Source organism: Panicum virgatum, chromosome 6N (genome assembly GCF_016808335.1).
Source record: "Panicum virgatum strain AP13 chromosome 6N, P.virgatum_v5, whole genome shotgun sequence".
NCBI classification, from domain to species: Eukaryota; Viridiplantae; Streptophyta; class Magnoliopsida; order Poales; family Poaceae; genus Panicum; species Panicum virgatum.
Window position 1 is genome coordinate 18256823 of NC_053150.1, and position 70376 is coordinate 18327198.

At 48.5% G+C, this 70376-nt stretch overlaps 3 protein-coding genes across 6 annotated transcripts; 2 read left to right on the top strand and 1 right to left on the bottom strand.

The window, feature by feature from the left end:
• Positions 1–22029: 22029 nt before the first annotated feature.
• Positions 22030–27399, top strand: LOC120678909 (NADPH--cytochrome P450 reductase-like). 2 transcript variants are annotated; one of them, XM_039960354.1, is made up of 17 exons: positions 22030–22569; positions 23389–23448; positions 23562–23638; positions 23969–24110; positions 24218–24254; positions 24340–24409; positions 24505–24696; positions 24801–24893; positions 25023–25251; positions 25358–25441; positions 25527–25678; positions 25761–25857; positions 26061–26210; positions 26291–26368; positions 26457–26579; positions 26669–26782; positions 26952–27399. In XM_039960354.1, the coding sequence occupies exons 1-17, from the start codon at positions 22225–22227 to the stop codon at positions 27030–27032; spliced, it is 2124 nt and encodes a 707-aa protein (XP_039816288.1). In that variant the 5' UTR covers positions 22030–22224; the 3' UTR covers positions 27033–27399. The 2 variants fall into 2 exon arrangements, with proteins under 2 accessions (XP_039816288.1, XP_039816289.1); XM_039960355.1 differs by lacking the exon at positions 22030–22569 and adding an exon at positions 23178–23268.
• A 1601-nt stretch (positions 27400–29000) lies between these two features.
• Positions 29001–42364, top strand: LOC120678471 (phosphatidylinositol 3-kinase, root isoform-like). Of its 3 annotated transcripts, none has more exons than XM_039959668.1 (18): positions 29001–29467; positions 29889–29985; positions 30371–30467; positions 31870–32028; positions 32145–32354; positions 32637–32815; positions 33053–33200; positions 33440–33535; positions 34764–34899; positions 35257–35378; positions 35473–35667; positions 35765–35932; positions 36172–36309; positions 36465–36619; positions 41296–41439; positions 41530–41674; positions 41766–41940; positions 42053–42364. In XM_039959668.1, the coding sequence occupies exons 1-17, from the start codon at positions 29386–29388 to the stop codon at positions 41901–41903; spliced, it is 2409 nt and encodes an 802-aa protein (XP_039815602.1). In that variant the 5' UTR covers positions 29001–29385; the 3' UTR covers positions 41904–41940; positions 42053–42364. The 3 variants fall into 3 exon arrangements, with proteins under 3 accessions (XP_039815602.1, XP_039815604.1, XP_039815603.1); XM_039959670.1 differs by having other exon boundaries at positions 29024–29467; positions 42088–42364; XM_039959669.1 differs by having other exon boundaries at positions 29024–29467; positions 41766–42364.
• Positions 42365–45537: 3173 nt separating this feature from the next.
• Positions 45538–47644, bottom strand: LOC120679350 ((DL)-glycerol-3-phosphatase 1, mitochondrial-like). Its single transcript, XM_039960919.1, has 6 exons — positions 47479–47644; positions 47163–47387; positions 46367–46427; positions 46096–46243; positions 45930–46006; positions 45538–45852 (listed from the first exon to the last, which is right to left on the bottom strand). The coding sequence occupies exons 1-6, from the start codon at positions 47570–47572 to the stop codon at positions 45729–45731; spliced, it is 729 nt and encodes a 242-aa protein (XP_039816853.1). The 5' UTR covers positions 47573–47644; the 3' UTR covers positions 45538–45728.
• Positions 47645–70376: the final 22732 nt, after the last annotated feature.

Here is a 70376-nt window from a genome sequence, read left to right on the forward strand (position 1 = left end):
GTGCACTACGCCACCCGGCTGTGGGTTTGCACACCACGACATTTGGCGTGCTAGGTAGGGGCAATTTTAGCTGGTCTTAGTTCATCTCTTACTCATCTCCAAGTTTCAGGTGGTTGAGCACTCCCACCACGACGACGACGTGGAGATGACGGAGGGTGTGGCGTCAACCGCGCCACGCACCTCTCGCCTTCCTGCGCCAGGGGCAACCGTGCCCGTGAAGCAGCCACCGCCGGCAGCGGCGCGCTGCACGTCGGCGAGAGTCAGGGCGCTCATCAAGGGCCCCCTCACAAGCTGCGAGCGGCGGAGCGCTAGCGGCAGCTAGGGAGTTGCTTCGCAACCCTCCGGCTGCTGCAGCCTCGCCAGACGCCCTGAGGCAGTGGCGGGACGACGCTGACCGTCTCCTCCATCTGGCTCAGGCCTCCCCCAGTTCTGCAAGGACTCGGCAACGACCTCCGCCTGGCAATGCGGTGGTACCCTACCACCAGCGCCAGGGCGGTGCGTCGGCGTCCGTGCGCTCCCCCACGGTGAGGGGTGCGCGAACGGAAGACCTGCGGGCGGAGCTCAACCACTGGTGCGCGGGTGAGGATGCCCGCATCTCCGTGGAAAGGGCGCGAGAATGCCGCCTCAACATCGAGGGCCGCAACCTCAATGCCAACTTGGATGCAGCGGCACCCAAGCCTCCGGGAAATACCAAGATAAAGGCGGGCACCCCGGTGGCTGGGGTGGGTTGTGCTGCGCTGGCGGATCACCTCCGCGCGGTGGCATGGCCGTCCAAGTTCCGCCCGGACCTGCCGGAGAAGAACGACGGTACCACAAATCCGGCGGAATTCCTGCAGGTGTACATGACCACCATCACAGCAGCTGGTGGCAACGACGCTATCATGGCAATCTACTTTCATGTAGCCTTGACTGAGCCAGCCCGGACTTGGCACATGAACCTCACTCCTGGGACAATTCAGTCCTGGGAGGAGCTCTGTGCAAGGTTCACTGTGAACTTCGCCAGTGCGTACCAGCAGCATGGTGTGGAGGCTCACCTCCACGCCGTGAGGCAGAAACCCGGAGAGACGCTCCGGGCATTCATCTTGCGCTTCACCAAGGTACGGGGTACCATTCCTCATATCTCTGACGCATCTATCATTACTGCTTTCCGTCAGGGGGTACGTGATGAGAAGATGCTCGAGAAATTGGCGACGCACGAGTTGAAAACGTTACCACGCTTTTCTCCCTGGCTGACAAGTGTGCCAGGGCCGTTGAGGGCCGCGCATGGCACTCAGCCCCCCTAAGACGGAGAGGCCAAGGCTGGTGGCTCCGGAGCTACCGTCCAGGGCGGTGGCAAGAAAAATAAGAACAAGAACCGGGGTCGCGGGGAGCCACAAGCCGGCGGTCCGGTCGCTGCAACAGCGGCACCAGCTGCTGCGGTAGCAGCTGGGGGCCAGAATGCGCATGGCAAGCATCCGCGCCCGCAAGGTGGCAACGGAGGTTCATGCCCAGTTCATCCCACCGCTCGCCACAGCGCCGCTGACTGCCGCGAGATCCAGAAACTCGCGAAGCAGGTCAGTGGGCAGCGTGAGCAGGCCTCTAAGGACGGCTCACCCCCTCCTCGCCAGCGGTCTGGCAAGGAGAAAGCCTCCAATAGTGAGGCCGCTGCTGGGGAGAAGGAGCTGGGGTACCAATCCCCCGCTCGGGAGCTAAAGGGCGTTTACAGCCATGACAACTCCGACTCTGACAATAAGGAGCGCCGCAAGAAGTTGTACGTAATGTACAGCGGAAACTGGGAGCTTGCCTCCCGACGGGACGGGAAGACCCTTCACCGAGAGGTCCTTTCGGCGAAGCCGGAGGTCCCAAAGGCAGCGCCGCACCACAGGTGGAGGAACACCACCATCTCCTTCGGGCCATCTTACTGCCCGGAGAACATGGCCGGGGTTGGTGTACTACCTCTAGTCACCGCCCCTGTCATAGCCAACATCAGGCTCTATCATGTGCTGATTGACGGTGGGGCTGGCCTCAATGTCATCAGCTATGCTGCGTTCAAGCAGCTGCAGATCCTGGAGTCCAAGATGACTCCCTCTCGCCCATTCTCCGAAGTTGGCCCACATCCGGTGTTCCTTCTGGGGAGCATCACTCTGCCGGTCACGTTCAGGACCGAGGAAAACTTCCGCACAGAGAGCGTCCATTTCGATGTTGCGGAGGTGAACCTCCCGTTCAATGCCATCATTGGCAGAACAGCCCTCTACCACTTCATGGCCATTGCCCATGACGGGTATTTGGTCCTGAAGATGCCTTCCCCTGCCGGTGTCCTCACCGGGCGGGCTGACCGCACCGCTGCTGTCGCTGTAGTTGAGAAACTGCATGCTCTGGTGGCAGAGGCTGCACGTTTTGAGGAGGACCCATCCACCTCGCGAGCCAAGGTGCCTGCCAGGGCACATAAGGTTCAACCGTCCGACCCGGACAATGTTCCCGTGAGGACCGTGCAGATCGGAGCGGACTCCTCCAGGACCACACGCATCGCGGGAAACCTGGAGGAGAAATAGGAAGACGCGCTCATCACTTTCCTCCAGGCAAATGTGGACGTGTTCACTTGGGAACCGTCACAGATGCCCGGGATCCCCAGCGAAGTGATCGAGCACCATCTGAGGATCTACCCTGACGCCACGCCGGTATGCCAGAAACCTCGAAAGCAGTCCGTGGAGCGGCAGAACTTCATCCGCGAAGAAGTCTGCAAGCTGCTACACGCTGGCTTCATCGAGGAGGTCCACCACCCCGAGTGGTTGGCCAACCCGTTCGTCGTCCCAAAGGCCAACGGGAAGCTTCGGATGTGCATCAACAACACCAGCCTCAACAAGGCATGTCCCAGAGACCCCTATCCTCTTCCACGTATCGATCAGATTGTGGACTCCACCTCCGGGTGTGACCTTTTGTCTTTCCTAGATGCATACTCTAGTTTCCACCAGATTCAGATGTCTAGAGAGGATAGGAAACATACTGCTTTTGTAACAGTAGATGGACTTTATTGCTATATTGTCATGCCATATGGTCTGCGGAATGCCTTACCCACATTTGTGCGAGCTATGAACAAAACTTTATGTAATTTAATTAGAGATATAGTTGATGTATACGTCGATGACATTGTAGTCAAGACTAAGGTAGGGTCAACACTAGTTGAGGACATGTCCCTCGTCTTCGACCGACTGCGCACCACGCGCACGAAGCTGAATCCCGAGAAGTGTGTTTTCGGCATCTCGGCAGGGAAGCTGCTGGGTTTCCTAGTCTCACATCGAGGCATCGAGGCAAACCCAGCCAAGATCAAGGTGATCGAGGCGATGAGGCCTCCTGGCCGCATCAAGGACGTCCAGAAGCTTACTGGATCTCTGGCCGCTCTTAGCCGCTTCATTTCGAGGCTGGCTGAGAGGGCCCTCCCCTTCTTCAAGCTATTGAGGAGGTCCGGTCCATTCTCTTGGACTGAAAAGGCTGAACAAGCCTTCCAGGAACTGAAGCATCACCAGATCTCACTGCCAGTGTTGGTGGCTCCAGAGCCAGGTGAGACGTTGTTTTTGTATCTTGCTACGTCTGTAGAGGCGGTCAGCATGGTGCTGGTGGCCGAGAGGACGGAGCAAGCTCACCAGGGGGACACCGGGGTCCCCCCCGGCCAAGGATGGTGAGCCGGACCACGGACATGGGGGTCCGGCAGCCACTCCTCTGTCTGAAGGTCCGGACCCTGGACAAGAGGGTCCGGAGGAGCCTCGACCCAGTGGGAACCCAGAATCGCTGGGGGCCCAAGGACCTGACGTGGTGGACAAGGGCGAGCCGGACCCGGTGGCCAGGGCCCGGACCATCCAGAAGCCAGTCTACTATGTCAGCGAAGTCCTCCACGAGGCAAAGGCCAGATATCTTGAGACACATAAGCTTATCTATGCCATAATTATTGCATCCAGGAAACTGCGCCACTATTTTCAGGCACATAGAGTTGTCGTAGTGACCTCTTATCCGCTGAGAGCCATGGGCAACATCGCCAAGTGGGCAGCAGAGTTGGCTGAGGTCCAGCTGGACTTCCAGCCCCGCCATGCAGTCAAAAGCCAAATCCTGGCTGATTTCATGGCAGAATGGACTCCTTCCCCAAGCAATTCTGGGGGTCCGGACCTCAACGCCGGACCCCCGTAGCTGGAAGTCAGGACACCAGTCTTTACCGAGCCCCACTGGACACTCTTCTTCGACGGGTCCGTCCGCAAGCAGTGGGCTGGAGCTGGTATGGTCCTCATCGACCCAAACGGAGATCAGCTGAAGTACATGGTGACCGCCCAGGGTTGTGTGCGCTGTTGAGGACCCTGGAGACCTCATAGAGCCACTCCCACCTGTTAAGGGAGGTCCCGATGCATGGATCTCCGAGATCCGGGACTACCTGAAAGACAATATCCTTCCTGATGACGATGTGTCCGCTGAGCGCATAGTACGATTGGCTAAACGCTACGTGGTGGTAGAAGGGGATCTCTACCGCCGTGGCACCAATGGTATCCTCATGCGGTGCATTTCCCAGGAAGAGGGCCGCTAGTTGCTCGCGGAGATCCATGGAGGCGAATGTGGAAGTCATTCCTCATCTCGCACGCTTGTTGGTAAGGCCTTTCCGCATGGCTTCTACTGGCCGACAGCACTCCAGGATGCAGCTGAGCTGGTAAGGTCCTGCAAAGCATGCCAGTTCCATGCAAAGCAAATACACACACCGGCTCAAGCTCTACAAATGATCCCGCCCTCATGGTCATTTGCCGTATGAGGCGTGGATATCCTGGGGCCGTTCCCCCGGGCCATCGGTGGGTACCGGTTCCTCTACGTCGCCATTGACAAATTCACAAAATGGCCGGAGGTTACCCCTGTGGTGAACATCACCAAAAAATCAGCAGTCGCATTCCTCAAGTCCATTGTGTGCAGATTTGGCATCCCAAACCGCATCATCGCAGACAACGGGACCCAATTCAAAAGCAGACTCTTCCAAGAGTACTGAAGGGCATCGGCATCCAGCTATGCTTTGCATCCGTGGCACATCCCCGCAGCAATGGATAGGTCGAGAAAGCGAATGCAGAGGTCCTTAGGGGACTCAAGACCCGCACCTATAACTGCTTGAAGAAGCATGGTGCAAAATGGGTTGATGAGCTTCCGTGCGTACTATGGGGCAACCAGACCACACCCAGCTGAGCCACCGGGGAGACCCCATTCTTCCTGGTCTACGGGGCTGAAGCATGCCTTTCCCCGGAAATTCACCTGGGCTCACCACGGGTCCAAGCTTTTGACGAATCCATGCAGGAACAACTGCGGCGTGACGATGTGGACTTGGTTGATGAACGAAGGTGGCGAGCAGCAATCCGAAATGCACGCTACAACCAAGCGCTCAGGCGTTATCATCAACGGTTCATGCACAGTAGGGAGCTCCGGGCTGGGGACCTCGGCCTAAGGCGGATCCTGAACTGAGCAGGGCTCCACAAACTCTCCCCCAGATGGGAGGGTCCCTTGAAGGTTACAGAAGTATGCCGGCCCGGATGTGTTCGCCTTGCCACAGAAGAAGGGGTGCCGCTACCCAACCCATGGAACATAGAGCATCTGCGTAAGTTTTACACTTAGACAGAGCAGGAAATGAATTTTTCCTTTGTAATAAGATAAAATTAGCGTGCGGTTCAGAGCGGTGGGGGTCCATCCTCGTAAACCCGGCCTCTGGCATCCATCGCACCATCGGCTAGCATTAATTCGCGGCCCAGAGCGGTAGAGGTCTGCCCTCATAAACCCGGCCTCTGGCATCCATCGCGCAAGCCATGTATATCAAGTTTCAAAGGAAAGATTTGCTCCCAGTTCTGTCTTTGTGTCAAAATTTTATTTCGCATTTCCATTCTCGACCTTTTCCCTTTCTAACCCTCGCGCGGACTTTCACTCTTGTCGCTACAGCTAAGATCTGTATTGAGTTGCCAGACTGCCGTACAGGTCCGGACCCCCTTGCTGCTGGGAGAGGGGTCCGTACCCCTAGGGACCAGCTCTGGAGAGGGGGTGCTTATTTCCTGGGGTGGTCCGGAGTCCTGTGTAGCCGCTTAGCCGGTTCCGTACCCAAAGCTTACACGCTCCACCACCCTGTAACGAGTGCTCTAGTACCCGGAGCTGGGTAATTAGGGGCCCGGACCTCGTTCTAGCTCAAGGGTTGGCTTCCTAAGTCCTACACGGCAGGTCCAGCTCCATATCTCAAAGGATCGAGTACGACAGGATGGCCTCACCCACTGCTAGGGAGGGATCCGGAACGTCGGAGCCAGGTCCGGTAAAGTCGTGCTTGTTTCCTTGAGTGGTCAGAGCCCTGTGTAGCGGCTTAGCCTGGTTCCGTACCCTAAGCCTACACACTCCACCACTCTGTAACAAGCATCGTGCTGCCTGGACCTGCGTATCCGAAGCTCCAGACCTCATACTAGCTTGGGGACCGGTTCAGAATAGGTCCCGCGGGCCTGCTACTAAGCTTTGACTTTGAGTGGTATGCAGGTTAAGCCTTGACTGGTGGTAGCTAGCCTTAAACCATTGAGCCTACCTACCAGGGGGCCCAGGTATCCGCTTTAAGGCTTCATGTAGATCGAGGTCCAGTCTCAGTGGTAGATAGACTCAAAACAACTGAGCCTGTCTCCCAGGGGGCCCGGAGCGTTCGCTTTGAGCCAGATACCAAGGATCGATTCTGCATGCGTCAAACAGCTATGTTGCAGTATCATTACTACCATCCCAGCGAGTTTGATTTTCCTCTCTGTAGTCTTTTTTTGCTGTTCAGGGAATAAGTCGCTCGTTTGACTTACAATCTGTGTTACACCTATGCCCAAGAACACTTGTTCAACCTCATAGGGGGGGTCCGGAGCGTCTTCTCGGCTCGGATGGCAGATAGGTTCTAACAACTAAACCTATCTACCAGGGGGCCAGGGCACCGGGGTGTTGCATACCGCAAACCAGAGCAACTGACAAAAAGCTAAGTTGAAATTTCTTCTATTAAAATTTCAACAAGTACAATGTTTTTACATAACACAAAAAACAAAAGTTCTACTGCTGTGATGGTCCAGCTCAGGAATCTGCAGGCTCCCGCTTGAAATAAGCAGCTACAAAGTCGACGACCTCCCGCATGCATTCCCGAGTGGAGGCCTCCGTCTCCGCCACTGGACCATCGACGACGGGGGCTAGCGAGATGGCAGGGTCGTGGCTCCGGAGGCAGGTCAAAATGTACTCCGCCTCCATCCGTCACAGCTCATGGCCCTCGGCTTCAAGGTGGCCAGCGAGGATCGGCTCTAGGCGCCGGAGTCTCTCTGAAGCAGAGTTCAGCACTGGGAGGGCATCAGCAATTGGAGCTGGCCGCTCCGCCACTTGGATTGGACTCATTCCAAGTGGCACCAGAGCTGAGCATGCTTCGCCCGCCCAGTCGATGATTCACTGGGCCCCCATGCGCTGGTCCTCCTGCAGCTTCCGGGCTGCCTCCTGGACTGCCTCCTGCACCTGGGCATCCAGTGCCGCCTGAGCCGCCTCCAGCTGGCGGGTCTTCTCCTGGAGCGAGGCCTCCTTCCACGTCGTTGACTCCTTCAGGGTCTTAAGACACTCGCGCTGGCGCACAAGGGCCTGCTCCATGCTGGTGGGGAGGGATTCCTGCCGTGCAAGGGACTTCCTCTCCTCCTCGAGCTCCATCTCGGCAACATTCTGCTGGCTGGCAGTCTCCTGCAGCTCTTGGCGCCATTGATGCAGGGACTCAGAGAGTTTGTCGAGCTCCTGCTTGCGGACCTCGAGTCCCTGGCTGCGAGACTCGAGCTCGGATCGCTGGGCTGCAAGACTGGCCTCCTCCTTGGCAATAGCCTCCTCCCGCAGCGCCAGGGCTTTCTCCCGTCCCGCCGCCGCGAGTTTCCGGTCGAACACCTTCCGGAGCCCTTTCCTGTAGGACTCAAGGTCGGCCTCAAGCTAGGACCGGGCGGCGCCAACACGGGAAGCCTCGGCATTCGTGCGCTCCTCCAGGTGGATGTGCCAGTCGCCAAGGCGCTGACGCTCGCTCTCTAGAGCTGCACACTCCCGCCGGAATGCTGCTTCGGCGGTAGAAGTCGCCTCTTCTATCGTCCGCCGGACCCGGACCAGCACCCGGGGGAGGGGAACCGCATCCTCCTCTCGGAGACCCTGCAAGAGCCCCCTACTGGAGACCACCTCCAGCTCTTCCTCTGCTGCAGGTTGGGAGCTGGGGGTGGGGACATCTGGCACAGATGACGAGCCCATGGGTACCGAGGTGCTTGCCGCTGCTGCGTCCGCTGCCGCTGTGCTCGCCGTCGCCAAGCCCGGTGTCGGTGCGTCTGCCGCCGTAGACGAGGCCTCAGGGGCCACCGCGTCGGGCGTTGCTGCGCCTGGCACTGGCGCATCTGCCGCCGCCGCTGCGTTGGGCACCATCGGGATAGCGGAGGTCGCCGCACCCGAGGTTCCCACATCCGCCGTCGCTTCCGCCGTTGCTGCCGAAGCACCGGTCGCCTGGACCCCCGCTGACGAGCCAGTGGTGGTGGAAGAGCTGCCTGGGCGAGAGGCGCTGGCAAACGAAGAGAAGAAGTTCCTCAGCAAAAAGCGAAGCACCAGGAATAAGGGGAGTGAACGGAAAAACACTTACCCCGAAGCGCCGGGTCTCCAGCGTCCACGGAGACTGGGCGACCACTGCTGCCGTGGCGGCGGCGGAGGCACACCTCGTGGCTGCTGCTGCTGCCTTGGTGGTGGCGGTGGTGGTGGTGGCGGTGGTGGTGGAGGCTGCTGCTGCTGCCGGGGAGAGGCACCTCCCGGCGGTGGTGGTGGCGGCGCGGCTACTCCAGGGGTCCCGCGTGAGCCGGGCACCCGGGAGCTACCCTGGCCCGCGTCCTCAGCGGCCCTTTGACGCTTTGCGGCGGACTCCTCAGCGGCCCTGTCGCTACGGTGCAACCTGCGCTGGCTCGCCTCCTCCGGCGATGCGCCGGAGCTGCTTCGAGCCTGGCAGGGACCGCTCGCGGTGGAGTTACCAGCCACGGCCTGCTTGCCCTTGGCAGAAGGGCCAGACCCTGCGGCGCTCGGCACGGCCTGTTCCTCGGACACACCGGGGATCCGGATTCCACGGTCCGGGTCGCCCCCAGTTTGGCGCGCTGCTAGCCCACCGTGGTCGAGGGTCGGCAGAGTGGCCAGCACCGCAGCCCTCAGGCTCGAGTCCTCGTAGAGGGGAACGACGCCCTGAGGAAGGATCAGGTGCTCCGGGACGAAGATCTCCCCCGTCACCGCCCGCACCACGACCTCCAGGCCTTCCTGGGTCAGAACGCTGCCCTCTCCTTGGTGGGTCCTGCTGCAGTCTTGGAGTCCGGTGAAGCTCCAGGCAGGACGCGGGCCGCTGCTTCAGAGGGGCGATCCGGCGCTTCAGGAAGTCCCCGAGCACGTGCAGTGAGGTGAGGCCGCTCTCCTCCAGCGTCCTGATCTTGCTCAGCACGAGATCAAACTCCGACGGCAGGGACGGCTTGACCCTCCAGGACTGGCGGTCGAAGGCGGGTCCCTTGGTCGGCATGACGAGACGCTCGTTGGCTTCGGTGGTGGTGATCACCCACTCCTTGCGCCAATCCTCCCACTTCCCGCCAGTAAGCCCGGGGATGTAGGGCGTCTGCAGATTGTTCCTCGTCTGGAAGTAGTACGCCCCCACTTCATCCTTGCTCTTCTCGGACTTCACCAGGACGAAGAAGTGGCGGAAGAGAATGACGTAGGGCCGCACCCCCACGAACATCTCGCATAGTTGGTTGAAGATTGACGTCAGGAGGATGGAGTGGGATGTGAGATGCTGGAGCTGGAGGCCGAAATCCTCCAGCAGCAGCAGGAAGAATGAAGAAATCGGCAGCCCCATGCCGGTGGAAATGTGCGAAATAAACAGCACAAATTCCCCGACGCACAGATCGCCGAGGGGAACCGAGCCTGCTCGAATTCCCCAGGCAGTATCTTGTGGACTCCACCCAAGTAGGTGGCGCACCACGTTCAGTTCCGCCTCGGTTTGGAAACGACGGGGACGAACGAGGGATGCCATCTTGCTATGGAGGCGAGGAACAATCTGCGCAGAAGAGCAAGGGGCGAGGACGCTCGAAGGCAAAGGGGCGCAAAGGTTTGGAAGGAAGCAGGCGAATGCGGAAAAGTAACCGCGGCATGCGGTTCGGCCTCTTATGGAGCCTGATCCATCCGGCGCGCCCCGAAACCGTCGCTGGAAGCCAAGCGACGCTCACGCCTGGTGTTAGCCGCCCAGTCCATGACAAGGGGGCCCAGGCCCGCCTGTCGGGAGAGGAGGGTAACAAATGAAGGTGTGAAAAGGCAGGATACGAACCGTCGTGCGCGCACGGAGCGAGGCGGAAGCCGAACCGACGCGCCTGTACGAGCGCTGACAGGGTTAGACCTTTCGAGAACCGCACTGGCGGAAAAGAATTCCTTTTACCCCGGCGGCAGTACTGCCGAGCGACGTACGCGTGACTAGGCGCACCACTGTGCGTGGGGACCTTGAGTCAGTGAGCCGTTGTGTCGTGATGGGCCAGTAGGGAACCCGATGGATGGTCAAAGACGGACAAGACTCATGCAGCGCGCACAGTCTAACGCTGAAGGCTTAAAGTTATGCAGAGCTAGATCACAGTAGTTGCTCCACCTGCGGGTTCGTAGCCTTTCCCGAGGTGGGCCCGAGGGGCCACTGTCGGTACCCTATAGCAGGGATACCCACTCCTACTGCAGCAAGCCAGGACTCGCGTAGTCATCCATAATTACGCCCTAATGGGCGGAGCAGCCGGGCCCCAGGGATCCGGCACCTACCTCATCGGGCCAACGGCCCCGGACCCGTTCCCCGCTCTGGGAACGGGTCCGGTGACGCCACGTGTCCCTGAGGAGGGGAAGCTCCGCGCCAACAGCCGAGGGCGCGGACCCCCCATAGGGGTCCGGGACCTCCCCGCATCCGTCCGGACCTCCCACGCGCGTAAAACCAATATACCGCCGGGGCAGGATCCGGGGGCGCCACGTGTCCCGCAGGCGCAGGCGCGGGCGCGAGTCTTCCGCTGGAAGACTCGCCCACCCACCGCATTCAATGCGGGTGGTTGAGGTGTGCTCTGCCGCCGCGGCACGCGGGGCATCTTTTGTCAGGCCTCACTATAGACCGCATATTACCGATGTACACAGTGCAGCCACATGCGCCACATCCGCGCAGAGCCCGTCTGCCGCATTAAATGGATACGACGGCATGGCACCCTTTCATCATATCACCTACGCCGCAAGCTACACGGCCCGTTCAGCTACGCGGCAGGCTATGGCAAGCTACGCCGCAACCTACGCCCTAGCGCCGTTTCGACAAGATAGGACATGGCTATGCCGGACGGAGGATTCCCACGGGCAAGGCAAGGAAATCCCGGAATAAGATCTTTCCCAGACGTAGCACCATAATAGCGCAATGCCATTCGTATTAAAGACAACATCGTTGGGCCCACCTGTCGAGGACTCAACGGTCATGTACGCACCTCCCTTGAGATATAAAAGGGAGGCGCTCACTGCACACGGGGGACTCTCCCGACACTCTCAAATGCCAAGGAAATCCAAACACAACACAAGCTCGGATTCACTCCGAACAATCCCGTTCTCAACCTCTTGAGAGCACAAGCAATACAACACACAGTGGACGTAGGGTATTACGTCTTGGCGGCCCGAACCACTCTAAACCCTCTATGTTCGTGTTCGTGCATCTAGATTGGACTAATGCTAGCTATCCCTCGAGTACTCACCATCTGGATTTAGACGGATGCACTATGCCACCCGGCTGTGGGTTTGCACACCACCACAAACATCTTTCCTTGTTATTTCCTAAATGCATCCCAGTACTCGAAGCCTGCATTTGGTGTATCAATCACACAACGATGGAAATCAAAGAGGAAACTCTCCATAAGTTTGGGGGAATCGATCACACATCAACGGCAATCCCGTGGATCCATCAACTCAGGAACTTTTACCGCTGGATCCATCTTCCAGATTCTAACAGGGAACAGAGCGGAATCCCGTGGCTGCTCCGCCACCCCTTCCCAGTCTCCAATCTGCGGTCCCACAAGAGAGGGAGGAAGATGGCACAACGGCAGCTCGAGAGTGCGGCGACGACCCGACAGCGATTCAAGGGAGCGGCGACGGCTCGGTGGCGGTTCCAGGCTTCGAGCGGGCGGCGGCGACGCCCCGGTGGCTGCTCAAGCGTGCAGCGACGGATCAGTGCCGACCTGAGCGTGCGTTGACGGCGAATCCTCTGGAGGCTAGGCGAGCCCGGAGGGCGCCAGACGGAAGCAAGGCTCGCGAGCTTGCCGCGGCTGAGCGCGGGAAGGAGGCGGGTAGGCACGGGCGAGCCCGGGATGGAGGCAGAAGGAGCGCGGCTTCGCAGGCGAGGTGGGGACTGGAGCCGCACGGGATCGACCGGATGAAACGAGAGGTGCTCAGTGCGGGTTTCGTCGGAGTTCATGGCTTGGAAACGGCGCCGAGCGAGTGTCGTGGGGATGAAACCCTTTCCCATCTCTCCTATTAAATTTCTTGACATGTCATCTTTTTTACTGATGTGTCACCCTATTAAATATTCATAAAACACTCATAAAATTCCTATTGAGACCGGCCTTACTATCGTTAACCACCATGATCTCACCTCAATAATTTCAGTCCTGCGTAGCCCAAATATTCATCGATCGACCTCAATAATACCAAACTACTTGCACGGAGAGAAGGGGACCAGAAAATAGAATAGCGCGCACGCGTTCCACGCGCAGATGAGATCTCTGCAGCATCATAGATACCACCGGGTGTAGGTTCGCGTCACGTGAGCGAGACGGCACGTCGTCGCGTTTATTGCAAATCCGAGCTTACTGTAGCCAGCTATTGCATATTGGCATTGCCTATTCCCACCATTCTCCTTTTCCTACAAACCCCTTTTTTAGTTTTTTACATATCATATTAGATTTGTCCTGAATCAAAATTGTCGACTTTCAATTAAATTTATAGTGAAATTTATTTCGCTGAATCTTTTATAGAATACACTTTGATAGTGCATATATTGAGGAGTATATAAAAATGTTGTTATATTTTTCTACAAATTTGGTCAAAGTTAAATAAATTTAACTTTTTTTGAAATGGGAAATAAATTTAACTTGGAACAAATCTAACATACAGTTGTAAAAAGAATAGATGCAGTAGTTATACGACACCGTGCCTCTGTCCCATGCTTGGCGTGTCTTGGAAAGTGATGCTCTTTTCCTATAAAAAAAACAGGCGTCAGCCATTTTATAGAAAAGTGTTGCCTCTGTCCCATGTTATAGAAAAGATGCTGTTAAAAATATCTTTTTGGGGTAGGGTGCTGTTAAAAATGTTAATGAAAGAGTAGTATGGGGAGGCACGGAGCGATTGGCACCATATCTTATTGATATAATGTCTCCGTTCTGAAGAGTATTCTAGAAGATTATGGATATGTAGAAAAGACTCTCCTGCCCCCTAATTATTAAGCATTGAGACTCGATTTGGATCACTAAATATGTGCTGATTAAAGTAGCATGTCATTTCATATACACCTCCCCCATATGCACATCCCTCTAAATGGTTGTCTGCACGTCTTTTTTGTTGGGAAAGATTTGAAAACAATGCACAATTAAGATGGTTGGGTCCACTCTCAATCTAGAATGCCTTATATTTGTGGACAAATTTTGAATCCTAGAATGTTCTACATTTCAGGATGGAGGGAGTACTTATATTGTTATACATATTGTTGCCTCCAGTAATACTATTGCATAAAAGTTGTTAAAGAAATTTATTTTGATGCTAATAATGGATATGATCTGCTAGGCGGATCGGAAACAGCAAGTTATATACACGGTATGGAAGTACCGTATCACTATAGTATACACGTAGAGGTTCGATGGTAACGGATCATGAATCTAGTGGTTTTTTCATAATTCTAGATGATCCTAATATATTTTTATCTTAAAATTATATAAGATAAACCCGAGCCTTTTTAGATCTAGCTCTTAAATTATCTAGATTAAATTTTAAGATTTTTACCACCACTAAGTATACTGCAACGAAACACAGGAGAAGAAACAGTTCTCTAGATCCAGTATATAGTAACTCCCAGATGCCCTGCCACCACTCTCGATATTATTGCATTGCAAGGGGACGTCCGTCCACCGGGCACCTGAGCCCTAGTTTGGGAGCGGGGGGTACCTAGCCCAGGGAGGGAAAACCCAGGTGGGAATTTCCCTGTGCGCTCAGTCCCTGGGCGCCTTCCCCACGAGAACCAGTAAATCCCTTGGGCTGTTTGGGATACTAGGGGGTTGAAACCCCAGAGAGCAAAGCAAGCCTCCAAAACAAGCCTCCAGATATCAGAAAAATCAATTAAAATTCATTAAAAATAATAAAATGATAAACTCATTGCTCGATAATTTAAAAGTAAGTTCCAAATACAAAGAGAGTGCATTCCCTGATCATCCATACAATGCCATCAACAAATACAAATTTATTACATAAACTTAGGCGATTGTGCATTGACCCTGAGAAATTTTTGTTTGTATCCAACTGAATTGTACATCACATCACTTCCAACGTATAAGCGCCAAGTCAAACTTCATCACAAATTTAAAAACAAGCTCAAAAATTTCGATCCAAAGTAACAGCTTGCCCATGACAATAGTGCTAGGTCACAAGCAGCTAGCATGTCGAGCAGACATACATAAACCTACCACCAAAAGTCTCCTCGCTCGGCATGAAGTCGGTACCTGCACATAGAAGAATATAGATATTGTCAACAACTTTGTTAAGTTACTAGAAATCTACTAGGGAATTGGAGTGCATACCCCTGTAAAATTGAATTAGCACTCCTGTCACGAAATAACTTCTACCTTCTATGCACTATTTGCAGCAAGTGCTCTACAAAATAGCACAAAGAAAGTTTGCATTAATTAAATAATTACCAAAACACTGGTGAAAAAGTAATGACACAAAGCTTCAAGCATGCATGTCATTAATATACCCGCTGCTTTACATTAATAATATACCCGCTGCTTTACATTAATAATATATATGCTGTGGGGATCTCCCCCACAGTTTCAGTGTTGGAATCATTTGTTGTGTAGTTATGATTGGGCCAAGTATCTAGTACCTATAACTGACCTGGAAGAAAGGCATATATCGAGGGTCAGACGCAATCTTGACATGTGTTTGGTATGCATCTGGAAGCTTCAGAAACTTGTGAGTAAGGGCTGGAACTATATCAAAGAACTCTGTAATTTTCCTATGTATAGTCTCACCACTATGTTGGAATCTTTTTTTTAAGCCTCTCGGTGCTCGCATTATGAAAGAGCATGAACATAAACATTGCAAATTGCTCTTCAATCATAACACCGCGTGTGTCACATAATAGACTCTCCACTCTAAGAAAGTGTACTGTAGCTCTAAAAATCTCAGACTCCATCCTAAAATCCACTTTACACCACCTCTCATGACCTTTTAAGACTTCTTTGACATATTTTGGACCGGTCAAAATTGAGGCGTGCTCTGGTTCTTTCTCATCATACATGCCCAATTGAAGTGCGGGGACTACAAAAAAATAATTCATCATCCTGTTCTTCTTCCTCTAACATGAATCTCCTAACTTCCTCTTCCCAAGAGTCCATGATCTAGTATATAGATAATATTATTTAGTAAAATATTTACTAACATGGTACAAGGCAGCAACAATACTTGTATGATAATGTAGCAAGGACATAATAATAACTTGCTTCTAAAAATTTTAATATCTGAAAGTATGCATTCATAACAATTGCCAATAACCAGTTTGTACAGAACATGTTTTTTAATAGTCAAACTGTCTTGTCAAGTGTGAACTTAAATGAGTCAAAGTCTGTCATATGACAAGCAACAAAAAACTGCAGATATGCTAAATAATTCATAAACTTGAAAATAATTACTGCTATATATAATAATAAGGCAAACAATCTTCCATTGAGAAGTCTGAACTATATGGTTAAATAATCAGCAAACAATCAGGTCTGGACCTTCTCTATATATTTAAATAAGTTGCAGCCTTAATTAAGCCTTCCTGATTGTCATTGTCGTGGAAATATCTTGTCTAATTTCACTTTGCTTTCAAATTCAGCCTTAAATAGTGCGCACAGGAATAGCAATGCAGGAGCTTCAATCAAGACATAATAAACAATATATATTGGAGGCAGGAGACAAAAGTGTAGCGAAAATGGCCTCTCATGCTATATTTCAATATAATGTTTTGGCGATTAATGACACAAACAACACTTGGACTAATATATTTGTTAAGATGATCATTATCAGGCTTATAGGTCCAAGGGATGAAAAGATACAAAACCCCAAAGAAATCAGGTCGAAAGGACCAAGACATAAGTAATTTGCACTCACCGGTTAAACCGACGTGAGGCAAATTACACTCACCGGTGCAATGGGCTCAGTAGAGACCAAGTCAACAGAGTGCACCGGATGAACCGACGATGGGAAAAGATGTATCATCAGTGCAACGGATCCAGAAGCTAAGGCTAGGGTTCAGCACCGGTAAGACCGGCGATGCTCAAATTGAGCGTCGGTACAGTTGTCTAGTGACTCCATTTTTCGGAGGTTTCTGAGCTTGCACTCACCGGTTAAACCGACGATGATTTCAAGAGCGTCGGTACAATTGATCAAGTAGCCGTTGGAGCAGTAATGACTAGTAGCTGGGAAAAAGCATTCACCGGTTGAACCGGTGATGACAAAACTGGAGCGTCGGATCAACTAGCGTTCAGGAATTCTGTCAGCCTTTCCCAACGGCTCTTTTGGGGTGTGTGGGCTATATATATCACCAAGGCCGGTTGTTGCATGTTGTTGGACGCCATAAAGGTTGAAGGAAGTGTTGCCCAAGCAAATCATCATCTCCAACCATCCTAGCAAAGCTTAGTGTCATATCTTGCTTGTGAGAAGCTTTGAGAGAGTGCTTTGTGCACTTTTATAGGCTTAGTTCTTGAGAGAGCTAGCTTAAGAGAAGTCTTGCTGAGGCAAGCAAAGCATTCCCGTCGACGACCCTCCGACTTGGTATGGAGTGGTGCCGACACTTTGTACGGGGGAAGAGGAGACCCCCTCCTTGGTGGAGAAGCTCCGTAGTGGATTTCGGCCGGGTGACCGAGAGAGACGGTGGCGGTGCACGAGACTCGGTGTCTTGTGGGCACTTGCCTTTGCTTGCCGGTGCGCCTTGGTGGTCTAGTGCAAGACGGTGATCGGAAGAGCCTCCGTGTCTCGTGGACGTAGGCGTTTGAGCCGAACCACGTTACATGACCATGTCTACTCGGGAGTTTGCATCCCTCTTGCCCTTACCACTTTACTTACCGTATTACATTTCCGCATTTACTCTATCTTGCGTGATTTTACTTTCTTAGTTAGTTTTATTAGGATTGGCTATAGGTTGCAAGTCTTTTGGGGTAAGTAGAGAGTAGTATAGATAAACCTTGGTAATAACTAGCATGTATAGGACGTGTTAGGTTTATTTTATGCAAATAGTTTGAGCCCTAGGTTAGAAAGCGAATTAACGAACCTATTCACCCCCTCCCCCTCTAGGGGCAGACACCCCGGTGATCCTTACAATTGGTATCAGAGCCTGGTCTCACACCTCTTACGAGGATTAGCCAATTACATTGGTAAATTTGTGAGAAAGCTCGTAGGAGACCCGTCGAATTCACCGTCGAGTGAGTATCATGTCCGGGGAAGGGATGCGTACCGATAGGGCTCCGTTTTTCGATGGCACGGGTTTTCCTCGATGGAAAGTGCTTATGCAAGCACATCTCCAAGCCATGTTTGGCGTGTCACCGAATTAGACAAGAAAAATAAGACTAAGGCCGAGAGACAATATGATGTCATTGCAAAATCAATTCTATTGTCTTCTCTATGTGATAGTGTGTTTAATCATATATTTGATAATGAAAATGCTCATAAGTTATGGAAGCAAATTGTCGAGAATCATGAGGGCACAAAGGATGTTGCCAATCAAAAATATCATATTCTCGGCGAGGAGCTGAGTAGCTTTAAGCAACTTCCCAATGAAAATGCTCATGACATGTATTCACGATTAAATACTCTTGTCAATGAAATCAATACCTTAGGTCTCAATCAAGTTAAAGATGAAGAAATTAACCGCAAGATCCTCCGAAGCCTTCGCAAGCTCGACTACGACATCATCAACACACTTTTGCAAAAGGAAGACTTGGTCAAGCTTACACCCAACCAAGTCATCAATCAAATCATTGCTCATGAGTATAGTATGGGAATGACAAAAAAGGAGCAAGATTCCACCTCTTCTTCAAGCCGCAAAAGTCTTGCCGCCAAGCATTCATGCAAATATCAACCAAGGCGACAAGACTCATCAAGCTCAAGTGAAGAAGAAGAAGAGGATGAGAGTGATGATGAATCGAGTTCAAGCGATGAAGAATATCCAAGGGCCGTGCTATACATCACCACTAGATTGCCGAACATGTACATGAGCTCTATGAGCTTGGGTACAAAACTCTCATTAGAGGGAGTGCGGTTGGGATGGAGAAGATGGCAAAGAAAAAGAACAAATCAAGATCTCAAGCTCTCTCCGCCATCTACAAGCCCAAGAAAAGTGGTGAAAGCTCAAGTCACAAGAAAAATTCCAAGAGCTCCACCACCCATCGCCCTCGGAGATCATCACCACCTCCCATGTGTCTCATGGCACAAGGTAATAACGATGTAAGTGACTCCTCCTCCTCAAATGATGAATCCGATGTTGAAACTGATGAAATTAGTGAGATGATGACACTAAACAAAATAAAGAAATCAAAGCTTTCAAGGCTAAAGAAAAACTCCATGCCTCATTTGTCTCAAGATATGAGAACTTGCTAAATAAATACAATTTGTTAAACAATGAGCATGAAGAGCTTAAAATGAAATATAAGAGTCTTGAATCTAAAAGTGAATCATCATCGGATAAATTATTTCCTTGCAATATTTCTTGTGCGATTCCCATTGTCAAGGTAGATGCGTCTACCTCTTGTGATCTAACCCCTTGCAATGAGGATGTGGTTGTAGAAACATGTGATGATTTCATTGCCAAGGAGAATGATGAGCTCAAGCAATGGTTGTAGCAAGCAAAGGCTAACTGGCGCCAAGTCACCAAGACAAGGCCACCGCCATCGTCTCTCTCAAAGCATCACCAACGGCACCGTCTTCACTATTGGAGCTTCTCACCAAGAAGGGTCTCTTTTCCCGCACAAAGTGTCGTTGCCTATCCACACCAAGTCGGAGGGTCACACGACGAGTACACGATTACTTGCCACAGCAAGACTTTGCTCAAGGGAGCTCTCGCAAGAACTAATCCATATACAAGTGCACAAAGCATTCTCTCAAAGCTTCTCACAAGCTAGATATAACACTAAGCTTTGCTAGGATGGTTGGAGATGTTAGTTTGCTTGGGCAACACTTCCTTCAACTTTTCTGGCGTCCAACCATATGCAGCAACCGGCCTTGGGGGGTATATATAGCCCACACACCCCAAAAGAGCCGTTGGAAAAGTGGCTGACGAAAAGCGTTATCACCGGTTAAACCGATGATCCACTTTGTGTCATCACCGATTTAACCGGTGAGCACCTTTTTCAAACTAGCCGTTATACTTCAACGGCTACCTTAATCAACCGACGTAATCAACTGGTGAATGCATCTTCATCGCCGGTTTAACCGGTGCATGTAACTGTCCCAGAGTTCCTGAAAACCAACTCTCTGGACAACTACACCGACGTAATTGACCGGTGTATCATCGGTTCAACCGATGTATGCATTTCCCTTGGTCTTCTTCTACCGTTGCACTGACATATTCAATATCTTCATCGTCGGTTCAACCGACGCAAAACCCTAGCCTCAGCTTCTGGGTTCATTGCACCGGTGAGTACAATTTGCTCATCATCGGTTTAACCGGTGATAGCAAAATGTCTCTGTCTTGTTTGTTTTGACTTGATTTCTTCACGGTCTCTTCAATTCTTTGTCCTTTGGACCGAAGAGGTTTCAGGGCGCTGCCCTGAGACCCGCGAGGGGCGGCTCCCCCTCGACCCCCCGTCCGCCAAATGAATTGTCAGCACAATTAGCTAGATTCATAGGGCGTTTAATTAATTAACTGCACAACCGCACATTTTGCGCATACGGTTCAATTCTGAAAAGGAAAGAGCCAGTGCAGAAAGGACAAAGAAATGATAATGTCATCAACACGCAACAAGTTTATAAATTTAAAAGAAATTATAGATCTTAGATGGTGTGTCCAAATTAAATTTGAATTGCATTATTATCTTTTTTATGACAAGATCTTTAAAATAAGACCACATTTACCTATATTTCCATGATATTTTTTTAAAATATTATTTAATACTAAATAACTAGTTTCATCTATAGGGAAAAAATATTACAAATAAAATATTAAACATCAAGAATATATGATTGTATACGATAAATAATGAAAAATAAATATCATGAACAAATAAGTTAATATGGCCGAACAATTTAATCTACAAAACAAACAAAGAAGTTTTCATTGCGAACAAATTGGTTACACACAGATAAATAACTTTACAAGAAGACAAATGCATCTACATCATAAAAAACTGTTTTTATAAACATATATACAAGTGCTAAACAAATTAGCACATAAAAAAATATTTCACACATCAACAAATAAATTACTACACATTTAATATGATTCGCTCTTAAATGGGAACAAAAGGCTTATACTATAATTTATCATTCTTCATTTTGAATATATAGTTTGTATAGTTCATAATTTAATCAAAAAAATAAATATAGTAACATATAATCGTAAAACAAAAATAAATGATAAAAACTATGAAAAAAAGTAGAAAAGTTTAAAAAGGATAAAGAAAAATCAATATAAGGAAACAAGTATAAATATAGTGGAGATTGGAAAAATATTTTGTATAAAAAAAGTAGAAAAGTTTAAAAAGAATAAAGAAAAATCAATATAAGGAAACAAGTATAAATATAGTGGAGATTGGAAAAATATTTTGTATATGCAGGCTTAAATATGAAAAGAAAAAGGAAAAAATGAAGGAAAGGAATGAAAAGAATGAAGAAAAGAGAAGAGAAGAAAAAAACTAATCCCATACCAAAGCATAGGTTGCATGTCTATATGATGCATGCATGCATGCATAATTAAATTCTGAGCTCTACAGATTTAATAACATACGCCATGCATGTATGCACGAATAAAATTAAGGGCATCAGGACACCAACGGTGCGAGGACGAACTAGAGAGAACCTTATTCCACGATGGTGCCGCCGCCACCACCTCGACCGCACTGCCGGGAGACAAACTCTAGATCTACTAGTACTACTACCAACCGGCAGGAGAGCAGCGGTCTCCACCACCTCCCGAAGCCCCATGGACCATCGGAGGTGAGGAAGGCTGTCGGCACCGCCGGCCAAAATAGAATTGCCCTGTTTCGTCTCTCTTAGAGCAAGTATTATGGTAGACTAAAAGAAAGCTGAATGCTGAGGTGGCGGAGAGAGAAGAGAAGAGAGAAGGGAAGTGAGCTGTTAACTTACAGCCAGCTTCGACATAAAAATCAAAAAAATTTCTGAGATAGACAAGTGGGTCATGTATTTATGGTGGAGAGCTAAATCATTATACAAGTGGGTTGAGAGATGAGCTGTAAAGATTTTGCAGCCAGCAGCATACTAAATTAATAGGCTTGCTTTTAACTGTAGCTAGGCGAGAGAGTTTGAGAGTGGCGAGAGAGTTTGAGAGGGGGGCTGCTCGAGTCCATGCCATCCAGCCATCGCCCCCAACCCAAACCTACTCCCACCACTGCGCCGGGTCCACGCCCTGACGCCCCCGGCCCCACCCCGCAGCCGCAGCGAAGCCTCTCCCTCCCTCCGCCGCGGTGGTAGGTGGTTTGACCGCGCCGCGCCAACCCCGGCGCCCGCCCGGCTATATAAGCCCCCGCGCCTCCCCCGCCTCGCCGGCAGCAGCAGCGGCGTCCACCGTACCGAGCTGTTGCGAACTGTAATTGCCGGCCCGGCCGTAACCGAGCCCGCCGCCGCCGCTGCCGCGCCCAGCATTCATTCCCCCCCTCGCCCCCTGCCTGCCGTCGCCTCACCTACCACCAGCCAACCAACCCCCGGCGCCGATTCGGGCCGGCCAGTGACGAGCTGACGATGGACTCGGCGACGTCGGGCGCGATGGAGCTGGTGGCGGCGCTGCTGCGCGGGCGCGTCCCGCCGGAGCTGGGCGGGGACGGCGCCGAGGGCCGCGCGCTCGTCGCGACGCTCGCGGCCGCCGTGCTCGGCGCCGCCCTGCTCGTGCTCTGGAGGCGGGCCGCCGCCGGCCGGAAGCGGAAGCGGGAGGCGGCCGCCGCGGCGGAGGCCGCGCACGCCAAGGCCAGGAGCGCCAAGGCCGCCGACGAGGAGGCGGCGGCCGCGGCCGCCGGCGCCAGCAGCGACAGGAAGAAGATCACCGTCTTCTTCGGCACGCAGACCGGCACCGCCGAGGGGTTCGCCAAGGTGCGTGGCGCAGCGGCGACCGATTGATTAATCACCCTCATAAATTTGCTTGCTTTTTGACGAATTTTTAGCTGAATCACCGCTTCTCTTGGTTACTACTCCTACACTACAAACAAAATCGCAACTCCAAGGGTACGGGGATTTTGATTGAGGGAGATAAGCAACTGCTTTCTGGGTGATGGCGACGGGTTTTTAAAACCTTCCCCATCATTGTCGTGCCGGCCCCGAGATCGCTTTCGCGCGAGCGCCGGCACGAAATTTCACCGCACATGAGTCTACAAATGTTGCCGCCACGTTTGAATAGTTTTAGAGCAAAATACGGATTTTGTCGGACTTAATTTTCCAGGATGTCCTAGTCCAACTATCTCATCATCTAGCTAGTATTTGCTTGAGAAAGTCAATAAGCAGCCCGTTCCTTCATCACCCGTCAGGATTTTTTTTTTACTTCTGCAAGTAGTAGCAACTAGCCAACGGCATGTGCGGTAGCCGATGTTGACCACAAACAAGCAACAAAGGCATGTGGCTGAAAATAATATGGCTGTAAGTATCAACCTTCAAGGAGGGGGGTTGGTGGGCTAAACAAACCTTCTCCTCTACTCCCTTTCTTTCTGTACCCCAACCAAATCACAGCGTCGTGGTTGGTTTCGTGCGTAAAAGCAACAAACAAAGGGGAAAAGTGGGAGTTGATCGGTAGATTTGGTGGGAAAAGAATAGTCTTTTCTAGTCTTGAACCCTTGTTGTAATCTTCAGTGTATGCAAGCCTTTTCTTAGGTATATGATATGGTCTTCTAATTATCTGATCCGTTATGTATATATCAGGCGCTTGCTGAGGAGGCAAAGGCAAGATATGACAAGGCAATCTTTAAAGTTGTGGACATGGTAAGAAATAACAGAACAGAACCATGAATGTTGAATGGAACTTTAGTCTGGTGCATCATTCAAAATAAGGATCACTTCAACTGATCTTACAAACAAAGTATGGGTGTTTATAGGATGATTATGCGGCAGAGGATGAGGAATTTGAGGAAAATTTGAAGAAAGAGAAGATAGCATTGTTCTTCGTGGCAACGTAAGATAATTGTTCTTTCCATTGTGCTCTTCTTTTTATAGCACTTTGATGTTGCACCTCAGTGCACAATGTGGAAGTATTTAATTAAGTCATTAGTAGTTTCACTGCTTCTAAACACCAAAATATTCATAAGGTTGTCCTGAAATTTATATTGATCTCAGCACACTTTGTCTGCCTTTATTTCATTATTCATTTTGTCAGATTGGATGAAGCCTTAGTTGTAATAGTTGAATTAACAATTCAGGAAGTGTCAAAATTTGGTGAATGTTCGCATTTACTCTGTCTTAGTACTCAAGGAAACCTTGCTAATGTTAGCTTGGTAAATTTCAGGTACGGAGATGGTGAGCCAACTGACAATGCCGCTAGGTTCTACAAATGGTTCACGGAGGGAAATGAGAGGGGAGTCTGGTTGAGTGATCTTGAGTATGCTGTGTTTGGTCTGGGCAATCGACAGTACGAGCATTTCAACAAGGTACTCACAAATACAACTTATCAGATCATTTTACTATATGTGTTTCCACAGTTGTAAAATCTTGTTATGCTGGCATTCATTTTGTTGATCTCTTGGATCTGCTACAGATAGCCATTGTAGTTGACGACCTCCTAACCGAACAAGGTATGCACATGAGTCATGACTATCATACATGTCTTTTTCATTAGTCAAGCTGTTCAGCTGACCTTGGTGTTTCATGTTTGCCTAGGTGGAAAACGCCTTGTTCCAGTTGGTCTCGGAGATGATGATCAATGCATTGAGGATGACTTCAATGCATGGTATGTCTTATTAGTTTCTCTCAAGCTGAAAATTTGTCATTTGACTGCTTCGGTGTTATTTATGGTGCTCTACCTGAACTCTATTGTCTCCTCAGGAAAGAAGCTCTCTGGCCAGAGTTGGATCGTTTACTTCGTGATGAAAATGATGTCTCCACAGGCACTACTTACATAGCTGCTATTCCTGAATACCGGGTTGAATTCATCAAGCCTGAGCAGGCAGTTCATTTGGAGAGAAACTTCAGCCTTGCAAATGGTCATGCTGTCCATGATGCCCAGCATCCTTGCCAGTAAGAATCTCCCTATTTTCCCTACATTTGCAGTAAGGGCAGAAAACCCCAATCTGTAATATTGGAGTTCGAATTAATAAGCTGGACACTCTTTGGACCTTTAGGGCTAATGTGGCTGTGCGGCGGGAGCTCCACACTCCTGCTTCTGATCGTTCGTGCACTCACTTGGAATTTGACATTGCTGGATCTGGTCTTATGTAAGTCATTGTCTGACAGTTCTGAGCATTGTTTAACCATTAAAAGACTACTAGTGGAATTGTTAAATTTCCACTCCCTCACATCCTTTAAATAATGTTCCTAACATAATTTACCATGCTGCTTATCAGGTATGAAACTGGTGACCATGTTGGTGTATACACTGAGAACTGCCGTGAAGTTGTGGAGGATGCAGAGAGGTTGTTAGGCTACTCGCCAGAGACATTTTTCACCATCCATGCAGACAAAGAGGATGGTACTCCGCTAGGCAGTTGTTCTCTGGCTTCTCCTTTCCCCTCCCCAATCACTGTGAGGAACGCACTTGCTCGATATGCTGATCTTCTGAATTCACCAAAGAAGGTGAGCATTTCATTAGTGCAAAATGCCAAAAATCCTACAGATTTTGACAATTGACGAGATAATTTAATAAAAATCCCCCTAATCAAAAGATGTGTATGATTTGCAGAGTTCTTTGCTTGCATTAGCTACCTATGCTTCAGATCCTGCTGAGGCTGACCGTTTGAGGTTCTTAGCCTCTCCCGCTGGGAAGGTGAGCTTCTGACTGAACCGTGCAATTTTTCATCTTTATATGGAAATCCTAGGCATAAGATTTAACAAGTTTATTCATGATTCAGGATGAGTACGCTCAATGGGTTGTGGCAAGTCAGAGGAGCCTGTTGGAAGTCATGGCAGAGTTCCCTTCGGCAAAGCCTCCACTAGGAGTCTTCTTTGCAGCTGTGGCCCCTCGTCTTCAACCAAGATACTATTCTATTTCATCTTCACCTAGGTAAATAATCCGACATATATTTTACTTATCATTATGAATAGTTCATTTTTGCTGACCTATATATTTTTGTTTTGTCTTTTAGTATGGCACCAACTAGGATTCATGTCACATGTGCACTTGTGAATGAAACAACACCCGCTGGAAGGGTACATAAGGGGGTATGCTCAACTTGGATCAAGGTAAATTGTAATCATTTTTTTTTGCGTGTGTGTATTTAAGGTTTTGATATCTCTGTCCTTTCCACAAAAGAGTCTCTGTTCTCACCAATCGTGATTGTACCAAAGATGAGAGAATTCTCATTAAATGAGTAAATTTAGCTGTCATTGTCGCAATATATTCACATATTTATCTGAATGTTTTGCCGTCCCGATTGGATTTTCAGAATGCTGTTCCATCAGAAGAGAGCAAGGATTGCAGCTGGGCTCCAATATTTGTGAGGCAATCAAACTTCAAACTGCCAGCTGATCCTTCAGTGTCAATTATCATGATTGGCCCTGGGACTGGTCTAGCACCCTTCCGTGGCTTCTTGCAGGTTGATTTTTGCCCCCATGGTACTTATGCTTATCAACTGGTCATCAGTTGCTAATGTAAAATTTTCATCCATAATACCAGGAGAGGCTAGCTCAAAAAGAATCTGGAACCAAGCTTGGTCAATCTGTGTTCTTCTTTGGATGCAGAAATAGCAAGATGGTACACACCGAACACATATCTCACTTAACAGTTAACACCAAAGATCTGCACTGCTATATTCCGTAGCTGACATTATTTTGATTTTCAGGACTTCATATATGAGGATGAGCTGAACAATTTCCTTGAGCAAGGAGCACTGTCTGAGCTGGTTCTTGCCTTCTCACGTCAGGGCCCTACCAAGGAATATGTGCAACACAAAATGGCGCAGAAAGTAATTCAGCTGCACCTTTCTTATAAACTTCTGTTAACCCCTCGAGCCCCTAGTCCGGTGACTCATAGTTCCCCTCTGTCCATTTCCAGGCATCTGAAATCTGGGACATGATCTCCCAAGGTGCTTATATCTATGTCTGCGGTGATGCCAAAGGCATGGCCAGAGATGTACATAAAGTTCTCCACACCATCGTTCAGGAGCAGGTACTGATGATAGGCCTCATTTTCATGGCGCCGGTGGTGGTGGTGGTGGTGGTGGGGTGGGGTGGGGTGGGGGGGGGGGGGGGGGGTTAAAGTACGTGCATACCACTAAAAATATGCTGCATTCCTCATTTCTCATGCAAACTCTGTCCTTTTTTCTTGTTTAAAACAGGGTTCACTTGACAGTTCCAAAGCCGAGAGCTTTGTGAAGAATCTTGTAACGGAGGGCAGATATCTGAGGGATGTGTGGTAAGCGCTGGACATGGAAAATCCCGATATTCATTGGGGGGACAACATTCCTTCATGTTATACAAATGTACAACTATTGCCGGAAGAGTAGTGACAACGGACTAAGATCAGATGTTTCTAGTGGGTCTACATTTTTTTTTCTTTTTCTCTCTTATTTCTTTTTTTTCTGAGATATTCTCAAGAGGTTTCTGCACATGTGTAGTACAAATTCTTTATATATATAAGATGAGGACAATTTTGACATAAGCCTGTTATAGTGTTTATAGTTGTCGCAAATAGGGTCTCGGGTGATCATTGATTATGTGTAAGGATATTGTGGTGAATCATCGGTTTTAATCCTGAAATTAGATTGATCAGAGAACAAGGCGAACTCTCGGAGTCAAAGAAAACATAGTGTGTAAATTTCTTATGTATAAACCCAAAACATTTAAAGTTGGAACTTGAAAATGAAGGTGCAAACTACTTCGGTTGTGTCTGTTACTTTTTAAACACTCCATTATTCTGATCAAATGTCCGTAATTAGCTGCTCGACAGTATATGCTGGCTATGGCGCTATTGCAAACCGTTCCCCAAGGCTGATCACGGGAGAAGCACAGGCACACCAATTTGAATCGGCTGTGCTTTGAATCAGTTTTAGCTGCCTGTGAAACACCTTGTGCTGCCTCGTCTTTAATTTTCATCTGCTAATACACATTGCGTCTTATTTTTACGAAGCAAAAATGCGGACTGAGATGTTCACAACAACGAAGACACATTTTTTTATTACCTCTCATCTGGGTACAGCTGTAGCATCTGTTCGTACACACGCACACACCCACTCCACACACGCACACCACACACACACTATTCGTGTATAACCAGACCTACAACTACACACAGACTTAAGACTGCGTCCTTCTTGAGATCACCGGAATCCATGACTCCGTAGGCGACGGGCGCATCGCATTCCCTTTGTGGCTCCACGCGTGATCGGGAGTCACACCAAGCGGGAACAGTACAGGGGACTGTGCCCCGGTGCAAGATCGGGAGTCGAACTCCCGACCGGCCGCTTCGCACACTGCGAGCGTACCACTGCGCTACCAGCGCGTTCACATCGAAGACACATTTAGAACTACAAATACACACATGCAATCTTACCGTGTGAGTCTGGAAGATTTTGAGATTGATAGAGTTAATACATATGTCTCATTATGAATATTGCCAACCATTGGTATTTTTACCGTCATCCTACCGAGGAATACCCCAAGATAGTAGATTATTGGCAAAGACTTGACTTGGTCATAGTTGACCAAAATCAGTCATGCTGATGAATTGAGGATAGTCCGCCCCATAGGTGCGGACAGTCCACCTCTATAAATTTGAAATGGCTTAGCCCTAAAGTTTTATCACCCCTAAGTGCAATCTAATCATGGTTAATGCTTGATGGTGCATATGATGACATGATTATCACCTTTATTAATCTAGGGCTGTTACACATAGAACAGGACGGAACAGTCTCCCATTAATTACTATAATAAATCCAAGATAAAATGAGCATAACCTGCTGAGCAAAGGACTTGAATCTAGAAATGCATAGGTTCCACCATAAATAACAATCAAACTTGTTTAGTCAAGCTTTTAGTCTAGTTATAGAAATTTTAAATTTTAAAATTGAGACCAGTTCAGTTTTATTCAAAGTCAAATTTCTTTGACTTTGGCCTTGACAGAAAAATGTTTTAACATCAACACCACCAAATCAATTTGGTTAAATTCACCATGCCATGCCTTGATAGTGCATTTACCTAGTGAACCTTTGGAACTGAATCGGAATTCAAAATCGAAATACAACAAATACACAGCCGTTAGCCCGTTACTAATGGACCGTGTTTCTTCGCGTTAAATGGGCTGGGCTCAGGAATGGGTGGACCTGGACAGGTTATGCGGGTGGGCTTCTGAACCTGGAGTGTGGGTTCGGGTCGAACCCGTGGTTCGTGGACACAAACAACAGCAGAGCCTGATCCACATCCACGCGAACCCTCTCGCAGCTGGAGTCACGCAACCGCCGTCTCCTCGCCGGCACGCTCCGCCGCTGCCGCTCCTCTCCTCGTCGCCACGACTCGCCGCCCGCACGCGCAGAAAGAAAGGCGGAAAAGAAAAGGATCAGAGAAACTGCAATCTCTTCACTCTTCGTCCCCCGCCGCAATCGCCCCCGCCCACCCGTCCGCCGCCGCTTCTCCCCGGCGTCCTTTTCCTCCTCCGGCCCGGCGGCCCCCATGCCGTCCATGCCAAGCAACCTAAATCGCTCCGCGCGTTCTTGATCTCGTCGTCCTTTCCTCGAATTCCTCTCCCGCAACATATCGGTTCTTCGGCACCGAAAGATGGTCGGCGGCGGCAATGAGTTCCGGTTCTTCTTGTCCTGCGACATCAGCCTCCCGCTCGCCTTCCGCGTCCTCCACGCAGGTATATCACTACTAACTCCCTTCTACCCTTCAATTTGCTCGCCAATTTGGCCTGATGTGCTCGCCATGCTACCATCCGCTTCAAAAACCCATCTTTTTCCTTTTTTTTTCACTCCCAAATTTGCCCCAACTGTGATCCCAATCCAATTGACCCTGTAATTTCCTCTGCTGTTTCATGATTGCATTCAAGTGCTTTTCACCGTTATTACACAGCACCGATCCATATTTATTTCTTATCCAGTCTTTACTTTCAATCCTCCGTGCTTCTGCCTCTGCATTCCATCCACAAAGGGCATTTTTTCTTCTTTGTTGTATTGCTGACGAAGAAAGACATCTATGTTTACTAGTATGCATCATATTATTCCTTTTTGTCATTCTCATTCATGTATATTTCTTAATTCGTTATGTTCCTTTGTTTCCAGAACATATCCTGTTGACCCAGCAAAAAGCTCCAGAGCTCTTTGTTGAGTGCAAGCTATACATCGATGGGATACTATTTGGGTTGCCAGTAAAGACAAGGTACACTTTTTTTTTTAATATACTCTGGTTTTAAAGCGTAAGATGTTTTAGCTTTGTCAGAAGTCAGTTCTCAGATTTTGACCAAGTTTACATAAAAATGTACCAAAAACCTACAAAAACAAATAGTTTCATTAAATCCACCATGAAACATGTATTGACAGTGCATTTATTTGGTATTATAGATCTCAATATTTTTTTTCTATAGACTTGGCCAAAGTTAAAGGAGTTTGACTTAGGACAAACTAAAACGTCTTACATTTTGGAACGGAGAGAGTATCAACCAATTGATTGCACTCAAAGACACATTAAATGTTCTTTTTATGTAATCATCAGTATTGAGCAGTTCTGTTTCTTTTGGTTTAATGCACAACTTCTCTTGTGCTAGGTTGGAACCTTCAGGACCGATGTACTGTTGGAATGAGCTGATAACACTTAGTACCAAGTACAGGGACCTAACTTCCCTCTCACAACTTGCTTTTACGGTATATTTCTTAGATTTGTATTTTGTGCACCACTCCTGTCAACTCTAAATGAAAGGAATTCTATTTTTGTATTTATCAGAGGTCAATATTGTTTAGCAAACATGTGGAGGGGGTCCTGTACTCCTGTATACATGAAGACCAAACAAATTAAATATGTTTTTTAATATAATATAATTGTGTTATTCTATGTCATATTCAACATGTTGTTCAGTTGCTATGCAGCACGGATACGGATACGTGTATCGGTATCGGAAGGATACTGATACGTGGATACGGCAATTTTCTAAAAAATCCGATACGCGGATACGTTTTACTATTTTTTTAAATAAATAAATAATGGCACATATTAAATTTGTAAAAGCAGTAAATTACCTACTATCCTAGCGCTAGCGGCCCACTAGCCCATCTAAAGATCCAATGCTGATTTTTATCCTACCGGTCAAAGTCTCCCTGTTCCCAGACCCAGGACATGGTGGGTCCTACCAACCTTATCGCCTCGGCAGCAGTAGTCATCTCCTGCCTCCGTTCATTTTTCTTCCACCATTCTATCGCCTTCTCTTTCTCATTTCCTCTCCTCTCTCGATCTAGATTTCGAGTCTGCGCAAGAGACATGATGGGGAGGCACGAAGCAGCGGCGGAGCTCCCTCTCTGCGCGCGGAGGGCGCAAGGCGACAGCGGGGGGCTTGCGAGCTCCCCCTCCCCCACTGCCTACCCTCCTCCTCTCTGCTCGGCGCGGACGGCCGCGAGCGGAGCGCCGCGGGCGGAGCGGCGGAGGCGGGAGGAGCGGCGTGGGTGGTGCGCAGCCATGGGAGGAGCGGAGCAGCACGCGGCCGCGGGCGAGCGGAGCAGCGCGGGCGGACCGAGCGGCGCGCGCGGTCGGCTCGTCGCCATTGGATACGTATCCGTTCGTGAGTTTCCAGCGTCACTGTTGCAGGGATACACGGACACGCCATGGATACATATCCCGGCCGTATCCCAGGCGTATCCGTGTCGGATACGTATCCGACACGGGATACGCACCTTCCCTGCCGTATCCGTGTTTCTGAGTTCAGTTGTACTTTTGATTGGTAGAAAATGTTGGCTTCTCATTTAAGCGGAGTCATTGTATGATTTCAATGTGCACTTTGAATAAATCAGACAGGAGGATGTGTTTCATGGTCAATTTCATTGGAGATCACCATGATTTATGAATCAAATCTTAGTGCCCTAGTTATACCTTGACAGTAATGATTGCACGCTATATTTTAGGAAGTAACCTAGCATGCCTAATGAAAAAAATGGTGTGCCATGTGTTAACAAATCCTGTTGATTAAATCATCAGTGTCCAAGCTGATTATGTACTTCCCAACCCTATGGTCTCCCTTGCATTTTAGCTTCCTTTTATTTCAAATCTTCCATGTAGGTGTGGGATGTGTCATCTGGTGAGGAACCTGAGATTGTCGGTGGAGCTACCATATTCCTTTTCAACAGCAAAAGACAACTTAAAACAGGAAGGCAGAAGCTGCGACTATGGCCCAAAAAGGAGGCTGATGGAGGAGTCCCTACCACAACCCCTGGCAAGGTAACATGCAACTTTGCTTTCTTGCACTCTGGGTTCATCTGTTGTGGTTCTCTCCTCAACTAATCTCTGCACCCTCAAGGTGCACTTACTGTTTTTTTTTCCTATGTAACTTTTAGGTTCCTAAGAATGAGAGGGGTGAGATAGAGCGTTTGGAGAGGCTTGTTAACAAGTATGAGAGAGGGCAGATACATCATGTAGATTGGCTTGATCGTCTTGCCTTCAGTGCTATGGAAAAAGCTAAGGAGAAAGAGTGTGAGAGGAAGGCCAATTTGTACCCTAGCCTGGTTGTTGAATTGTGCAGTTTCGAACATAGAGTTGTCTTCCAGGTTAACATGCTCACCCTTATTATGCATTTATCTATGTAATGGCACTGAGCAATTCTTTTCTTTAACTCACTATGTAGTTGACTGACTCTTTATCTGTTATATAAATTATTTGCAGCTTTTGTACACAATGTAACCTCTCATGCTACTTTTTGTAGTTGGAGGAATTCACCTTTTGAATTCCTTGAGTAATATGTATCTGAACATGAGTTCTGCCTACAAGTTATAGGAAAAGTAATTGTTCATCTTAGATGGATAAATGCTGACTATTTTTTTCCCATGCAGGAATCTGGAGCAAATTTTTATATTCCGGCTCCGGTATCGTTATCAAACGAGCTGGTCACTGTATGGGACCCTGAACTCGGACGAACCAATCCATCTGAGCATAAGCAGTTAAAGCTTGCTAGGAGCTTGACTCGTGGAATAGTTGATAGAGATCTAAAACCAAGCTCAAATGAGCGAAAGTATGTGCAAGTTGTATTCTTTTCTATTTCCTTCTTTTTTTCCTGCTTTCAATTTATGATCTTTTGTGAGGGATCTTCTTTAACTTTTATTTCATGTGGGCATGAACTTGTGAGAACCACATTAGTATGCCAGCTGAATGAATTAGGAGACACTGGAAGCAGAACTCTGTCGTTTCTGTTAACAGTGATGTGCAGTAGGTGGGTTTCTAGCTGATTGATTTTGTCTTTACTGTGTAGGTTACTACAAACAATAATCAAGTTGCCTCCTACACGCACTTTAGAGGTGGATGAAAAGCAATTGGTGTGGAAATTTCGTTTCTCTTTGATGTCTGAGAAGAAAGCTCTAACGAAATTCGTCCGCTCAGTGGATTGGAGCGATAACCAAGTTAGTAAAAGAACCTATATATGCAAGTGTTTCTTTTGTTTTGTGCTGTCATATTTGGTCTGCCTCTACTAAGTGATATACACATAAAAGTGTACTTCAAGTCTGCCTTTGGCTTATTTGATGTCACAGTTTTCATCATGCCAAATTTTTCTATTCCATACTGGAAAGAGTCTAGTGTTGTTTTTTTGGAGTAGTGAACACTGCATTGTCTGAATCCAAAATGTGATAATGCTATGCAGGAAGCTAAGCAAGCTGTTGAATTGATTGGAAAGTGGGAAATGATTGATGTGGCTGATGCACTAGAGCTTCTCTCACCGGATTTTGAAAGTGACGAAGTATGCTGTCTGCCACCTTTATTTCTGCATCTTTCTGGTTTTATTATGTTTACTTGTTTGTAGATTTTTGTTGGATTACACAGAAATGTTTCTTGTTCATCCTCTGTTCAGTTACGTGAATTAGTCCTGAATCCTGATGCCATTCTTCTGGAATTTTTTATGGCAGTTTCCTGTCAACAAGATACATTCTTTTGGCAAATTTCATTGTTCAGTTTTTGCAGTAGGTTCCATCATTCTCCAGTGTAAAGAAAGCAATGTCTGCTCCTCCTTAAACCATATTTGTTGGTTGGTTTATTCTGTTTTATGGAAATCAGCATGCTTATAGGAAAAAGATGCGCAATTTGTGGGGTTTTTGTAGTCTACTGATGTCCATGAGTTAAGGCATGTCAGGTGGCTGACAGCAGTCACTCTACTGGGTTCACCAGGTGGCCTTGCTAGAGGCTGTGGTACACAGCAGAGTGTCAACCCAGTGCAATTTGCAAGCAAGGCCTAAGAGCATAGCCATCAGCCCAGAAGGTGGGCGGGCCTAAATGGCCCAGAATGGATATGAGTTACGTGTGTATGCTTTGCGGGCATGACCATCATTTAAGATAGGAGAGATTGAAAGAGAGGCATCAATGCAATTATGTGACAATTACTTCTTTCCTCAAATGCAATTCCTCCTCTTCTCTCCAATTAAGATCTAATCCTTTCCAATTATTCTAATCCTCATCCCAAACTTCACCATCCTGTAGCCTAACACAGAGCTGCACCTGGCAGCAGTGAGAGAGAGGTGGGTTTTCACCTGGGGTACAGGTGGCATTGCTGCTAGCCTGCTACAGATATTTGCTGATTGCTTATATGGCGCACCATTTACTATCCACCTTGTTGTGTTCTTTACTTGATACCCTGAATGTCGTTGCAGTAAATAGTTATCAGCGTTGTACTGTACTGTAGATTCTTATCCAAGACCTGTATCATTTGGATAAGATGATCTAATGCGCCCTTCCATTTGTTGACTTCTTGTCTGCTTCCTGATGTTCTTTTTTCTTTTTCAAAGGGTTCGTGCACTGGTGCTAGGAAGTTTTATTCCTGAGTGAAATGTTTAGTTAAGATTATAAATGAGTATCCTATATTCCTATTATGTCAGTTCCTAATGAATAATTCAATAATTAAACTCAAAACTCTGGCTTTATGCTTTATCATCTCATGACCTATTCTTGAAGGAAACAATTGTTTTTGTGCAAAGGTCCGCGGTTATGCTGTCAGCGTACTTGAAAGGGCTGATGATGAAGAATTACAGTGTTATTTACTCCAGTTAGTGCAAGCTCTTCGGTTTGAAAGATCCGACAAGTCCTGTTTGGCACTGTTTCTTGTAAACCGTGGTATGTTTAAGTGCATACGTAAATATTTGATCACAAATCCATCTACTGCACTTGGTCCCTGAAATTGATGAAGTAACATAACACTTATTTTTTATCAAAAAGAGAAAAAATGGCACTTTGTGCATGTGCGCATATGTTGCCTAGACTACCATGGCTGTACTTTGAATTATTTAAGCAGCAAGTGCAACTTAAAACACTTAATATTATTATTGCTGATGCAAGATTGAGTCTTCCTTGCAAACTTTTAGCTTGCATGATATGCAGAAATTTTACCTAGCAGACCTTTTGTCAGCTTATGTTTGTTAATGCCCTAATGAAATTGTTTCTGTACTGTGATCTTTTTTCCCCCCATTCCAGCTTTGTCAAACATCGAAATTGCTAGCTTCCTTCGGTGGTATATACTAGTTGAACTTCATAGTCCGGCATATGCAAGGCGGTACTACGGTACATATGACATGCTTGAAAATAGTATGATGAAGGTACGATTTTATTCTGTTTGCACAATCCTCTTGGTTATATCATTCCCAGTTTGTAACTTTGCATAACATATATTGTTGTTTCTGTTCTTAACAGTTGGTCGGTAGGGAGGATGGCGATGAAGATGGGTTTCGACTGTGGCAGAGTTTAACGCGGCAGACAGACCTTACTGCTCAGTTATGTTCTATCATGAAGGATGTAAGAAATGTACGCGGTAGTGCAGAAAAGAAAATTGAAAAATTAAGGCAGTTATTATCAGGAGTATTCAGTGAGCTTACAAACTTCGATGAGGTAAATCTGTATTGTCTATTAATGCTAGAAAATATTGTGGCAGACTAGCTTTGGTTAGTAGCTATAACTGACTTGTTTCTTTTTGTACTGATTCCAGCCAATTCGTTCACCATTAGCACCAACTCTTCTTACAGGAGTTGTGCCTCAAGAATCATCTATATTTAAAAGTGCTTTGAACCCTCTGCGCCTGACATTTAAGACAGCAAATGGGGGAACATACAAGATTATTTACAAAAAGGGAGATGATCTCCGGCAAGATCAATTGGTATGCAATCAATGTTGCTTTACTTTTGTTCCATACCGTACACGATACCATCATCTTTGTGTTGTTTTGGTGCTTGACATTCCAAAAGAGTAATTAATATTGATCCATTACTTATTACTTGACACTTTATCTGAATAGTTCAAAACATTGTGAGCTGTAACGTATTCAAGGGCATCCATTGACATGGGGTTTGAATGGGAGGGAGAGAATCATAGCTAATCGTTTCTTTATGATTATAGGTCATTCAAACAGTTTCTTTGATGGACCGATTACTCAAATTAGAAAATCTGGACTTGCACCTTACTCCATATCGAGTTCTTGCAACTGGACAAGATGAAGGGATGCTTGAATTTATTCCTTCCAGTTCTCTAGCACAGGTAACATGGTAAATGAAAGTCTGGTTGCTAAAACCACTGTATTCTTTCCATTGCAATGAAGCTTCCTACAAATTCTAGCTTCCGTTCATTATTAGGCTTTATTTCAACGAACTTCATGAATATAGCTATATTGATTCAAGTATTGTGCGTCCCAGATTCTATCAGAACATCGCAGTATTACAAGTTACCTACAGAAGTTCCATCCGGATGAGGATGGTCCTTTCGGTATAACAGCTCAATGTTTGGAGACTTTCATAAAAAGCTGCGCCGGTTACTCTGTCATTACATATATATTGGGGGTTGGAGACAGGTTGGTCTTGTTAATGCCTTCTGGTTTGAAAGTACCTCTGTGATAGCCACCATTCTAGTTTAGAAGCCTTGATTTCAGCTCTCTGCAATAAACTAAGCAATTATTACATCATTACAACCAGCAAGCTCGGATAGTTGGATGAGTTTTCCTGAACTTATTTATCTGTTCACTATTTGTTTCTTTTGTGATGATTGTCTATGCATGAAATTATGTGATTTCTATTTTTGTTTAGCTAGGATTATGTAGCTAAACATGGGTATTTGTGGTTACCGTTCTAAATAATAACTCTAGTTTGCTAGTGCTTATCATGCTTTAATGGAAGTACGTTCATGATATGGACATTTTGTTGTGTGGTGGGATTTCTAGGGTACCCACAGCCGGGTGGCGGAGCGCACCCGCCTATTCCCAGAGAGGGAGTAATCGGGGAGGTACTAGGCGATTGGGCTGATCTAGCTCTGAGGCGTGCACACAAGAACACACGATCTAAAGTGGTTCGGGCCGCCGGAGCGTAATACCCTACGTCCACTGGGAGAAGTTTTGATCTCTGTTGTGTATGAATCTATCCTCTGCCGGGCCTTGGCTTTTATCAGCCTGGCCCTTCCTTCTAGCGGGCGCCCCCTTTTATAGACCAAGGGGGCGGATACATAGGACGTTGGGGCCCCGACAGGTGGGCCCAACGTGACTGCGTAGCATACTACGCAGAGTATTCAGATGGGTACAGTGGTTACGGATCTTTCCTCCGATACGCTCTGCTAGCGCTACAGTGGTCTTCTCTTGTCCCGTCACCAAGGTGTCCGTTGGGGGAGCGTAGCTTGCGGCGTAGCCTGTGGAGGCTGTTATGTAGGCGTCATAATGGGTGAAGCCGAGCCGTCGTATCCATCTGTTATGGCAGACCTGGCAGGTGCGGCGTGGGCGGCGCCTGCGGCTCCACTATCTTGGTAACACGCGATCAATAGTGCCTCCTGGTCAAAGAATCGCCTTGGCTTCCACCGCATCAATGCAGGTGTCCACCTACCACAATAAATGCAGTGGTGGGTGAGGCTTAGTATGGAGACCAAGCGGCCTTGAAATGTCGTGCTTGTAGACACGTGTCGCTTCGGACCACCCCGAGGCAGGGCGTCGACTTCTTCCCTTAGCGAGTGGTCCGGTTACCATACAAGGGGTCCGGGACCCTATGAGGGGTCCGGGACTTCCGCGGGGGTCCGGACCCCTCGGGAGGTCCGGAACCCCGGCTGTTCGGGCTGCCCGCCTCTTCCGGGACACGCGTCGTCCCCGGACCTTTCCCAGTCGTGAGGCAGGTCCGGAACCGTCGCCGAGAGATCAGGACTCCGGACCACAGGGGTCCGGCTGTTTGGACGTAGTCAAGGATAACTACAAGGCTCTTGCCTAGATACAGCAAGAAGGGGTACCCCAGTCCTGGGGTACCGACAGTGGCCCCCGGGCCCACCTCGGGAGAGGTACGAACCCGCGGGTGGGGCCACTATCGTGATGTGTTTCTACGTAACCTGATTACGCTGGTGTGCTCATACAAAGAGCGGGTGCTCCGGACCCCTGAGGCCGGTACACCGGTTGCCAGGTTCAGGCTCTAGAGTGCTCTCCGCAGGGCGATGAAGGTGTAGGCTTAGGGTACGGAACCAAGCTAAGCGGCTACACAGACCTCGGACCGCTCAGGGAGCAACACCACCTCCTGGACCTGGCTCTTAGCGACCGTGGCGAGCGGTCTCCGCCGGAGCGGGCCACCGGAGTGGACTTGGGTCGACCGTGGCGAGCGGTCTCCGCCGGAGCGGGCCACCGGAGTGGACTTGGGTCGACCGTGGCGAGCGGTCTCCGCCGGAGCGGGCCACCGGAGTGGACTTGAGTCGACCGTGGCGAGCGGTCTCCGCCGGAGCGGGCCACCGGAGTGGACTTGGGTCGACCGTGGCGAGCGGTCTCCGCCGGAGCGGGCCACCGGAGTGGACTTGGGTCGACCGTGGCGAGCGGTCTCCGCCGGAGCGGGCCACCGGAGTGGACTTGGATTATTGCTGACGAATCAAAGGAAAATATCACCGGACCTCACAGTAAGGTGCAAGAAACCAAGCCTTATACTAGAAGGGAGCCCGGGACCTCTAAAGACAGCAGTCTTGGATACTAGAGTACTTGTAACAAGGTAGTGAAGTACGTAAGCTTAGGGTACATTACCAGGCTAAGCTACGCGGAGCTCTTCTACCCCAGGATACGAGTACCACTTCTCCAGAGCAGGTCCTTAGGGGTCCGGACTGCCTTCCAGCTAGAAGGGGCGTCCTCACCTGACTTCAGGCCGGCAACTTAACTTGGATCGCTTACAAAAGAAAAGACTCTGTTTGGGGGGAAGAGATGGTTAACGAAGAAATAGCCAACCAGAACGAATGAATGTAATTAGAGTAGAGTCGAGACAAGACTAAGAAAATAACTCTCCTTTATTATTGTGGTTATCACGGTATACATCAGAGGTCGGGATTACGAGGTCGGACCTCCACCGCTCCGGACCGCTTTTTGCCTGTTTGTGTGATAGGGCCAGAGGTCGGGTTTACAAGGTCAGACCTTGACCGCTCTGGACACACACATAGACGCCACGTTATTACAAAGAAGGATTCTCTTAATCTTTTCTTAGGAGTAACCTACGGCTGCATGCTATACAGCGTGTTCTTCTCCGGTTGGAAGTGGCACGGCCACCCCTAAATTCTTCATAGTCGTCGGAGGCGAAGGCGCTCTAGATGTGCCTGAACTGCATCATCCAGCATCACCTCGGGAGCCCGGGGGGCCACTCCTTGCCTAAGAGCTGTCACATGCTTAGGTAGCATGAGACAAATTCTTTGGCTTTGAGTGGGAGAGGCCCCCCTACCGCCGTCGTCGTCTGCCGATGGAGACCAGACGCCCTTGCGCAGCAGAAGGACCGGACGTGGAGCGCGGAGAGGTGTGGTTGTTCGCCGGCTTGTCCTTGGTGCTAGCGCCAGGGGCCCCCGCGCCTGGCGGCGGGGCCTTGTCTGCAGCAGCACCGAGCTACGCTGAGGCGGATCTCCGGTGCTGGCGACGGCAGGACGACACGGCCAACTTCCTCCGGGATGGCCGTCGGCTCCGGGCTCTATGTTGAGAGAAAGCCTTGAGCCGACGTCATACCGCCGGAGAGGAAGGATGGCCGTTGCTTGAGAGAAAACTTTGAGCCGACACCGGGATGGCAGGGGGCGGCACGCGACAGGCGTCGCCCCCGCGCACCACCGTGCCGGCTCTGAGGCGTCGCAGTGGCGACGCACAGCAGGCGCAGCTGCCGTGCACCGTCGCACCAAGGGCGCTGGCGCCCCAGTGCCACAGCATGCGGTGTGGGTGCCACCATGCCTCTCTTCATCTTCTTGTTCGTCGTTGCAGAGGATGAACACGGCCCCAGAAGCCTGAAGATCCAGCCAGCGCCTGTTCCTCCCCACGGACGGCGCCAAATGTGGTGGGATTTCTAGGGTACCCACAGCCGGGTGGCGGAGCGCACCCGCCTATTCCCAGAGAGGGAGTACTCGGGGAGGTACTAGGCGATTGGGCTGATCTAGCTCTGAGGCGTGCACAGAAGAACACACGATCTAAAGTGGTTCGGGCCGCCGGAGCGTAATACCCTACGTCCACTGGGAGAAGTTTTGATCTCTGTTGTGTATGAATCTATCCTCTGCCGGGCCTTGGCTTTTATCAGCCTGGCCCTTCCTTCTAGAGGGCGCCCCCTTTTATAGACCAAGGGGGCGGATACATAGGACGTTGGGGCCCCGACAGGTGGGCCCAACGTGACTGCGTAGCATACTACGCAGAGTATTCAGATGGGTACAGTGGTTACGGATCTTTCCTCCGATACGCTCTGCTAGCGCTACAGTGGTCTTCTCTTGTCCCGTCACCAAGGTGTCCGTTGGGGGAGCGTAGCTTGCGGCGTAGCCTGTGGAGGCTATTATGTAGGCGTCATAATGGGTGAAGCCGAGCCGTCGTATCCATCTGTTATGGCAGACCTGGCAGGTGCGGCGTGGGCGGCGCCTGCGGCTCAACTATCTTGGTAACACGCGATCAATAGTGCCTCCTGGTCAAAGAATCGCCTTGGCTTCCACCGCATCAATGCGGGTGTCCACCTACCACAATAAATGCAGTGGTGGGTGAGGCTTAGTATGGAGACCAAGCGGCCTTAAAATGTCGTGCTTGTAGACACGTGTCGCTCCGGACCACCCCGAGGCAGGGCGTCGACTTCTTCCCTTAGCGAGTGGTCCGGTTACCATACAAGGGGTCCGGGACCCTATGAGGGGTCCGGGACTTCCGCGGGGGTCCGGACCCCTCGGGAGGTCCGGAGCCCCGGCTGTTCGGGCTGCCCGCCTCTTCCGGGACACGCGTCGTCCCCGGACCTTTCCCAGTCGTGAGGCAGGTCCGGAACCGTCGCCGAGAGATCAGGACTCCGGACCACAGGGGTCCGGCTGTTTGGACGTAGTCAAGGATAACTACAAGGCTCTTGTCTAGATACAGCAAGAAGGGGTACCCCAGTCCTGGGGTACCGACATGTTGTAATGTTCAAGTCTGGCTGACAGCTTGTTTTTAACATCCTCTTCCTCCTTACAGATGAAGTCACCCATGTCTACTTTCAACAATTATACAACATATGCAAATACAAAATTACCAGTAATTGCATTTTTTTTGTGTTCTAGGCATCTGGATAATCTTCTTCTAACAGATGATGGACGTCTTTTCCATGTTGACTTTGCTTTTATCCTTGGTCGAGATCCAAAGCCATTTCCACCACCGATGAAACTATGTAAAGAAATGGTTGAGGCCATGGGTGGTGCAGAAAGGTAATTAGTTGAACAATTTCGTCAAGTATCTGAACTTTCACTCATTCAATAGATGGGTATGTACTGTCAAAACTTGCATTTGTGTTTCAGCCAATACTATACAAGATTCAAATCCTACTGTTGTGAAGCATACAACATTCTAAGAAAGTCTAGCAGCCTCATTTTGAATCTGTTCAAGTTGATGGAACGGTCAGGCATTCCAGATATCTCCGCCGATGAAAGTGGAGGTCTCAAGGTAAATTTGGGTTGTACCAGTTGAGATTGTCAACTCTACAAAAGCAGTCAAAATGACATGTTCTCTGTTTCGGTGGTGCATCATCAATCAGCTCCAGGAGAAATTCCGGCTGGATCTGGATGATGAAGAGGCTATACATTTCTTCCAGGATCTTATCAATGAAAGTGTCAGCGCTCTGTTCCCTCAAATGGTTGAGACCATCCATAGATGGGCTCAGTATTGGCGATAGGCTGATGACACATAAGGCAAGCACAAATCTGTACATGGTGAGCCGGCTAATATTTCCTTGTTGTCATCATACTTAAGTACGGGAGTATGATACACTCTTTGAAAAGGGAACTAATCTGTATTTGTTTTTATTGGTTTTGCTCATTCCAGCTCTCTTACGAACTAATAATAGATGGATTATGTAGACTGTAAATGAGCCACGGTAATTGGTGAGAACACAGATGGGAACCTGCCATTTGGGGTTCAAGCTGTAGCACACGCTGCTGTCAATGGAGGTGGTTGTGCCGGCGACCCACCAGGAATTCCATTTTTGTCACCCGTGATGGGTAGACTTTATCACTAACTGTCGTACCACCCTTGGGCATTCCTCATGTATAATATCAACTTCAAGAAAAAATTTGTGAATATTGGATGATCTGAAGTTGTTTGCAATGAGAAGACTAGCTAACCAGCAGTCAGTCAGAATTGCCGCACAGAATAACCATATAGCTCGGTTAATGTTAGGCAACCTCAAAAGACTAGCTAAAATTTTTAGCTAAATGAAGAGGTAAAAGACTAGTTAAAAAATGTTTTTATTGGTTTTGCTCATTCCAGCTCTCTTACGAACTAATAATAGATGGATTATGTAGACTGTAAATGAGCCACGGTAATTGGTGAGAACACAGATGGGAACCTGCCATTTGGGGTTCAAGCTGTAGCACACGCTGCTGTCAATGGAGGTGGTTGTGCCGGCGACCCACCAGGAATTCCATTTTTGTCACCCGTGATGGGTAGACTTTATCACTAACTGTCGTACCACCCTTGGGCATTCCTCATGTATAATATCAACTTCAAGAAAAAATTTGTGAATATTGGATGATCTGAAGTTGTTTGCAATGAGAAGACTAGCTAACCAGCAGTCAGTCAGAATTGCCGCACAGAATAACCATATAGCTCGGTTAATGTTAGGCAACCTCAAAAGACTAGCTAAAATTTTTAGCTAAATGAAGAGGTAAAAGACTAGTTAAAAAATAAAAAGCTAGCTAAATGGTTGAAACGGGGATTGACAGGTGCTTTTACGAAGTCGAACGGTTTAACAGTCTTTTGGAGATGCTCTTACCGTTGAATTTCGAAAAGAAAAAGGGCAGGGAGTGATAGCTGGGCTATTTATAACATCCTCATGCAAGTGACCAAGCATTTATAATATTTTATGTGCTTGTAAAGAACACTAAGTTCTTGTCCAACGGTCTAGCTTAGGGTCTGTTTGGTAGGTCTCCAGCTCCGGCTTCTTCGGCGGCTCCTGTTGGAGTTCTACCAAACACTTAAAAAGTGGAGCGGCTTCATACTGTAGCATGTGAAAAGATGAACCTGTTGCTTTGCCTGCGAGGAGGTGGAGCCGGTGGAGCCACAAAACCCGACTCCACCAGCTCCGGCTCTATCCTTTTTGCAAGGAGCCGGAGCTCTCCCAAACAGGGCCTTAGGGACTGTTTGGCAGGGCTTCGGCTCCTCCAAAAACAGCTCCGGCTCCTTTGGTGGAGCGGCTTCTCTGATGGAGCTAGAGCTGTTTTGCAAAACGTTTGGCAAAACAGCTTCACCTGTTGGATTGAGGTAGTATAATGTCTAAATTGCCCTTCTCTTTATTTTTCAATTTTTTTCAATTTTTTTCCTTTTCTTTCTTCTCCTTTTTTTCTCCTCTCATTTTCTTTTTTTCCCTTTTCTTTTTCCCCCTCCTTATCCTCTTATCCATTCGCGCCCTCCCCGTCCCCATCTCCTTCCTCCGCATCTTCTCCGCCAGCCTCCGCCACCCCTCTTCTTCAGCTCCTTTGTGCTTCCGTCCGTCCTCCGCAATGCTCTCCGCCGGCCTCACTCACGCTCGCCTCCAGCAAGCACGCCGCCGCCCCCTAGACCAGAGGCCGGGACGCCAGCCCATCTCCATCCCGCCAGGCATCCGTGCTTCTCTCGGCCTCCCGCGCCGCCGACCGCTCGGCCTTCGAAGCAGCAGCCGCCGCGCCTTAAGGCTGGATATCAAGCCAGCTCGGCTCGGCTCAGCTCGAGCTGACTCGGTATGCTAACGAGCTAGCTCGGCTCGGCTTGATACCAGAGCGAGCTAAAACTTTGGCTCGGCTCGGCTCGTTTACCAGCTCGAGCTGGTTCGTTTAGCTCGTGAGTTAGCTTGAGGACAGGAGCCGCACGCGGGCTTGGGTGCAGGAGCGGCGCGCTAGGCTGCTGGCTGCGGTGCGGAGCTTGGGGGTGGGGCGCGCGGCGCTCGGCAAAGGCGGACGCTTGCCCTCCTGAAGCGCTGGAGGCGACGAGGATTGGGGCGGGGACGCTGGCCGCGGTGCCAGGGGGGACGCTGGCTGCGGTACGGCGCTTCGTGCGCGCTGGGGTGCCTGCCGGCCGCCGACCAGGGAGTGCAGGAGGCGTGGAGTTTTGGATCTGGGGCCCCTGGGGTGCGAGCAGCGCCATGCGCCTGTGCAGAGCCGGAAGGCAGGGTGGGGAGATGAGCGACGGGTGGTGTGCAGTGGCCAGGGGTGAGACCACGGGTCTAGGGGCATCACGGGAGGGAGATGAGGGTGGTGACAGTCCGAGAGAGATGTAGAGAGAGCTAGACCGAGACAGAGAGCTAGGGAGAACTATAGCTCGTTTGGGCTCGCGAGCCAGCTCGAGCTGGCTCGTTAATAAGCCGAGCTAAATACTTGGCTCAGCTGCTAATATTTTCTAACAAGTCGAGTCGAGCCGAGCCACTAACAAGCCGAGTCGAGCGAGCTACCGAGCCACGAGTTTTTCGTCCAGCCTTACCCCACCGCGGCGAGCTCCCACCGGGCATCCTCCTTCCACGAGCCGCGGCCCAGCGGTGGCCAACGGCCGCATGCCCTTCCGGGGGCAGTGCTGGCAATTGGCGTCGCGGAGCCGCTCGGAGCCGGATGGATTTCGTGGCTCCGCCAACACTGAAGTGCTCCAGTGAGCGGGATTCGCGGGGCTCCAGAGCCGGAGCTAAAGGTGAAGACCCCGTTTGGCAGGAAGTGCTCCAGTGAGCGGGATTCGCGGGGCTCCAGAGCCGGAGCTAAAGGTGAAGACCCCGTTTGGTAGGACTCCAGCCGGAGCCGCTCATGGAGCCCGGCCAAACAAGGCCTTAAAGCTGAGCTAAATTAGTTTTTCAAACGTTGTGTATAAAGTGAAGAGCTAGCGCTAGAAGAGATGGTCTCGTACATCTCCCAATAGATTTCTCTGTCACGGCACGTCTCCTAATACTACCAGCTGCTCCTGTTTTTCACCTCTTCCAGCTTAGAGCTAGCTGCTGGCTTATACCATTGGGCACACCTAAGACATCCATGAACTTTGCAATGTCATACGATCTTCATTGAAAAACTTGACCTGCGGGGGTGAGACCGCCCCCACGGCATTGTTTGAGAGGTAGAATGACCTTCTCACAGCAGGTCAAGAAAACCCCCGAACCCCTGCCCCACCCGTACACGGGGGCCCGTCGTCTTGTGAGTTAGGCCGGGCTCCACAGTGCTTTGGACGTGGGACAAGCGAGGGAGTTTTTTTAACTCCAGAGCTGAAATTCGCCCCCGAGGGGTATCGAACCCAGGACCTCTGGGGAGTGCCTCCAGCGATGCTACCACTACGATAGCAGGCCTTTGGCACGATCTTCATTGAAGGGAAGTCATATGAAGTAGTTTTCTGCCACAGAATGCGAGGGGCAACAAGAATGCTCAAATTGTTACTGCTAAGGCCTAAGACAAACCGAATCTTGTGCAGCATTCTATGAAATTTCTCTTATCAATGCTGAGTGTTTGAAATTCTCTCATTCCTTGGAGTTTTCAAATCATCATACGGACTTTGTCTACTCTTTGAAAGGCGGCAAGCCCCATTCGCTGGGTTTGAAGTCCAACAACGAACTGAGAACTTGGTCAGCTCCTTTGTGATATGAAGCATCAAGCCGCGGATCTGGGACCATCACAGCAGACCTGCATAATAAGCAGAGTTTGTAACCAGAGAGCAAGTGTTTGTTAAAAGAGTACCTACAATTAAAAAAAACACTTACATTCCAGCATTTTTGGCTGCTGCTACACCTGATGGTGCATCTTCAAAAACCAAGCATTTACTGGGTTCTACATTGCCCTAAACAATGTAATGCAAATGAATCAGGGGCGCAGTATCCTAGAGGAACATTGCAATTACAGGTTTTACAGTATTGTCAAACCCAATACCTCAAACCTCCTCATAGCAGCAAGGAAAATATCAGGAGATGGCTTGCCAGCCTTCACCTCCGGATCATCCCCCATGACAACATGATGCATCAGGGAGAACAACTCCTGGTGGTTCTGTGTCTTCAGTGCAAAATGACGTTTATGGGATCTGTAGGCCACAAAAAAAGAACATATCATTCATATATTCTATTACAGAAAAGCACAATGAGCAGCGCAGAAAGGGTAGTTTACAAAACCAAGATCAAATGGGTAAGAAAATGTAAAGACACACCCTGTTGCAACAGCCATTGGTATTCCATTGGCATGAAGATGATGGACCAGACGTAGTACCCCTGCAGGTAACAGGTTTCATTATCTGCTAAAATAAATGTACAAATATCTAATTCAGCATCCTATACTCAGGATGTTATAACAATTTACTTATGGCAATCACAAGTCACTTAAAGCAATAAACACTTGACCACAATGTAAAAGAACCGATTTTCTTCTTCAATAAAGCCATCAGTCAGTAAGACTTGCATGCCTAAAAACACCAATTATTGATTGTTGCTACATGAGACTATCTCAAGAAGTCAAGAGGAACAAATGTAAAGTCAAAACTAGGCCTGGTGGAAAACAAACAATGTGGCACAACCTGAATTCCTGTTTATGAAGATATTAGGACACTGATTTTAGTATAAGATGGAATTTGGACAACATGAATGACACAGGGCTGACGCCATAGGACACTGCCTATTGTTAAGGTAGCAGTTTTTGTTTGGCACCACCTAACTAAATCACATCATACAAAATGAGATTAGGATGTTACTGAATAATGTTAAATAATTAGTCTAGACAATGTTCAGTTCCACACTTTAAACAACATTGAGCCAGAATCAACCAAATGCCCAAAGCACCATAGGAAATTACAAGTGAATAGATAAACTTTGGCAGCTCAAGTTCGTTCCTTTTGAGTTACCTTTTCCCAGGTCCCAGGGATTCACAGAAATCGTCAACACAGAGCATTCCTTCAGTAATGTTGAATGGATTATGCCGCATGGCAAACATGGCAAACATCATTTCCTCACCTGGCAGCTTAGTGCAGGATGGGAAGAGCGACTGGAGCATGCTCTCGCGCTCCTCTAGGAACTGCTCGGGGGTGAGCTGGCCGTCGAGGCCGAACTCGTCGACGAAGATGCGCGCAGACTCGATTGCCTTCTTGCCCATCATCTTGGCCTTGAGGGACCAGTCGAAGACCTTGCCGTACCTCGCAAGGATCTTCTCCTGCACCTCCGTGTAGAAGCCCTCCGTGTCTGCAGCACCACCAGACGCATAGAACCGAGAGCCAAGAAACTCGCCTTGAATCCAAGAAAATAGAGGAGGAAGGGAGAGAGAAAAAGATACCGAGGAGGAGGCCGTCCATGTCGAAGATGACGTGCGAGATGGCGGCCCGGGGCTGCGCCGCCGCAGCCGACTCGTCGGCGCCGGCGGATGCCATGGGCGCGCCCCGACGAGCGAGCGAGAGAGATCTGGGTGTCGATGGCTAGCTAGTTTCGGGAATTTGCCGATTGGCGTGCGCTGCTTCGCCAGGAAAGAAAGGGTTGCGGGTCGGCAGGGCTGGGCTGGAGTAATGCTGGGCCTTTTGGTTTATGGACCGAAAGCAGACTAAACTGACTGTGGGCTCCTTTTGAGTCCTGCTTGAATTGGGCCAATTTCTGTCGAGGATTCGGACATGCTATTGTCAGAGTCCAGGCCACCTGAGATATCATCGGGCCCAAAGGAGTGGAGCGTTGCTAGCTTTTCCTGTTTTTGTGAATAAGGCATGAACTACGGCAAAGCAATGACCACACAAGAGAAATGATGCCGAACAGTAATCCACGGAGCATTTTGGCGAAACCCACCGATAATATTGACTTGTTTTGTCTCCACCACATTATAAATGAATCTTCAGATAACAAATATTCTCAAATATGATCTGAGAGAAGCCCCAAGTGAAGGACCAGAATGACGACAAAAAAGTGTGTGAATGGGGGAGCCTTTAAGCCCGTATTTAGTTTGCGGATCAAGTGGAAGGGGTGGTGGGTTCATCCCTATTTTTGGTTGAGCGGAACGGGTTCATCCTAGCTTTTTTTTTGTTGGAGAGATTGAAAGGGATTGAATGATGTATTAGCAGCAGGGTAGCGGAGGAAAGAATCAAAGAAGGAATTCAGAATGCAACGTGACTGAATATATTAATTGACAACGAACTGCAGATCAAAAGACGTTGTAGTAGTAGGGATACCCGCTGATTTAGGCCGTCGGGACAAAGGGGAAGAGAAAGGGCCCTCGGGAGAGAATGGGGATCGAAACCGAACCCAAAAATTCCATTTTTGGCTTCACAAATTGTGGCAGAACCGTCCAAATTAATCCGACTCAAGTGCGCTAACCATCTCCATAAAGGCAATACAGGTTAACACGCACTTTAAACGGAGTAATCCGGCAGTGCTGTCGGGTAAAATCCCAATTAAACCACTTGAAACAGGATCGACAAAGCAATTCAGAGAATACAACATTTCGCAAATTTTACAGTACAAGGTCTGAAAATGAATTATTATCACAAACCGAATTTGAATTTATAAAAAAATAACAGAGTTCAAGTGCAGCAGAAATATACACGATAGTCTAGCGACGGAACAAGACGTCGTGATGAAGCCCGTACATGACATCCATCATATTTTCAAATATACCACCTGAAAAACAAAGCCACAAGCAAGGTTGAGTATACTAATACTCAACAAGGCTTACCCGACTAAGGGTATATTTAGCCCATTATCTAGACATGCAAAGTTTTTGGCTTGAGGGGTTTGTTTTGCCAAAAAGCATCTAAAAGTGAGTCCTTACTTTCAACATTTTAGTTCAAGTTTAATGTAGCAAGTATTAACTAGGTTTGCAATAATATATAGAACAAGCATGATATATCAAATTAATCCTCAAAAAATAGCATCATCATTCCATCCTCATTTCAATTTCTTACTACGATGTGACAAAGAGATCAAGGCTCTCATATCCGCGAGTCACGGCGAATCGATCCGATTTTAAACCTTGCAAGGTGGACCTAACACACACGACCTATGTAAGCCCCGTCGGACTATACAAGTCAATCGTTTTCTATATGCACACCAAATAGCTGAACTGCCCTGCAACTCGGGACTGCTAGCCCCACCGTTACCTACAATGGGTCAGCCATGAGTTTACCCACTAGCACCACTGGGAAGACAGTATCAAGTTCATACTACCAGTGTGCATATGATACTGAGCTTACTGGTTTCGACTACCTCCTACTCCCGGCATGTGGTTAGTACTGTTTAATCCTCGATCAACACTGTCACAACAGATCGGTCCTCAACTGACACAGGCGGAGACTTACTTTCCATCCAATTCATATCCTTAGCCAAACTCATCTCCGCCTGTCTATTTCCTTTCCACATTAATTTGTCCTAAATAACTTTTCTATAATCCAAAAGGTCCTAACTCTCGCAAGTGACAGGAAATCACTCGACTTCTACCGAGTCCTATTTAGCATGGCGGTACTAATGACCTACACATACTAGTAGATCAACTGAGGGAACCTAGGGATCATGCAACTAAGGTTCCAGTCAACTCCTGTAAACTTAAATGCACAGATACATAATAAGAACATAAATTGGTATAGCATTTAAAATATTGGAATCGATGCACCGGGGCTTGCCTGGGATTAACACTAGGTCAGTGTTAGTTAAAGGATAATTGCTCGGCGAGCATCTTCCTTCGGTCGTGCACATCGGGATCCATTCGTCCATCTTCCAGATGTGTCAACCATTCACCGTCTTCTAGCTCGGCTCCATCATCACGTTATCCATGCGGTTCATCTATCGTACCTAAATGAAATGCAACAATGCATATGTATGAATGCAAAGTTCCAAGTTGTTTAGCGATTTAGATGTTATTATGTTTTTCCTTCACGATAAAGTTGTAGTCCAACATAAAGTGAGTTGGTAGGGGAAACTTGTTAATTAATATTTCCTGGATAGTTATTTATAGAGTAGTTATTTAACATGATTTAGTTCGTTCGAGGAACGGGTGGTTTTTAAAATTTTGCTAAGTCATGCAAAACCACACCATAAGATTAAGTTGTATAGGCCAAACTATGCAAGTGCTAGTACTGAAGATTTAACTGAATGGTGATGATCCTATTATGAGCCTACTGTAAATTTCTCATATTTAAAGGATCAGTACACAAAGCATAAAAAAAACAAGTGATAGCTACATTAATCAAGTTTAAATTGTACAAGTAGTTATACTGAGTTCCAGGGGCTCAAACTTTACTGTCATGATTATGTACTCAACGAAAGGCTCTAGCAAAAATATTATATTTTTCCAGGCATAAGAACTATTTTTCATTATTTAGTACATTTCTTCCAACCATAAATCAAGATTTAATTAAAACTAAAGCTAAACATGAGAAGTGATGATGAAATTTTTATAGTAACACAAGAATAACATGTACATAATACCATAAAAATTTCATAACATGTCATGGCTCCCAACATCAGTTATTAAAATGATAGGAACAACTAGCATTTATGCACTATTAAATATAAATCTATTTTTCCAGCAAAAATTTCTAACTAAAACTTGTCATATTATGGTTCCATTATGTAGATATTTTCTTAAGGATTCCAAAAAGTATTTATTTGCTATTTTAGGATTTTTCTACAATTTTTAATTGAATTTACAATTTCACTGCAAAAATATAAAAACAAAACTAGATATTATGAATAGGTCCCTGGTTTGCACTGGGGTCCCTGGAACATCTTCTATTCTTGCCATCAGGTCCCTGGGCCGGCCAAAACAGAGGAGGGGCTGCACCGGCCGGAATCCGGCGATTTCCGGTGGCTTCGGTCGCCGGCGGCGAGGGCCCCATGGGGGAAACGCAAGAGGAGGGCAGAAGCTACCTCGGGGTGGTCTTATTGGGGTCAGAGGCAGCCGGAACAGGCGCGCCGGCAGCACACAGGGAGCGGCGGCAGCGGGCGGCGGCACTCCGGTGGCTTGTGGCGGCGGTGGAGGGGTCGGGGAGGACCAGTGAGCGACGGGGAAACTCTTGGGCGGGTTGGTTCGTGAGGATGGAGGCCAGAGGAGGGGTCTCCGCAGGAGCATGGCGGCGACGGCAATGGAGTGCCGCGGCGGCGTTACTCCGGCAGCGAAAAGGTGGTGCGGCCGGGTTTGGGAGGTCCGTTGGGAGGCGGTGGTCGTGCTGGGGTGCTTGATTTGGAGAAGAAGAGGGTGGAGATGCGGGGGGCGCTGTGGTGGCTGTGGGCAGCGGCGCCATGGGCGCAATAGCGAGCTCGCTCGCGAGCTGCAGGGGGCAGGGCCGGGGTGCTCGAGCTCTGGCTCTAACGCGAGGAGAGGAAGAGGGGAAATCGGAGTTTGCTTTGTAAAACGACTGGAACGGTGGCGAGGGTAGTGGCGCAGTGATGCATGTGGCTCCGACGTCGAGAGCGGCGACGGCGTTCGGCGGCGTGTCACGCAGAGGGGCGACGGGGGCGCGTGGCGAGCGCGGAAGGCGCCAGGGATGCCGGTGTGAGGGCAAAACCAGGGGCGGGAGAGGCGGTTTTGGTCGGGGCTCGGCACGTGGCCGGCCAGTGGCGGCGCCGGCGGCGAATGCCATCATGGCGAGAAACAGAGAGGGACGAGAGAGGGAGATGGAGGTGATGGCAGATTTGTAAATAACTCAAAGTTCCAAAGTTCAGTTTCTAAATTCAGTTTTTCTCCTTGCTCCCGAGGTCAAACGAAAAACTTTTGAATACGAAAGTTGTTCAAAACTTCAAATACTACAACTTTCGTTTTAGGCACTTTTTCATTTGAAGCCTACATTAAAAGTTAATTTTAAACTCTTGCAAATTCAAAATATGGTCCTTTTCAAAATTCAATTTTTTCTCAAGTTTTTGCGTGGCAACTTGAAAAATCATGAACATGAAAGTTGTTCATCTTTCGAAAAACTACAACATTGGTTTTGGACAAAAGTTAATTTGAGTAATGGTTTAAAATGTATTTTTAAAACCTGTTCATTACAATTTGAAAGATAATTTAAATGTTTCGAAACTGTAATTTGAAGAACTCGTCATTTCATGTACAACATTTTACTTTCTCACTTTGACTTCAACTAGACTTTGGTTTATCGTGACATTAGTGACATGCCAACTCAATTTCTTATGCACATAGATACACATACACATAGACATTCATGTATGCACATGCATTAATTCTGATGCTTCTTGGTTAATGATGCATGATGACAGGTTTAATTTCTTCTGCTTAACATTTTAAAAATCTGGGCCGTCACAGCCTACCCCCCTTAAAAAGAATCTCGTCCCAAGATTCCGATGAAGTGGTACCTTAGAATTGGTATAGGATAACAAAATGCATTACCTATGAAATCTTGGGGCTATCATGAGGATGCAGTATGGAGGTGGAATAGAGGTACGAAAATCAATGCAGTAGGGCCGCATTCACATAAATCAAAGATACCAACGCTCTACCAATGACACAATCGTGCAACCTCCATTGTTCAGCACAAGCAGAGGTGTACTGGTTGTCATGGTACCAGATGACCGTCCAAGTACAAGTCCACATGCACCAAAATAGAATAGATAGATACACGAGGTTCTTGGTTGTATCGTGGCACCTTAGTTTATTGCTCATGGACCTGTTGCAAAAGAACACCATTACAAAATCAAAGATATCACATCTAGATAGAGAGGGGAGTATAAGAGATCAGAAATGCTTATAGACAGCTAGTTTATTTTTCTTTTCCCCCAGAATGCACATGATCTAACAATAAATACTGACATGCTATCATGGAATAGTGAAATGCATGGATATTGAAAGATGATCATGCATAAAGACATTTCATTTTCTTGAGCACATCATAGATAGGCACTTAAATTGGTATTATCAACCCATATCAAGTATTGGTGAGTTAACAAGTAGGAACCACACAAGAAAATTTAGTGTTTGCTATCAACATAATTTCAAATCACACATGACATGATATGATACATGCACGTCCTATACGTCCTCACAAAACAAAACAACTGCCAAATAACTTTGGACTTACGGGGTTAGCACCAGTGGCATGGCACAAATTACGTCTCTCCCTATATATAACTAGCCGAATGCTATTCGTTGTTAACCTATCGCAATCGGGGTTAGCATACCTGCAGGAAATGAATAGCATAAATATATATAAATATTCACGACTGGACCCTTCGTGCCAGCACTCACAAACGGCCCCCATGTGTCCTACGTCATATGGGTAACTCATATGCAGTTGCCCACATATTCACCCATACATTACCGTTCATTATAGAAATGGCAGCCATACAATTTCCGCCGTATGGCCAACGTTAACATACGCCACCGAGATAGCGTATTCACGAGTTCCTTTACTCCCAATATAATCGACTGATGGTCGGTATATTGGCAGCAGCTCAAGTAGGCCCCTGCTTGAGCACAGCGTTCGGTTCGCATCACCGACGGGAAGGTCAGACTCCCTCAGCTGACTGAGTATACTTTACTCCTAATATAGTCAATCGATAGTTGGTATATTGGCAGCACCTCAAGTAAGCCACTGCTTGAGGGCAGCGTTCTGCTCGCATCACCGACGGGAAGGTCAGACTCTCTCAGCTGACTGAGGATCCTTACCTTCTTACCTTAGCGTAGGTGCGTCGTTACAGAATTTAAGGGTTGATTGTGCACAGAAGTAAGGTTTGACAGAAATGTAAAGTGCTGGAAGTCAGATATAAATAAACCATAAATAGATAGCCATCTAGCAACTTCCCATAATTTCCTCTAGGGCTTTACGAACTATGCACAATCTTTAACGGACCAACGCATTTGCAAACGCGATTTTTGTGGTCAAGTCTTTAAGAAAACAGGTTTTTAAGGTTTGTTGTCTTCTCTGAAGTATGCTTTGCAGCTCTGATATCAGCTGTGACAGCACTGCCGAATTACTCTGTTTTAAGTGCGTGTTAACCCTGGTTGCCGTTTTGGTGATGGTTATCACACTTAAGCCGAATTAATTTAGGCGGGGCTGCCACACAAATCCTGTTGGATTTAAGACGACGTCGAAAGAAGTGAGGTATAGCGGAAGGAAATAACGAAGGAGAGGGACCGGAGTAGGTTACATTGTAACCGTTATAAGTACACGCCATTAGTACTAGCGCATGTAATTTTAATTTCAATAAATAATACGAATGACGACAAAAGTTCTACTAATTATGCTAAGAAGAATATGAATAGCACTTAATAATTGGTATTTGCGAATGGTGATCATAAATTCTGTTGACGACACTACATATTGGAAATGTTGAAGGATCCATTTGATCAGACGGAAGAAACGGGTGTGCTTGAAGCCTTGAAGAACACTGATGACTCCTTGTGATGATTTGTCTCGAATAGTAGATGACTAGCTGCATACAGGTAGTGGTGCTTGCGATTATTCCCTAAGATTATTATTCGTTTGGAGTATGCATGCATAGGTTGATGTACTGACCCCCCCCCCCCCCCAAAGAGTAGTTCAGATCTCCTCCCTTCATATCAAGAGTTGATGACTAATGTTATCAATGAAATAAACTTGCGGCTCATGATTGCCCTGTCATCGGATTATGGTCGAGTGCTATACTTATTATGTCCATCCTAAGTCTCAAGAGCTGGTGCGATACATATTATGCAAAATTTGTTGCCCGTACTGGTCCACTTTTATTCTGCTACATATATTGTGCACGAAAAACCTGATCCCAGCCAAACAGAACATATTATTCAAGAGAGAGGGGTTAAGAGGAGGAAGGGGTCATTTCTCCCACAAGGTTTGAGTGATATGGGAGGGATTCACTTAATCCCTCTCAAGATTAAATAATCCTCCTAGGTCAGCTTTGAACCCTATCAACCTAAGCGGCTGGGCTGCCTGCTGCTATGCTACTGTGGCGGCGGAGGGCAACATGCATGTCATCACAAGTAGTAGCCAAGCTGAAAGCCCTGCGGTGAACACCAGGCCTTCGTGCAAGAAGACCCGCTTGATTGTGGGTTGGCCGAGCATCCACTCCCTCATCATGAAGTCGGCCACAACCACTGTGGTGGAAGCGATGCCGAAGTCAAGGCGCTCAACACCTGCATGCAATGTATAGTGGCGAATCTAGCCGACATATGAAGAGGGGGCTGCTCTTCTTTATTATTTCTTCCTAAAAATGAAGGGAGGTTAGGGAGAGGGAGGTTAGGGGGTATCCATTGATCTTGAGGACGTAGGGGGGCTTGAGCCCCCTGGCCCCCCTTAAGATCCACCCCTAAATGTAGTAGTTGTTATAAATGTGCATTTTGGCCTTACAAGCTAAGCAAGCTACACAAATATGTGATGATTGAGTACATACGAAATCAAACAGTAGAAGGGAGATGCAGAGTACAAGGTCCGACGGCACTGGCCTCATTCCCTTAAACATGCTCGCAACTAGTACCATCACCTCCGCCACCCAGGTCGTGATTTGGAAGCCAAGGACAAAGCCAAGCAAGCTGCAAAGAAGATACTGAGATACTATGTAGATTACAATAATAACACAATATATATGTGTGTGTGCTGTGTATCTATAATGAAAACAATAAATAAGGGAGGTACTGTGGACTTAACAGCCAACTTACGCAGGGGTCGTCGCATACTCGCATGGAACTGGTGAGTAGGCGCGTAACTGTAGGCGCCAATATCACCAACATGAAGAGGAGTGTCGTCACCTGGGTAAAGAGCATCCATGCAAACCGCCATGGCCTGCATCAATTAACCCAAACTCACTATCAAAATAAACATAGTGTAATCTCACCAAAGACAATGATGAGTGGAAAACTTTACAACATAATAATAGCTGTCAATTAAACAAATACTAGCATGAATATTGCCCACTGAAGGAGTGGGGGCCTAGCCCCCCCCCCCTAAACGTAACTCAATGATGTGCATAAGATGTTACCATATAAAACAAAAATAAGGTAACATAACCCATATGCATATACATGTCTTGATTTTTCTATAAGGTAGAGCTTCTGATGATGGATCACAATAATAACCTCCCCTCTGTGGAATAGTCAAGTCTGGACGCCGTCCTCCATGCTCGTGGTTTTGATGAACGCTGGAGGGGATGGGTCTCAAATATTCTTACTAGCGGCAAGACCACAATTTTGTTGAATGGAGTGCCTGGCCGATGGATCACTTGTCGCCGTGGGCTTCGGCAAGGAGACCCCATTTCCCCATACTTGTTCATTATCGTCGCTGACGTCCTTCAAAAGCTCATTCGCCGTGCCTCCATGAACGGCGAGCTCTATGATCCTGTAGATGCCTCGCTTTCTTACCATGTGCTCCAGTATGCAGATGATACCTTGATTCTTACCAGAGGCGACATTGCCTCCATGCATGTGCTCAAGAACATTCTCGAAGATTTCTCCCCAGCAACTGGTCTCACCATTAGCTACCACAAATCTACCTTTGTCCCTATGAATGTCGATGATGTGATTGCCTCTGCAATGGCAAATGTCCTTGGTTGTGCCCTTTCTACTTTCCCACAAACCTATCTCGGCCTATCTCTGCCCCCCCCCAAAAAAAAACTCAAGCCAGCTGATTTCCAACCCCTCATCACCTCCTTTGACAAGTATTTGTCTGGCTGGAAGGCATGCCTACTGAGCTCAAGGGGGTGTCTTGTCCTGGTTAATGTTGTCCTCGGGAGTCTGCCTATCTACTACATGTCCTCCATCCTGCTGCCGAAAAGCATGCATAAACGTGAGCAAAGTGGGTCGATTAGGTTCGCTCATTTTGAGTGGATCAAATGAACCGCATCTGTACTGGATATTCTCTTACCGGATGAACCTAACTATAATACCCTAGACAGAACATGATCGGTGTACAAATATTGAGCCACCAAATAAAACCAGTAGAGCACGGTATGCGTACAGTTCAACCAGAATTGTGACAACATGCTATGGATGTTGTTGGCGGTCGATATCGATGATTTTCGCCGCCAACGCTCCGCTTGATTTCATGAAATATAGGCCCTAACCATGCCATAACCATTATTACTAATGAGTTCCACAAGTTTTGGTGTTTATTTGACTTCAGGAATAACATATCCAAATTTGACCCAAAACGGACGCTGTTTGGACCGGAAGGCCCGAATCCGGCCAACCGGCATACTTTCGGTGGAATCTTGGCATGAAACTTTACCAAAGTCCCATAGAGGGAGAATCCAAGCCATTTGAATGGGCTAAATCCAGAAATACACAACTTGGACCCGAAAGGCTTGGACCCATATCCAAAAGAGAAGCCAACCTGGGCCATGGTCAAGTATGCAACATACACCCGATCCAGTATTGATCCATGGTTAGAGAGGAGCGTGACGGTGCAACAGAGGACCGAGAGGCCGCCCGGCCCAAGGCAGAGGCGGTTGATCAAACTGCATGAAGGACCGACCTCCAGAAGCAATTAGGACTGTCTCACGGGAAGGCGGTGATACGTGGAGGCAGGGCCAGGCCGCCCGGCCCCACTTTCCAGCGTCTCGTCCCCAGCCTTCGCGTGGAAGTCAAGTACCACCTCCACTGTTGGTTACAACCGGCGCTACCTAAAATAACCGTCAAGAACCGACCTTGGCACACTATAAATAGGACCCCCTCACCTCACTTGTAACACACACCTTGGGAGCTTGAGTGCCTCACAATTTTAGTTTCATCCTTAGTAGAATAGGGAGAGTGTGAGGTGAGAGCTTTGGCGGAAGCCGGGCTAAAAGGGCGGAGTCGAGTTCTCTCAACCTTACCCCATCTTGTACCCACCTCGGGGGAATCTTATAATCGAGTAAGTTTTCCTCGCTTATCTTTAGTTTCTCGCTAGTTTACTTTTTACTTAAGTTACTTGCTTAGTTGCTCTCTTTGATTTGTGGGATCCCTTGTCTGCGTGGATAGCAAGTTCTACCGATTTGGGGTTTCTTCTTGCCTTAGCGCGAGGCGGAAGTCAGTGACTCGATAGTTTAGGCGCGGTGCTTAGCTTGGTAGTTACCTCTGGTTGTGTTCCACCCCACGGTACTGCAGTGGTAGGTGGCAAGTGGTGACAGCCTTGTCCGTCCCTAGTAGTCCACCATGTTCGGGTGTTTTCGTAGTAGTAAGATTGCCGAAAGTATGTTGGGCCCCCTCTTATCCCTTTCTGAGCCCTTCGCTTAGGCCGCCGAAGCAGATCAAGTTTGTAACTTTTTAAGTTATCTTAGTAATTAGGATTCTATTTGGAGATAAGCCCTCTACCCTCGTACCTCTGCTCCTTAGCGGGTTCGGCTGAAATGCCCCAGGCCACTTGTCGAAGCTTATCGTTCCTTGGATTCGATATCCCAGACTTACTCACCTGGTGAAAGCTACAATCGGTCTCTGTGCGCTTGCGGAGTAATTTGTTAGGTTAAGGAGTGCCAACAAGCTTTTTGGCGTCGTTGCAGGGGAACGGTAGCAACACTAGTACTAGAGCTTTTCAACTGTACACTTATCCATCCATCCACCTTTCAACATGGAGTTTTCTCCTAGTTATCCGGCAGTTCCATTCCACGAGTATATGGAACCACCTCCATCCTGCCATCCCATCCTATCTGATGGTTACGGGATTCGTCCCAGTCTCATAGCCATTGTTCATGCATCAACCTTCTCTGGTAGAAGAGACGAATGCCCATCCGCTCACTTGCGAGAATTTGAGGAGAATTGTTCTCTCCTCATCATACCCTGAATGAACCAGGACACCCTGCGGTGGAAGCTATTCCCGTTCTCTCTGATGGAAAGGGCGAAAACCTGGTACTACTGGACTGCAGTGAGAGTTGGAGGAGATTGGATTCAACTGAAGGACGAGTTTTTGTCTATTCCTTTTCCCTGTCCCCAAAGTGATCCCGCGTCGCATTCAACTGCTCACTTTTGAGCAAGGTGACAATGAATCACTTGGGGCAGCGTGGGCGCGATTTACGCATCTCGCGACCTCTGGTCCCCCTCACAAAATTGCTGAGGAGATGTTGATGCAACACTTCATTTATGGCCTCAATCCAGAGAGCGAGCATTTCTTAAACCTCGCTTCCGAGGGATCTGTCATGTATAAGACAGCGGCTAAAGTAAGGACCATCTTAGAGAAGGTCCTTCACTCCGTACACAGACGTCTTTGACGATCCTCCTGAGCCAGAAGTTCCGCTCACCAAAGGGCAGCCATTCCACATCCTTTCTGTTGTTTCCTCTCCTCCTCCACCACAATAGAGGAAATCACCGAACCACCCAAGTCCTCAGATCATGAGCCACTCCTTGAAGATTTGCCTATGTTCATACCTGACCTCTTCTCAGAAGAGGAGTACATTGAACTCGGCCATGCTTCAAACATGCCAAAGGAACATAAGTGCAATTGCTCACGATCTGAGGCATTCATTCCTGAAGCCACCTCACAGATCGAGGGTCTTTCTGCGATTATGAGCCGAGTATGGACAGAAGAAGCAGAATCCTACGGTAGTATCATCCAGATCTACCATAATCCTAGACTTTTCTTCTGCACTATTGGGGACGCCTACCGGCCACAAGAAGCCTTTTACGACCCAAGGGTCGAGGTGAACGTAATGTCCAGAGCTCTGGCAGACCACATCTCACCCGAGCAGCCCCTGACCTTGTCTCGTAAGCACCTAAAATGGATCGACGGCCAGATCGTGGAGAGTTAAGGTATCCTCCGAGTTGTTTCCTTTATAATGGAAACCAACAAGGTCTACCTAGACTTCCACATCTTCGATATCCCTGAAGGTGTAGAGTTCCTCTTAGTCAGAAGGCCAATAGAGCCTCTCGCCAACCCCAACAAAGACTGAGCCACGCTCGAGGTTAAGGTTGGCAGAGAAATTATCCCGGTTAGCTTAGTGCGTTCTTACAACACCATTGCGGAAGCTAGGCCGGAGCAAGACCCACTCGAAGAGGCTGTGTGCACCATCCAGGAAGGGCTAACTCAACCCTCCCTCGATGTCGTTACCACTCATTTCATGCAGGAGCTAGAACCGGACGGCCAGAGTAAGCTGGACGGAGAGGAGCCACCGCAACGTACTCTCCCAGAGCTGAAGCCGCTACCTCCTGGATTGAAGTACGCCTTTCTTCACAACAACAGAGCCACGCCAGTTGTCATCAGTGACAAGCTAACAGAGAGTGATACTCGGTGGCTCGTTGCAGTCCTGGAGAAGTACCGATCCATCATAGGGTACTCTCTACAGGACTTGAAGGGTATTAGCCCCAATCTGTGTACCCATCGCATCCCTATGGAACCGGACCATAAGCCGTCGAGAGAGCACCAGCGACGGCTTAACGATGCGATGAGGGAGGTAGTCAAGAAGGAGGTTATAAAATTACTGCACGTAGGTATCATATACCCGTGCAAGATAGCGAATGGGTTAGCTCAGTTCAAGTAGTCCCAAAGAAGGGAGGCATGACAGTAGTCCAGAATGAGAGAAATGAGCTCATACCTCAGAGGACCGTCACTGGTTGGCGAATCTTGGTTAATGAAATGCCAAAGAAGCATCACCCACTAATCTATATATTCTCTCACTCTCCGCCTTCCCTGCGGAAATATAAATGACACCCCGGTATACTCCCGGGTAAAATGCTACAGCAGTATTCCATGCGCTTGCGGATTTATTCGTGGTTCATTAAATAATGCCACCCCAAATTGGCGTCTGCGGGCGTCATCGCTGGTGACGTTGGTAGGCGCCAACAATGAATAGTATACTAGGATCTATGCCTATGCTCCCACTAACCTTAGGTGTGCTTGTTTATTCTTTATTCATGAGAGTTGGCTGTTCTGTGTGTGTCACATTACCCCTGATTATCCTTTATTTATCACTTACCCCTGCATAATTAGTAGTCTGCACCTTATTTCATAAGTGTCATGGTTATGGAATTAGTAAATATCTTTACACAACCTCGCCATCCCTTGGGAAAATATAAATAATGATACCCTGAATACTTCCGGGTGAAATGCTACAACGGTATATCCGTGCGCTTGTGGATCTTTCTGTAAACGTTAAGACATACCAACATGGCATTTTTGGTGTCTTTACTAGGGACACCCCCGTTCCTAGTGATTGCACTAATAAATGTCAATAGCCCCCAGCTCAACTATGCCACAATGGAGAAGGAACTTTTGGCCGTGGTTTTTGCCATGGACAAGTTTAGATCCTACTTGGTTGGTGCTAAAGTGATAGTGTACATGGATCACGCTGCACTTAAGTACCTACTCACCAAGAAGGATGCTAAGCCATGACTCATCCGTTGGATTCTGCTCCTTCAAGAGTTCGATCTTGAAATCAGGGATAAGAAAGGAGCAGATAATTGTGTGGCTGGTCATCTCTCCCGGATGCAAATCCAAGGATTAGATCTTCCGATCAACGATTATCTGAGAGATGATACTCTCCTGAAGGTCACTGCATCCAGTCCATGGTAGGCTAACCTAGTGAACTTTATGGTGACTGGATACATACCCCCAAGAGAAGACAAGAAGAGGCTAATTCACCTCAGCAGATTCCACCTTTGGGACAACCCCTATCTGTTTATGGTCTGTGCTGATGGTCTACTTCACCGCTATGTCCCACTTTGTGAGACCCAGAAAATTCTTGAGCGTTGTCACTCCTCGCCTTATGGAGGACACTATGGAGCATTCTGTCCCCATGCAAAAGTTTGGCAGTGTGGATTCTTCTGGCCAAACTTGTATGGAGACACCAAAGAATTTATCCGGCATTGCCCAAGATGTCAGAAGCACGGGAACATCAATTCCCGAGATGCTATGCCCTTGAAGAGCAAACTTCAAGTGGAAATCTTCGATGTATGGGGAGTTGACTTCATGGCTCCCTTCCCTATGTCAGAGCATTGCGAATACATCTTGGTGGATGTGGACTACATGTCCAAATGGGCGGAAGCACTTCCTTGTGTTGCGGCCGACTCAAGGAGCTCCAAAAGAATGTTTCAGGAAACAATATTCCCGCGCTTTGGAGTTCCACGAGTCGTGATTAGCGTTGGACGCTCATACTTCATCGATAAAACCTTTAAGAAGTGCCTCAGCGAACTTGGGGTAGACCACCGGGTTGCTACTCCATACCATCCTCAAACAAGTGGTCAGGCAGAAACATCTAACAAGCAAATCAAGAACATTCTGTAAAAGACCGTAAATGCCATGGGGAAGGGATGGAAGAGCAAATTACCCGAGGCACTCTGGGCATATCAGATAGCTTATAATTCTGATAGGGATGACCCCCTACCAACTGGTTTACGGCAAGACCTGCCATCTTCCAGTTGAGCTAGAATTCAAGTCCCATTGGGCAATCAAGAGGTGGAATATGGACCTCCAATCAGCTGGAATTAAGAGACAGATCCAATTAGCTGAATTGGATGATAAGAGAATCAAGATCAATCAGTTTAAGGTGGGGGATAAGGTACTCCTCTTTAACTCCCGCATTCTATTGTTTGGTCATGGTAAGCTTAGAAGTAAGTGGGAAGGCCCTTACTTAGTGCTTGACGCCGCCGATCACGGCGCGGTTACCCTCCAAGATGATGACGGGAACACCTTCAAGGTCAATGGCCAAAGACTAAAAGTGTTCCTAGAACAAGAAATGCCGGAACTCGAGGAAGTAGACGTCTTCGAGCTTTCCAAGATATGAAAAAAAATCTTGTCTATGGTCTTTGCCAGACCCGAAACCGGCCTTATCATAGGGTAGAACCCTTCTCCATTCTATTCTTTTCTTCCCTTTCTACCCCTGGGAAAACCACCCCAAGAATTGAGGCCTACGCTTGGTGAGAGAGCATCTGCCAGAAGATCGAGGCCCACACTTCAGAGTGTGGGGCTGGCCCTGCCTGGTCGCCCAGCCTCCCCCGGACTCATTCCGGAGAGCCGTTGCATGGCAACGCTCCTCATCGGGTGAATGTTCCACTCCTGGAGGAGCTGCACTGATCAGAGTTGATTTAAGCTGGGAGGCTTCTTCCTCCTTGCCATTCCACTCCCTTCCTGTAGTCCCAGATCTCGCCTACCAATTTTTGAGCCTAGATCACGTCCATGGCATCGCAATCCTCGCCTAGAACTCCACAATTCGTAGCCACGGATAGCTCCACCCCTTCTGCTCCATCCAAATCCATTCACAGCCAAAGTTCAGACTACAACCTTTGGAACATCGAGCCAATCCCTTTGGCCGACACCCTCGCATCGCCGCCAGGCCAGCGGGCCAGTGCCCATGCCGGTCGGCCTAGGGGATGCCGCCCGACCTCCCCCTCGTGCCGGTCATCTCCAGCTCACGCGTCGTCACCCTCCAGAAGCCCTGTATCAAGGGGCAATGGGAGGATGGGTGCGCACACTCTTGGACGGTCGACCATCGGGGTTCTTTCCCCGTGGAAGGCCATTGGGAAGTGTCTCGTGCCATCATCTTCCGGCGGCCACGTGATGCAGGTCGCTGCCCTCTAGGGCGGTGATACCCAAGTCCCCGGAGTATTCTCCGGCCAGCCCAAGTCCGCCATGCACTCGTGTGGTTGGACAGAAGGTCGGCCGCGGGAAGGAGCTGTGCCCGCCATTGGATCGGGTGGAGAGGGAGTCGATTGATTCCAACCCAGGATCGGACGGTTCAGATCACCGCCAATGATCCGGTGTCCTCCGGAGGTCCACACCTACACGGACAGCGACGAGGAGGAGGAGAAGGACGATATCGCCACACTCCGTGAGCAACTCGCTGCTCTTAAACTCCGGCTCAACAATATGGATGAGCGGGTGGCGGAGTCCGAGATCGATCGGATGGATCTGGATGACAAGGTGGACATGCTGCACAAGGCCATTTGTTCAAAGATCAAACACCTTGCAAAGGCTACCAGGAACGAGAAGCTCTACCGAGCCCCCGACCCGAGGGACTAGATCTAGAGAGTGTTGGAAATATGACCTAGATACAATCATATTTCCTTGTATTCATGATTAATAAAGTGTTCCTTGAATATCCATGGATGATAACTTCTATTGATTAATGCTTATGTGAAGTATTTGTGAGACTCTTTACTTGTATGGATATTCTAAAATGTTCCTAGTCAGAGTTCATGTGAGGACACACATGAATATTAGACTAGCACATGTATTTGTTGTTTGACTACTGTTCACAAGTCATGGACATGGGGATGTCAAACTAATAATGTGGGCTCATGTGAGACATGATACTGAACTGACCCAATACGAGATGATGACTTCTCATTACTCAATATGTATACTGTGTCCTAAGACCTGAGATCGTCGTATGTACTCAAGATGTGAATCGACTTACTTAGGAGCCATCAAACGCTACACCGTAACAGGGTAGTTATAAAGGTGGCTTTCGGGTCTGTCAAAAAGCATGCTGTGAGACATAGTCGGTCAAGATGGGATTTGCCCATCTCTACAAGAGAGAGATATCTCTAGGCCCCTCGAGTGATTCGGATCAGGAAATGCATGGCCATGCTAGGGTTAAGAGTTAACCAATGATTCTGAATCACAATGTGCTAGAAATACAGAAGCCCGAGACGAGCCAGAGCCAGGCCGGCCGGCCTAGGAGAGGCCGGCCGGCCTCTAACTGTCACTGTTGGGGCTACGCAACTTCCACCGACTCCAAGAGAAGATCTAGAGCGTCCACACAAAGGCGGTGGCCAGGTGGCCACATCCCCAGGCCGGCCGGCCGTCCCCACCTGGCAGCCTCTGAAGCTCTCCCTTGGCGTGAAAGACAAGCACAACGAACTTACCTGCGTGCAACCGACGCTCAGCCCAGTACCGACCATAGAGTAGTATAAATAGAGAACCACACCCCTCTTGTAACACACACCCATCCATAGAGAAGAGAGTCTCTTGATACACTCTTGTGTTGAGTAGGAAGAGAGTGAGGTGAGTGCTCTGGTGAAAGCCGAGCTGAAAGGAGCGGACTCGAGTTCTCTCAGTCTTACTCCACTTTTGTATCCACCTCGAAGGAATATACTTGAGTAAGTTCCTTGTCTCAACTTCATTATCTCACTAGCTTTACTTTCAGTCTTAGTTACTTGTTCATGTACTTACTTTGATCTGCGGGATCTTGAGTCTGTGTAAGTAGCAAGTTCTGCTTATTCGAGGTTGCTTCCTATCTAAGTACACGGTAGGAGCAAGTAGCTCCAGAGCTGTGGGCGTGGTGCCCAGGCTTGGTAGATATCTCAGGTTGTGTTCCACCCCACAGAACCGTTGTGGTAGTCGGTAGGTGGTCACAACCCTATCCGTCCTTTGTAGTCCACCACGTTCGGGTGTTTTCATAGCAGTAGTGCAGGTTGCCGTTGGACTCCCCTCTCATCCCTTTCTGAAGTCTTTCCTCTTCCAGCCGCCGAGGCAGATCAAGTCAGTAGTTAGCTCATTAACTAGTCAGGATAGTAGGTTATCTGGAGTTAGGCCCTCTTCCCTTTATCTTCTTCTCGCTGGTTGTGTCTGGTTCAAGATCTCTAAGTGTGGTCGAAGCTTTACTGTTCCTTGGATTCGATATCCCAGGTGTACTCCCTGGTGAAAGCTATAATTGGTCTCTGTGCACTTGCGGAGTAATTTGTTAGGCTAAGGAGTGCCAACAAGCTTTCTAGCAATCCGGAGTGCGATGCTTCTTCCCGTACATGTGGACTTCATGGAGGTGCTGCGCTTGCTGCACAAGGACGAGCCGTTCATGAGATGGTTCATGCAACTGCACTACCGGCTTCCATCTGCACTACACCGATGTGCTACAGAAGTTCCGCAACCGCGCGTCTAGTGGTAATCCCGTGATCTATAACTGCAGTAATCTTGGTTTATGCAGTAGAATTTTTTTGTTTTTGCTACCCCATATTCCTACAGTAGTATTAAGAGCCAGTGTTGTCTCGTTATAGATTCGGTTTTGTGCATATGGAGATATGTGTAGTTTCATATCGATCTGTGATCTAGTTTCGTAAACTTGCTGCGAAGGTTGTGCAACGACATACTCCTACCGGTCGGTTTTCCGCCATCGGAGTTAAGTGATGCACATAAACCCGGTCGCTGCAGTTGGAGATCAATGTGATTGGTCGAATCGAAACTTAGGGCACAAGCCAGATGCATAGGGCAGTAGATTGGATCTACTGCGAATTCTGTTTTGTTGCAAAAGCGTGTTTTATAGTAAAATAGTCATAACTTTTGCATACGAACTCGGATTAATGTAACACCCGGTTTATAAAAGAACATAAACCGAGCAGTCATATACGTGCCAGGATCAAGTCACACGTATATACAACAGAATGAATAGTATATCACAGCACATATCACGTAAAAAGATATAATAAAGCGAATACGAATGTTATTTATTACATTAATGACAAAAATGTCTGATACAGCGGAAGCGAAGTACAAATACGGTAAAAACTTGTACTCAACAAGTATAACACAAACTATGAGGCTCTAAGGTTGGCTGACTCAACTGCATTAGCTTTTAAGTATTGCAAAATTTTATTAAAGCTATTTACTACGAGTTGATGAATTACCATAAACCTAGTTACATAGTAATTAATCAAGATTAAACATGTTACTACTGAGAACCAAACCGAAACCAAGCCACCCGGGGAAACCTGCCTCGTCAAAGGAAGATAACCCCACTAATCAAAAGGAGGATCTGGGCCGCTCATGACCGTGAGCACGGCTAGTATACCAGTTTTACACTCTGCAGAGGTTGCACATCTTTACCCACAAGTCGTGAGCTACGCTAGTTGTTCATCACACTTCCTTGGGTGAGATGACTAGCAAACTCACTACGAGGCCTTTACAAAGAATCTCGTTGGTAAGGAGTAACCGCGAGGGTGGATCGGCGACTATGGAGCAGGTCTAGTGGGCGTCAAGACACAGGTACGAAGACCAAGCATAGACGAGGCCACTCAGTACGAGGGCCATAGAAGCTTACCGCCCCTGCCCCGCAGGTAAGTTACTCCAAACCAAAAAGACCTAATTATTACGCCAAGACCGTCCCATTCCAGTCTTGTGGTAGCGCTGTTGTCCCAGGTTGTCGCTCTATGAACCGGTCCTTATGGAGAGTGGCCAACCAGGCAGTAAGCACCGTGCTGGCCCCCTAAACCAAGTTTCTAACAAAACATATTTTAACGAGACGTGAGCCACCCAAGCACGGAGCACAGAGGGCCACTCCCAGAATTAAGTTGCATATACCATTAATCATATTATTTAAAAAGGACCAAGTGTGTTATAGCGCGGCACCTAGCACAACTAACCAAAATGCAACCCAAAGGATATATATAAAGGATATAAAGTGGCTAGGAAATCCTTATAGGCATACAGTAATAAAATGCAGTATGAAAGTGTAATTAAAAGTGATAGGTTGTTCATGTTATACTTGCCTTCCTCAAAAGTTCTCCTGCTACTCAAACTGCTCTGAAGATGGATCTTGGCACTGGTACTGATGCTCCTCCAGTAGCTCAACGTCTACTCACGAACACGTGGTCAAAAACAAGTCCAGCACAATACATACAAGCAAACAAAGGCAAACACTAAGAAACAGTACAACAATACATGAAAACAGTGTACAAAACTAGGCTAGAACTACTCTACACATTACAATGATAGCGTGGACATAAAGAACGCCTAAAACGGAGCTAAAACACATAATCTAGGCTAAAAACAAGGTTCAGGGACTAAACTGCAAGAAAACTAAGGTTCCAGGGGGTTTTCTGCAAAAACCGAGGGCCTAAACAAAATTAACCATTAAATCTAAGGGCTAGCGTGCAAAATCAGCGGGCCTGGACGGCGGGTACTATTTCCAGGAAGTTCAGGGGGCTGCGTGCTAAAAACAGGACTTGGTTGGAATTATTTTTGAACGCGCAGGGACTGCGGGTTGAATATGAAGAAACTGAAGGGCTCTTCAGCAAAAAGTCCAGCGCTGACCGTTTTCTTTCCTGGTTGACTCCGGGCCGAACGGATCTGGGCCGTAGGATCCCGATCCGACGGTTAAGTGGGGGGGGGGGGGCGAGGGGCCGCGGCGGCATGGGTCACCGGTGTGCGGTGCCCGCGGCGGAGCGCCTCCGGACTTCACCGAAATCGGTGCTCGGGGCTCGATTCGAGGAGCGGCTCGGTCGGGGAGGACGATCTCGGCATGCTTAGTCCACCTGGTCACTCAGGGGAGGGTATTGGGGTGCGGGACGCCATGCGCGGCGGCGGGGGCGACTTGGCTAAGAATCTCGTTGGTAAGGAGTAACCGCGAGGGTGGATCGGCGACTATGGAGCAGGTCTTGTAACACCCTAAAGTTAAATTTCAATATTTAATAATAAAATTAATTGGCTTTATTTAATTTTCTAAGGATTTAATTTGCTTAGCTTGCATTTAATCTAATTTTGTTGCATAAGTAATTAAAATTTATTTTAGGTTTAAACTTGTTTGTGCATTCATGCTGATGCATAAGTTTTATTTGTTGGTTGAGTGCATAGGTTTTTGAATTCAAATTTGATTTGAACTCAAAATTAGTTTGGGTGTAGTTTGAAAAAAAAGGAGAAGAAATAGAAATAGGAAAGGAAAACCCAACCCAAACCCAACAAGCCTACCGGCCTACTCAAACCCCGGCGCAGCCCACTTCTTTTTCCCTTCTCCCCGCGGCCCGCCCTCCCGCGCTCGGCCCGAGCCCACGGCAGCCAGCGCAGCCCAGCTTCCCGCGCTCCCTCTCCCTCGGCTCAGCTTGCTTCGGCCCACTCACCACACGCTGCTCAGCGCCCCACGCCCACGTTCCTCTCTCTGTCGGGCCCGGCCGCCCGGCCTTTTTCTCTCCGCACCGCGGCCTGCCCCGCACGCGGCCCGTTTCCCATTTTTCTTGCTCAGCCCGTTCACCCCGTGCTCAGCCCAGCTGCCCGGCCCCACCTGTCGGCGCAGCGTTCTCCCCCGCACGCGTATTCTCTCGCTGCCATGCCAGGCCCACGCGCCAGCACCCTGTAATGCTCGCGCTCGGCCGCTCGCCCGGTACCCCGCCTCTCTCGCTGAGCACTCGGGCCCACCTGTCGGCCCTTCCCCTTCCTTCCGCAACCGCCGCTCCCGCAGCACCGCCCCACCCGCAATCTCCGGCGGGACTTCCCCCTGGGCACGCACGCCTAGGATCACCCCGGCCCTTTAAATCATGCCGCGCCGCACCCTCCTAACCCTAACCCACCCAGCAGACGCCACCTCTAACCCTAACGCCGCCGCCTTGGAGCTCCAAGCTCGGAGCTGCCTCTGCGCCGCCGTGGATCGGCCGCTCCGTAGTGCATCGGCTACCGCGAGCTACTGCAGAAGCACCGCCGCAGTGTCAGAACCCTCACCGGCCGCGTCTCCTTTGCTCTACCCCGCGCCACGCACGGGAATTCCTCGTCGGAAATCCACCGAGCCGCTGCGCCGATGAGGATCCGCCGCTGCGCTCCTTCCGCATCAAATTGGACTACCCCAGGAGCTTCGTGGGGAGGTAAGAACCCTCGCCGGCCTCTGACCCTTTCATTTTAGGCATGCCAGCAAGCCACGCCACCGAACCACGGCGAGTAACGCCGCCCTGCTCCATCACACCTCGCCGGAGCTGTCATGCCCTCCCTAGAGTCCACAGATATGGTCACCGCACCCTACCCATGCTCCCTGGCCAAAGAACGGAGCCGACGCAGCCCGGACCGCCTGAGCACCGCACGCCGGCGACCCTCGGCACGCAGATCCGCCGCCACCCGTGCAGACCGCGTCACAAGGCACCCCCGAGCCCATATGAGTGCTCAGGTGGATTAAGCATACCCCGCCGAGCACCCCTGACCCAAACCTTGGTCGAAACAGCCCCCGGAGCACCAGAATTGGTGAGCTCCGGTGAAGTTCGGCGTGGCGCCGCCGCGGGAATTGTTTCCCGGTGAGTAGCGCCGCCACCCCGCGCCCCAAACAGATCCTGGCCGCCCGATCCGAAACAAGCGGTCCTGATTAGATCGAATCCCCATTAGATCTAGGCCGCCAGATCCAAATCCTGCGGTTGGAAATCGAAGATACCGGTTCGGCTTGGTAAATTTGTTAAAGAGACCCTCGGTTTATTAGATATCAACCCGCAGTCCGATCCTATTCAAAAATAATTACGCAGAGGTCCTGTTTTTAGCGTTTTAGCCCCTGGAGTTCTTTAAAATTTAACTCGCCGTCCTTTCCCTGACCTTTTTACTTGTTAGACCCTGGATCTATGCTTTAATTATGTTTAGGCCCTTGGTTTTAGCAGAAAAGTCCCTGGAACCC

Excerpts from the sequence above, each read along its gene's own strand:
- LOC120678909 (XM_039960354.1), top strand. The coding sequence starts at position 22,225 with ATGGACTCGGCGACGTCGGGCGCGATGGAGCTGGTGGCGGCGCTGCTG. Across the intron at positions 23,639-23,968 it reads GCATTGTTCTTCGTGGCAAC|GTACGGAGATGGTGAGCCAA; the intron begins GTAAGATAATTG and ends GGTAAATTTCAG. Across the intron at positions 25,858-26,060 it reads TATGCTCAACTTGGATCAAG|AATGCTGTTCCATCAGAAGA; the intron begins GTAAATTGTAAT and ends TTGGATTTTCAG.
- LOC120678471 (XM_039959668.1), top strand. The coding sequence starts at position 29,386 with ATGGTCGGCGGCGGCAATGAGTTCCGGTTCTTCTTGTCCTGCGACATC. Across the intron at positions 32,029-32,144 it reads CTACCACAACCCCTGGCAAG|GTTCCTAAGAATGAGAGGGG; the intron begins GTAACATGCAAC and ends TGTAACTTTTAG. Across the intron at positions 41,440-41,529 it reads GCCATGGGTGGTGCAGAAAG|CCAATACTATACAAGATTCA; the intron begins GTAATTAGTTGA and ends TTTGTGTTTCAG.
- LOC120679350 (XM_039960919.1), bottom strand. The coding sequence starts at position 47,572 with ATGGCATCCGCCGGCGCCGACGAGTCGGCTGCGGCGGCGCAGCCCCGG. Across the intron at positions 47,388-47,478 it reads CATGGACGGCCTCCTCCTCG|ACACGGAGGGCTTCTACACG; the intron begins GTATCTTTTTCT and ends GTGGTGCTGCAG. Across the intron at positions 45,853-45,929 it reads GCAGCCAAAAATGCTGGAAT|GTCTGCTGTGATGGTCCCAG; the intron begins GTAAGTGTTTTT and ends CTTATTATGCAG.